Genomic DNA, 72,089 nt, shown 5'->3' with positions numbered 1-72,089 from the left:
AAAGTTGTATGTACATATATATATATCGGTCAGAGAACCAAGATTGCATATTCTTGCCTGGTTATAACACATAAGTCATAATAACAATTAAAGAGAAAAAGAACAGTTGCCTTTGCAATGTGATTGTGCCAATGTTGACTGCCAAAACCCACCGGCGGGCAGCGGCCTTGTCAACACTGTAGAGCCGGGGGGAGCCTAGAGCTGCGGCTGGCTGAGACCCCTCCGAGCGACGGCCCGCAATGCTCTTCTGGTCACACGCGGCGTTGCGAAGTGCAAGGGCGTGCCACTGACCTATACCTGGTCGGGAAGGTGATGAGATTGCCTCGCTTAGTTTCTGCGGGGCATACATGTAAACGTTAAATACGAGCCTCGATCGGCTCTCGGGTTATCCGTGAATCGGCTCAAAGAGCCGATCCACCCATGATCCGTACGGGGTGTACGAATACTTGGTGGTCCTGCTTGATCAAGATGAAGCTAATGAGATCTACGACGATTTAGGGTTTTCACCACATAATCGGATCATCCTACTCCGAGGTTGGGCCGAGATGGCCACGCACGGTGCTCGTAAGCCGATCCTAAACAAGGCCAAAAAACCAACATGAAGTTGATCCTAGGAACATCCCGTTTAGGACTTGCGAACGCCACCCTACGTGCCACAGGATCCTCCCCCTTTGTAAGGCCAAACTATTGCGGATATTAAACTAATCCTTGTAGAACAAGGAGCAATCGTAACGGATCAGATCTACTAAATAATGATCAAGCGGGGTGCCGCCCCACACCTGAGATAGGCGTGAGGACGGCTAGATATGCAAGGGTTGCACTACGTAAGCATGCTTAAACGAAGAACAATGCTAACCCTAACACATCTAATGATAACTACGTTGCTCGCCATCAAAAGCGCTTCGGTACGAGCAACGCATGAACAACGTGGGGCTTGTGCTGCCTAGATCGCAAGATGCGATCTAGGCGACATGTCGCTACTCCGATAGAAACCCTCGAGACGAAGGAGTTGGCGATGCGCCGAGATTGGTTTGTTTTTGGGGTTGAACGTGAGTTGTTGTTTATTCCATAAACCCTAGGTACATATTTATAGTCCAGGGGACTTTCTAATGAGGGCGTGCACTAAACCGTGCACGACTAAAATTCTATCTCTTATAATAAACTACTAAATAAAGATACACGGGCAATTCAGCCCAAGACCCTTCGTGCCAGGCCGCCTTAGAATCCTTCCACAGGTAACCTTCCAAGCCCGGCCCACCTCTGGATTCGTCTAAAATCTGGTGATAACACATGCCCCCCTGGTTTTGGAAATAACATTTCCAAAATCATTATGCTTTCCCTTCGAGAGGTCACGTCGTAGCGGAGCGGAGCCGTTACGAGCATCCGTCATCATTATGCCCTGTCTTCTCGCCTTCTCTAAAAATCCTGACAGCTTTAGCATCGATCCCTTGGAAGTTGTAATGGCATTAATCCCTCACCGGATTCATCATTATTTAACCGCGCCGACTGGTTAGCTCTCTCTCATATCCTCTATTCCATCCCAGCTATCGGCACCAAAAACCCTCTCCTCCTGTAGCAATGTCTTCCTCTTCCTCTTCTTTCTCAAAACTCTTCCCCCAATCTTCGCCGAAGAAGAAGACCGAGGGCAGCCTCCACCCCGCAGTGAATCCCTTCTCCTCCGACAAGGAGGAAAAAGAAGGAGAAGCAGCGAAGGCCAAAGCCTCTCTTTCCGCCCAGCTCCCGCCGAGGAAGCGCCCCCGCATTTGGGCGGACAGCGAGGACGAGGATGATGACGAAGAGGAAGAGGAGGAGGATGACTCCTCCTCCTCCATCGGGTACCCGCCGACCAAGCGCTTCCGCTCCCGGGCGGACAGCGAGGATGATGATGATGACGAGGAGGAAGAGGCTCCGGCCAAGGGCCGGGGCAGCAGCGACGAAGAGCTCCCCGGGAGCGGCGCCGACGACGTCGACGGCGGCGATGACGAGGACAGCGACGACTAGTAGTATAGGACTAGCGTAGTAGTGCACTAGGCACCGGATCCCTCTTCCGAGAGCCATCGGCTCTTTCTTGTAAAGCCGCTCCTTGGAATTAATGAAATTGTTCTTTCCATTTATCCTTTAATCGCTCCAATTTCATTCCCTCCGTTTGCCATGCTAAGACCGACAGCGAACGCGTCGGACTTCTTTCCTTTCTTGCAGCAACAGCACAGTCCAAGCCCTGTACTAGGCATCGGCTTTTCCTTCCCAGTTCCTGCCTGAGACGGCCATGATGCAGCCGCAGCCGAGGTGACCCTAATCGGCTCTCAAGAACGGGGCATCTTCCAGGCTTGTTGCCCCCGATCGAGTCTCGGCCAAGGTAAAGCGAGCTGTATGGACCTAGGCTCGATCATGTCCGAGGGAACTCCTTATGCCGAGCTAGCCGATTTAAGTATACATCGGCTTCCCAAAAACGGAGAGCCCTCAAGGTGAGCTGCCCCCGAGTTTCTTCGGTCCCTGCCGGCCGGACAGGCTCCACGACATTGATCCGATCATTGATCCGATCCGCGCGCCCATGCTGCTCCCGACATTGTCCTTGAAGAAATCTCCCTTGAGTCGATGGCCCCGCATCGGCTTTCATGTCCTTAAGTCGATGCCTGCTGCATCGGGCCGTGCTCGAAAATTTTCGAATTTTCACTTTTTATTTTTACGGCCGATCCGTGCATCGGCCCCCATATTTCAATACCCGTCAACAAAAGATGAGATGCTTCGTTGTATACCCTCATATTTCCATATACCGGGTGCCCCCGAGCCGATTCTGTCAAGAAAATTGATGGTATCGGCTCCGTTGGCTAACATGTTGAACCCGAGCAGAGAGGTAGGTGAGGATAATTTTGGCCGATTGCTGGAATCGGCCTCCACGTTGCTTGTTCGTTGAAGGTTTTGTAAGTTCCCTTCGTAAATTTTTGGGGCCGATCACAAGGATCAGCCTCTCCTGGTTTGCCCATTGGTTTGATGATAAGGATCAACGTGATCCAAAGGGGGTTTTGGCCCAATCTTTCACGGCGAACCAAAATAACCAGCAGCTAGGTAATTCGATCAATCGAAGATCAATCGCAAAACCCGAAAACTTCAGACGTTGGAACTGATTGGAATCAACTCCCACGCATAGCAACACATCAGACCTTCAAGATCTGCAAGCAAACACGACGATATGCGCCCCCAAACATTGGGACTTTTCTGGTGTCTCTTTTATGTCGAAAAATAACAAGTCTAGGGATACAAGGCGGCTGCCATAACCCTTTATAGGGTGACTCCAACGTAACTAGGGTGGGACATGCCCCACGCCACAACTAAAGCCCAAATGGCTGAACTAAAAGTGTATTTGGACGAGGCCCAAATACCAACTCGCGACAATAAACACGAACTGAAAAATAAAACATGACACGCAGAAATAAAAATAGAACACCTAAGTATTTACGGTCGCGACTCCATGGCCAAAACGAAGCTTCATTGGCGGTGTCCGAAAGTTGGGTTTCACCTCATCTTTAGGAGGCACTTCGACGCGAGAATGATCCAAACTTCACAGTATATGGAGGTGGTGTAATAGATGGAGTGATAGATATCCTCCCCTCATCATCCCCCCCAACTTTAGAGGAAACCGTCCTCGGTTTCGGCTTAGTGTCTTGGACCTTCATCTTCACAGCAAATGTATCCACTTTGATATCCTTGTCAAGCATAGGGCGCAGCACATGACGTTTCCCTTTATGCCACAAGGAATAAACATTGGATCTTCCTTCATGAGTGGAACGCTTATCAAATTGCCACGGTCGTCCTAGCAGCACGTGACATGCATCCATAGGCAAAACATCGCAGACCACCGTATCTTCATAATTACCTACTGAAAATTTCAGGCGCACCTTATGTGTAACTTTCAGCTTCCCTGAATTATACAACCACTCAACACAATGTGGCTGCGGGTGCTTCCATGTAGACAATGAAAGATAGTCCACCAAACGCTTGCTAACAATATTGGTGTAGCTGCCACCATCAATAATCAGCTTGCAAGCGGTGTTCTTGACTGTGCATTGGGTCTGAAATATATTCCAGCGCTGCCCTTGTCCTTCTATGCGATCTGCCATAACACGTTGCACCATCAAGTTAGTGCAATTAGGGGCAACATCATCGGGGTATACATCGAAGTTGTTATGTTCCTCAGAATCCTCACTAGATGGATCAATATTCTCGTCGTCACTAGCAGAAATATAGCCATCTTGTGTGAGCATCACCCGTTTTGCATTAGGGCAATCACGCCTCATGTGTCCTCGGCCTCCACAAGTAAAACATTGAATATTGGCGGTGGACTGTGTACTAGATGCAGCTTTGGATACTCCGGATTTCAGCGGGTCACTTTGAGAAACATGATTGGAGCGTGTAGAAGGTGCCGGCTGAACACTAGAACCAGCAGCCTCGGTATGGGAACGTCGCCATGAATTTGCAGGGCTGCAGCTTGGCGACGTTTGATTTGTTGCTCCGCACGCTCAGCTTGGTGCACGAGATCCTGGAGATCATTATAGTAAACCATCTCCACACGATCACGCACCTCAAAATTCAGTCCATTCAAGAAACGAGACATCGTGGCCTCCACATCCTCCCTCGTTCCTGTACGTATCATCAACAACTCCATCTCTTTGTAATACTCATCCACAGATTTAGTACCTTGAGTGAGCTGCTGCAATTTATTGTACATGTCTCTCTTGTAATGTTCAGGAACAAAGCGATGTCGCATAAGGTCTTTCATACCTCTCCACGATGTGGGCCGAGTACGCATACGCAGAATTTGATTCCACCAAATCAACACATAACCGGTGAATTCAACTGCAGCGAGTTGGAGTCGCCTCTCCTCGGTGTAATGGTAGGAAGAAAAAATCTGATCCATACGCATCTCCCACTCCAAATAATCCTCGGGTCCACGGTCACCGGAAAACGGAGGGATGGATAATTTGATACGCCCAAGACCACCATCATCAAGTGGAACACGAGCAGCGTGACCAACACGTTCACGATCAGGCAACTGTAGACGAAGACCACCAGCCGGACGAGCAGCAAACGGTCGCTGTTGTGGTACATAATGAGCATCATCTTGGAGGTCTCCATCATCAGCGGGTGCCAATAGACGATGATCATGATTATCAGCAGGGCGGCGTTGTACCACGTCGCGAAGTGGTGCAGCAGGAGGGGGCTGCACGGGTGCATGGGCAGGAGCATCGCCCAGTGCATCAATCCGGGTAGCTAGCTGTGTAATCTGCGCCGTCAGCGCGGCATGACTCTGAAGAATAAGTTCACATGTGCTATCAAAACCAGCCCGAACATTAGAAGCCAAATCTTCAGCAAAAACAGGCAATACAAGTTCAGCTTTCTTCTCTCCAGCAGCTACTGAATTTTCTCCATCAATAGAATTCACCATCGTGAGCAAACAGCAGGAGAAACAGCAAGAAATCAATCCCGTGTACTGTAGCTACAGTAAAGTATAGGCCAAAAAACGTCCAGCACAAACTATACTGTAGAATCTGAACAGAATCGATCTTTACGAGATAGAACCAGCAACAAGATCACGCCGGGCAGTGGCGACGCCCGGAGGAGCAGGTATCGTCGGCTGTCACAGGAGCGGTAACAAGCTGTCCCGGTGCAGATTTCTAGGACGCTTCAAGGAGTCCGGGCACACGACGTCTTTGATCAAACACGACAGGCCTGACTTGGAAGAAACTTTATAGATCGGAAATAGAATCCTCCACGAACACGACTAGTGCAGGAACCAGTACCGATCAAAGAAAGAACTAGCGATCTCCACGACTCGGACAGATCGGAAAAAACAACAGCTCAACACCGGTGTCTTGGCTTGGCGCCTCCGGCAGCAAATTCCTCCGCAGAACAACAAATATATATCAGGAGTAAAATCGCCGTGAGAAACCCGACGAATCTGATACCAAGATGATAAGGATCAACGTGATCCAAAGGGGGTTTTGGCCCAATCTTTCACGGCGAACCAAAATAACCAGCAGCTAGGTAATTCGATCAATCGAAGATCAATCGCAAAACCCGAAAACTTCAGACGTTGGAACTGATTGGAATCAACTCCCACGCATAGCAACACATCAGACCTTCAAGATCTGCAAGCAAACACGACGATATGCGCCCCCAAACATTGGGACTTTTCTGGTGTCTCTTTTATGTCGAAAAATAACAAGTCTAGGGATACAAGGCGGCTGCCATAACCCTTTATAGGGTGACTCCAACGTAACTAGGGTGGGACATGCCCCACGCCACAACTAAAGCCCAAATGGCTGAACTAAAAGTGTATTTGGACAGAGCCCAAATACCAACTCGCGACAATAAACACGAACCGAAAAATAAAACATGACACGCGGAAATAAAAATAGAACACCTAAGTATTTCGGTCGCGACTCCATGGCCAAAACGAAGCTTCATTGGCGGTGTCCGAAAGTTGGGTTTCACCTCATCTTTAGGAGGCACTTCGACGCAGAATGATCCAAACTTCACAGTATATGGAGGTGGTGTAATAGATGGAGTGATAGATATCCTCCCCTCATCATTTGATCTTGCTACTTGGTCAGGCTGGATGAAACCAACCCAACCTCTGACTTGATGCGCCTGCTGTCGTCCACCTTGTGTGCTCCGTAGAGTCGTGGGGCGCTACGCTCTGTCGGCAAGACGAGTACCATGTTTGTGCCAGCCGATGTCTCATCATCGGCTTTCCTCTGTTTAGGGCGCCACTCCATTTTCCGTGGACGACCCTCTTCATCCAGGGTTCGCTGAACTTTTGCGGCCAGTGTCAGGCCGTGCCTTCCTTAGCGTATGCAGGTACAACCTTTCGGCTTCCTCCGAGGCCGCGCAATCGTTGAACCTCGCGCTTCGGGAACGGCCGAGTCCGTCGGGGCACCACCTTGGCCGGTGGTACCTGTCTTCTTCCACTTCTCCCTCGTCTTCTGAATCTTCAAGATCTGCCCAACGAGGTGACTCAGCGCGTTTGCTTTGTGGCGGGAGAGGCCCTAAGCGCTCGAACACAGACACGTTGGCTGCCTCCTTCCTTTTCTGATTGCATTCTGGGCAATTGCCGATTGTGGGCAATCGGCTCATTCCTGAATCCCAGCGAGTGTCCGAAGAAGGGGCAGTCCCGGTGTCCGGCGTTGTCATCTTGCTCCCTGGATGCTTCCGTGGCACAGCCGCTCGTGCTCCTCCTCATCGTGATCCTCGCCGACGATATCTTCCGGCTTCTCTAGCCAAACGATCTTCTCTATCATCGTAATTGGGTCGCCGGCGTTGACCATTCCGACTAACATATTTGTTGAGGAGGTGATCGAGAGAGGGGTCGCTGATATCTTATATTCTTCACCTCTCCCTCTGTGACATAGCGCTTGCCATCATGACGGAGCCGATCGCGTGGAGCGGCCTCATCCGTATCCTTGCTGTGAGAGCAGCTGCCCTCATCTCCATCTTTGCCAGAGTGGTTTCCAGGCCCTACCATGTTGATGCTGAACGAGGGACCCGGCCGGCAACCTTCGGGGTAGGTGATTTCTACCATGTTAACGGCGGGGAAGGGTTGGGTGTCGACCTTCATGGCGTATCGGTTGAAAATTAGTCGCCCCTTCTCTATCGCCGCTTGGATGTGCTGACGCCACACCCGGCAGTCGTTGGTGGTATGGGAAAGCGAGTTGTGGAATTTGCAGTACGGCTTTCCGTTTAGCTCTTTCGCCGTGGGGAACTTGAGACTTTCAGGAACCGTCAACTGTTTCTCCTTGAGCAGGAGGTCGAAGATTTGTTCAGTCTTGGTCACGTCAAAATCAAATCCCCTGGGCGGCCCCGGTGGCTTTACCCATTTGCGAGGCCACAGGGGTTCCTCCCCGAGTCCACTCGGCCACCGCTATCTCTTGGCCTCCCGCGGGCACTTCATCCTCCTCCGTATCGACCATGACTACCGCACGTTTGAACTTGTCTTGGTACGAGTCGGGGTGGCGCTGTTCATATGCCGATAGTTTCGAACCATGTGCGCCGGCGAGGATAATCCGCTTGGGAGGCCATGTCCTTGAGCTGTGTTGCAAGGCACTGCTACCGCCAACTCGATCGCTTCCTTTTCGGTTATACGAACCGAATAACATCGGTTCCTAAGATTCTCGAAGCGCCTGGATGTATTCTGTCACCGTTTCCCCGCGCTTCGACGTAATTGTGCTAGATCGGCAATGCCGGACTCGGAAGCTTCGAATGGTATTGCATATGGAACTGTTCTTCCAATTGCTTCCAAAACTCGGATGGAGTTCGCCGGTAGAGAGGTGTACCATCCAAAAGCCGATCCCGTGAGGGACTGTGAAAAGAGCCTCACGCGTAGCTGATCCGACACCGAAGCCGGTCCTAGTTGAGCCAAATATCGGCCGACGTGCTCGATGGAGCTGGAGCCATCCGATCCACCGAATTTGGAGAAGTCGGGGAGCCGATATTTTGGTGGCAGCGGGATCATCTCGTAATCGTCGGGGTACGGCTTGGAATAGCCTATCTGCCCTTCTTTTCGGCATCATGCCGAACTCGGTCTCTCGGCATGGTACCGATCCGATCCGCTGTGTCGGCCGTAGGAGTTGCACTCCGAAGATTCGCCGGGGTGGCGTACTTGGCCTCGCCACGTTTGCTTTTCCAGCTCTGAGCCGCGCTGCAGGAGCTGGGCTCGGGAGTTTCGTCGGTGTGGCGTATTTAGTTAGCCACGTCTGCTCTGTCGCCGACGTTCCTCCTGTCTTCGCCGGAGCCCCCGATGTTGTTGTGGCCTGGTTTGTGAGTGCCCAGTCACCACAATCCGGCACATACATGCACGCGTACCCATGAGGGATCTCCTTAGGCGCCTCCATTAAGAACTGGTAGTCACTGGGGTCGCCACCAATTCTGTAGACGAGGAATGCCGGTGTAGTCGGCACTTCAGCTGGTGCTGCCAACGCAAACGGCAGCGGTGGACGGGAACCGGAAAGGCAACTCTCCTTGATGAGTCCCGAGAGCTGGTCCCGACGGCGAGTACCGGTGGCTCACGATCTCTCGGATCACGCGCGAGCGACACGCTCCGAGCACGTTGACCAAGTTCTCGCAGTGGCGGTGTAGCGAGTGAGCCACCAGGTAATTGATCTCCTGCCGCAGACCCCTCGGTGCGTTCCTCCGACGGGGAAGAAAGGTCTACCCCATCGAGTGCACCTTCGGTGAGAACCCCTTCCATCCGATGCCACCGGAACGGGTTCTGCGAAAAGAGCCGATGAGGTCGGCTTCGAGGGTAGCCTTGATCTCGTTGTATTGCTTCTTGAGGTCATCGGGCGGATCCTCGTAGGTGACCGGCGTGCCGTCCGCCATCTCTCGATGTAGATGGCGATGTGGTTGATGTAGACGAATGTCCCACCGGGCGTGCCGGAATGTGTTGACTGCCAAAACCCACCGGCGGGCAGCGGCCTTGTCAACACCGTAGAGCCGGGGGAGCCTAGAGCTGCGGCTGGCCGAGACCCCTCCGAGCGACGGCCCGCAATGCTCTTCCGGTCACACGCGGCGTTGCGAAGTGCAAGGGCGTGCCACCTGACCTATACCTGGTCGGGAAGGTGATGAGATTGCCTCGCTTAGTTTCTGCAGGGCATACATGTAAACGTTAAATACGAGCCTCGATCGGCTCTCGGGTTATCCCGTGAATCGGCTCAAAGAGCCGATCCACCCATGATCCGTACGGGGTGTACGAATACTTGGTGGTCCTGCTTGATCAAGATGAAGCTAATGAGATCTACGACGATTTAGGGTTTTCACCACATAATCGGATCATCCTACTCCGAGGTTGGGCCGGATGGCCACGCACGGTGCTCGTAAGCCGATCCTAAACAAGGCCAAAAAACCAACATGAAGTTGATCCTAGGAACATCCCGTTTAGGACTTGCGAACGCCACCCTACGTGCCACAGGATCCTCCCCCTTTGTAAGGCCAAACTATTGCGGATATTAAACTAATCCTTGTAGAACAAGGAGCAATCGTAACGGATCGGATCTACTAAATAATGATCAAGCGGGTGCCGCCCCCACACCTGAGATAGGCGTGAGGACGGCTAGATATGCAAGGGTTGCACTACGTAAGCATGCTTAAACGAAGAACAATGCTAACCCTAACACATCTAATGATAACTACGTTGCTCGCCATCAAAAGCGCTTCGAGTACGAGCAACGCATGAACAACGTGGGGCTTGTGCTGCCTAGATCGCAAGATGCGATCTAGGCAGCATGTCGCTTACCCGATAGAAACCCTCGAGACGAAGGAGTTGGCGATGCGCCGAGATTGGTTTGTTTTTGGGGTTGAACGTGAGTTGTTGTTTATTCCATAAACCCTAGGTACATATTTATAGTCCAGGGGACTTTCTAATGAGGGCGTGCACTAAACCGTGCACGACTAAAATTCTATCTCTTATAATAAACTACTAAATAAAGATACACGGGCAATTCAGCCCAAGACCCTTCGTGCCAGGCCGCCTTAGAATCCTTCCACAGGTAACCTTCCAAGCCCGGCCCACCTCTGGATTCGTCTAAAATCTGGTGATAACAGCCAAGTAGATTAGATAACCAAACACAAACATTACAGGTCAACAGCCAAACGCATGTGAAAGTCCTAAGGTAAGCTCCATAATACATGTTGAAACCAAAAGCCTAGAAACCATAAGAAAGGTAGCTCCACATCACAGTTCCACGACAGCAGCATACTGATCATAAAACATATATCAAGTCAGGACAGCTGCACAGCCGGGTAAGCATCCATGGGGTCTGGCTCAAGAGCGAAGACCGTGTGAATGCTGCAAAATGTGGCTCTTGCCTCACCCCACCCATACATCTTATCATGGAACCTTACCAAATCAGCATGAATCATCTTGACATAAACATAGCTCCTCTCTCCATGCTGATGGGATTTAACAATGTGCCAGTTGCAGTGCTTCAGCTTGTCAAACAATATGCAGGAGATGACGAAGCATGCTGGCTAGTATTTTGTAGTGACAATGGCTTGGAGTAGCTGGTCCTGTGAACCACCCAATTGGATCTTTAGAGCTTGAAGGACAGTCTGTGCCATATAAGCTATCGTTGCTGACTTCAACTCGGGTTCAGGTGAATGACAGCTGACATCTTGTCCTCGAGATGCAGATCCTTGTTGATCAGATTCAATGGAATCATCACCACTACTTACAGGTGCATCAGGTTCTACAGAAGGCACATCAGGTATATGCTCCAGTTCATAGGAGTTGGGTGGGACAGCACCTTTTGCTGAAATCTCTACAATACCAGCTCCAGGTAGACCACCAGTCTCTACAGAGGGTAAACCACCAATATCCACTGATGACCCACAAGTATAGGGGGTGTATCGTAGTACTTTCGATAAATAAGAGTGTCGAACCCAACGAGGAGCAGAAGGTGTTGACAAGCAGTTTCGATGAAGGATTCACCGTAAATGCTCACGGACAAGTATTCGGGGGTTTTGATATAGCAGATGAAATAAGTACAAGTAAGTAAAGTGCGAGAGAAATAATTGCAGCGAGTGGCCCAATCCTTTTTAGCACAAAGGACAAGCCGGTTTGTTTACTTATAATGACCAAACGTTCTCGAGGACACACGGGGTTTTAGTCTAGTGCTTTCGCTACATACAGCTGATTAATCTTCATTGTTTTGATAAGTGTTGTGTGGGTGAACCTATGCTAATGTACCGCCCTTCCTAGGACTAATACATACTTGTGATTATACCCCTTGCAAGCATCCGCAACTACAAGAAAGTAATTAAGATAAATCTAACCACGAGCCTTAAACTGCGAGATCCTGCGATCCCCCCTGCATCGATATACCAACGGGGGTTTAGGTTTCTGTCACTCCGGCAACCCCGCAATTGGCAAACGAGTACAAGATGCATTCCCCTAGGCCCATAAATGGTGAAGTGTCGTGTAGTCGACGTTCACACGACACCACTAGAAGAATAACACCACAACTTAAATATCATAACATTGAATATTACTCAACCATAGTTCACTACTAACATTTAGACTTCACCCATGTCCTCAAGAACTAAACGAACTACTCACGAGACATCATATGGAACATGATCAGAGGTGATATGATGATGAATAACAATCTAAACATAAACCTTGGTTCAATGGTTTCACTCAATAGCATCAATAACAAGTAGAAATCAATACCGGGAGAGTTTCCCCTATCAAACAATCAAGATCAAACCCAAATTGCTACAGCGGTGACGATGTCCAGCAGTGGAGATGGCGGTGATGATGGTGGAGATGATGATGGTGATGGTGATGGAGATGATGTCCAGCTCGATGGTGGTGACGATGGCGTCGATTTCCCCCTCCGGGAGGGAATTTCCCCGGCGGATTCCTGCCCGCCGGAGAGCTCTTTTCTCTCTGGTGTTCTCCGCCCCGCAGAGGCGGCTGTAACCCTTCGTGAGGATTCCTCTGTGGCTTTCGTCTTCGGGACGAAGGGTTTCGCGAAGAAAAGGAGGCGAAAGGGGCTGTGGGGGCCCCACACCACATGGTGGCGCGGCCAGGCCATGGGCCGCGCCGCCCTATGGTGTGGGCCCACCTTGGTCCAGCTGGCTCCCCCTTCTGGCTTCCTTCGTCATCTGGAAAAATAGGATTTTTGGTAAAATTTCCTTCCGCAGTTGATCTTCCGAAATATTGCATCCTGACGGTGCTTTTTCCAGCGAGAATCTCGGCTCCGGTGCGCGATCTCCAAATAATCATGAAACATGCAAAATAGATGAAATAACATAAGTATTGTGTCCCAATATGAAATATATCAATGAATAACGACAAATTATGATATAAAATAGTGATGCAAATTGGACGTATCAACTCCCCCAAGCTTAGACTTCGCTTGTCCCCAAGCGAAACCGAACTCGGTAAACAGGACCACATGTTTATGGAGTGAAGAGTCGATAAACAAAATACGGACAAGAAGCATCATATTCATTCACACAAGACATTATAATAAACAACTTCCTCATATAACTCAACTTGAAACAAGTATAAGGTAATCACAAATAAAGGTGCATAAGAAATCATAATTGGTGATGGCAAACTTTGTTCTTGGTCAGAGAACATTTAACAGATTATACTTATCTATTGATCAGCGCTCTCATATTAAAGCTTATGGTAAACTTGCATACTCAATCATTTTAATCATTGATGACTTTCAAAGCTATATTCATTCAGGTAAAACTTGTACTAAACAAGAAAGAGTAAAGATGATGAGGCCTAAGGGCTCGGATGTGCCCAGATCCCACGAATTTGACCAAGTGAGTGGGTGATTGAGGGGGAAGAGGATGAAGAACACAAGATCCAAATAAGAACACACACACACAACCCAACACAAACCAAATTTACTCCCTTGGTAGGTTAGACCAAGCCAATAGAACCACTTCTTAGAGAGACCCTTGGGTAGAATCTAACAAGTGGGAGATTGGTGAGGAGATCTCAACTAGAACTTGGATGAGAGAGGGGTAGCCTTGAATCATCCATGAAGAGTAGAAATCACTCAAGAGTGCCTTGATACAAAGGGGATGAAACCCTAGGGAGACAAAGCTCATCTTCATGTTTAAGCTATCATCTTGTCTAACCCTAATTTGGGGAGAGGGATGAGGTATATATAGGCCCAGATCCGTCCAGGGGTAAAAGGGGCATTACAATAAAGTAGTGATGACCATAGATGATAAATAGACGGTTGGGATGAAGTTGACTTCGAGGGGGCCGGCAGTGCTGGCGCGTTCGGGGCGGCAGTGCCGGTTGAGCCGGCAGTGCCGGGGAAGAGGGGCCGGCAGTGCCGGGGTGCGCCCACCGGCAGTGCCGGCCAAGTGGGGGCGGCAGTGCCGGCCTTGTCGTGGCTGGCGGCTGGAGCCCTTCTCCTTCTTCTGCTTCTTCTTCTTTGGTCTTCCCTTCTTGTTCATGAGCAACGAGGCTTCTTCCCCTCCTTGGCTCCTTGAAGCTCCCTTCGGGTCCTTGACGAGATTGGTACCTAATGACATATAGACATAGGCATGAGGTAGCAAACCATTCAAGTGGGTGTTGAGGTCGACCATAGTGAGGAAGGAGTTCACCTTGACATATATGGCGGGGGTTTGTGTTGTTGGTCCACTTGGGGGACTCCTTGGCCATGGTGTAGCGTCGACGATAGGCGGGGCTGCACTTGACGGTCTTGAGGTGGAGGTGTCCGAAGGCCACCCCGCATCATCTCCCCCCCCTTGGGGAAGAGTCGTCCTCGACTCTTGTTCCTTCTCACCGACGGTGTAGTCCAAGACGGTTCTTCCATGTTGTGGTAGAGGGATAAAGTCGCGGTCGAAGAAGAGCTTGGGGAAAAACAACTTGCGAACGGAAAGCTTGTGGATGCCAATTGGGTGACCGGCGAACAAGAGGCTCTCAATCAAATATGAAGCATCAAGTCGTTTCTCCAAGAGGCATTTGGCAAAAATGGAAATCAAAAGAGTGTCGATGTATCCAAAATGTGGTAGGGCAAAAATTTGTGCATGTAAGAGTTGTAAGGTGTCAAAAATGTGTGGTGTAGCATTGTCCCAAATCAATGGAACAATCAAAAGGCAAGTATCGGCGGCAAAATTTTGGGCAAAATTGTTGTGTGCAATGGCAAAGAGATGGAAACTTCTAGCTTGGGAAAGTATGGTTGGCGTGAGCCAAGTATGGGTATCCTCAAGTGTCAATGAATCCATTTCAATTGCCAAAGATGAAATGAGAAATCCAAAGAAGGGCAACTTTATGAGTGACATGTGGCACAAGATGCATAAGGTGTCTCTCACATGTATGACATGGTCCTTGAGATTCTCGGAGTGTATGATGTTAACATCAAGACATACAACAATCATTGTGCCAACAAGATGAGTCAAGATATGTTGCATAAGAGGCAAAAGAGTTGACGAGGAGTTGGACCAAACCGGAAACTCGACAAGGCAAGTCGGAAACACATGAGGGCGAAGGCTTGTGGGAACATACCCTTTGGTGTGATTCCCGCGGGTTGGGTCCTTGTTGGGGTAGCTCTCAATTGCGCGTTTCGTGAGCTCATGCTCCGTGGCGGTGGAAGTTGTCGTACGGGTACCTATACACACAATAGAGAGAACAAAAAGCGTGTGTGCATGGTAGAGGAACACATCATCCATCATGATGTTCCATGTCTTGTGCACATCACCATTAGTGTCAATTAAGATAGTATGAAATGCATGGCGATGGTGCATATGGCAAGAAGGTGCATTCATGGCATGTGGTAACTCATGATCATCAAAAAGTGAGAAGGCTATGGGGGCCATCTCGTGAACAATGAAATAAGCATTCTTGCATACCAAGCATAAGAAAGAGCAATTGTTCACAATCTTGGATGCAAGGACCATGGAATGGTGTAAGCATTTTGGACAAAGCATGCGGAAGCTAATATCAACCTTGTCATTATCATTGCAAGCAATACATGGTAAAGAGCAAGTGGTCGACATATTGCAAGCAATGGTGGAAAATTGGAAGCTCTCATAGCATGGCATGGTCATGGTATCACACGCATTCACTTCCACATGATCAACAATGTTATCAAGCAAAGTATCGCATGGAAAAATGAAAGTAGCATGTGACGTAGCAAATGGGTCATCAATATCATGCATGCATTCATGAGTCATCATGTCCACTAGTGGGATCATGGCATCATCAACACCTATGTTGTTACCTTTGTAGGCCGACTCATTTGAGGTAGGTGTTGTGGAAGTAGGAGGATCCATGTGGTCGACATGTCCATCTTGGAGCAAGCATGGTGAGATATCATCATCTTCATGCACCATGTACATCGTCTCCATGAGCGGGAACTCGTCCTCCGTGGAACCTAGTGCAACATAAGAAGACACAAACGAGGGAGAGGTTAATGTGTTAGCAAATGGGATGTCCTCCATGGACCTATCATCTACCTCTCTCAACTCACTTTGTGTATCACTCATGTCCTCCAAATGGAAGCACTCAAACTCGCATATGGGGTGGAAGTCACTCAACTCACTATCACTCTCACTCAAGTGGGCTAAGTGGCTCTCATCCTCACATGGGATTGGTACCAACTCATCAATCAAGCATATAGGAGTAGGATCGACTATCTCATCTCCATGCGCCTCCTTGGTTGAAGGGAAATTCCCATGCTCAACCATCTCAACTCCATGCGCCTCCTTTGGTGAAGGGAGAATCCCATGCTCACCATGCTCAACTCCATCGCCTCCCAAGTCATCCTCAAGCGGTGGCACCATGGTGTTGATGAGAGCTAGGCTCGGCTCAACTTCGCCATTGAGTTCACCTTGGCGATCTTCATCTTGAAGTGTGGGCGCTAAAGGCTTCTTGGTGGCGTGTGCTTGTAGCTTGTCGAAGTAGAGCTTCTTGGCGCTTGGCGTTGTGCATTGCCATGCCACATGACCCTTGGCCTTGCACACCTCACATAGGATATTGGGACATTCCCGTGGAGGGTGGCCTTGTTGCTTGCACTTGTAGCATCGGAGTCCATATGCATGTGACGAGGTAGGGGCCATTGTGGTGGTGGCACAAGAGGTGGAAGTCGCCTCATGAGGAAGGTATGCGCGATGTGCACTTGCCATCCTTGGAGTGGTAGGCACCCTATCATGGTGTTTGTCGCCTTCATGTCGAGGCTCTCGTCTTCGTGCTTCATCACCATGTCTTGATGAGTGTCGTCGAAGATCCGTGGAAGGTGTTGGTCGATGGCGCTCATGAAGTGGCTTGTGGCGGCGAGGCTCATGTGGTGACGTATGTCGATGTAGACCATGAGGTGGTAGTGGTCGACGACTATCATGAGATGGTGTGAGTCGATGACGGTCCTTGCCATGCCGAGATGATGGCTCATGCGACTTGGCATGTTGCTTGCGGCGCCTTGTGGAGCTTGGAGAAGAGTGTCGATGACGCTCATGATGGGGACGCTCTTGATGCTCCATATGGTGTACTTGAAGTCGACGATCTTGTGCATAAGCACTCTCATGGTGGCGCCTTGTGGAGCTCGTAGACGAGTGTCGATGACGATCATGATGAGGACGCTCTTGATGCTCCATATGATGAACTCGCCGTAGATGATCATGTGCATAAGCACTCTCATGGTGGCGCCTCGTGGAGCTCGAAGAAGTGTGTCGATGGCGATCATGTTGGGGACGCTCTTGATGATCCATATGATGGTGCCATCGTTGAGGTCCTCTATCTTCATATGTAGCTCCATTGGCCAAGTAGGTGACTAGGTGAGGCTCCGCCATGGTGTCGATGTCGTAGGCGTGGCGTTGCTCCACCATGTCGTCCATGCTTGATGAGCTATTGTCGATGTAGAGCTCGTCGAAGTCGTCCTCAAAGTGGTGCTCCACCATGTCGTCCATGTTGGCGATGCTTGCGGAGCCATAGTCGGTGTAGAGCTCCTCGATGTCGGTCATGTTGGCGATGCTCGCGGAGCCATAGTCGGTGTAGAGCTCCACATGTTCCTCCACATCTGCGGTGCTTGAAGAGGAATCCTCCTCGAAGTGCTCCGTGTACTCCTCCGTATCCTCTTCTTCACTATCCATGTTAGCACGACAAAAGCTATATGGTGGATGTTAGTGGAAGAAACTACCGTCAAGTCTCACCTTGAAGTGATAGAATTGGGTCAACTAACTAAACCAAGAGAATAATTCAATTTGTGTTGGGTACACACACAAAAACACACGCAAAAGCTAGCAAATATGGTGGTAGGTGAGGATGGTGGAAAGCCAAAAGTCAAAATCCGAAATCAAGTTTGTTGTTAAGAGTGGGTAAGCTCCAAAAATCAAATGTCCAAATGGTGATCACGGAAACACGAATGATGTGGAACTCACACACGAGATAAATGGGGTTAGTGATACGGGCTAAGCCCGAGGGTGTGCCCAATCTTCACGGTTTGACCCGGGTGAGTGTGATTGCGGAGGGGATTCGCGGGGAGGTGGATGAACGCGAAGAACACGATACAAACACACGCACACACACAATCGGTTTCTTCTCGTTGGCCCGAACCACCAACTCGATAGAAGTTGCAAGGAAAAGACCTTTCGGTAGAAGTCCCGCAAAAAGATCGACAAATCGAAGATCCTATGAATCTAGAAGGGCGAAAAGACCAAACTCAATAGAAGTGCAAGCAAAAGACCAAATAGGTAGAAGTGCAAGCAAAAGATCAAGATTGGTAGAAGTCACCAAAGAGATACAATAGGATTCGATAAGGAGCCCGGGTGGTACAATAGGAATTAACCTAAGGTGGGGGTTACCCAAATCCACAAAGGGATAGTAGAGGCATAAGCCAATTCATCTAAACATCATCTCTCCCTCATGAAGGTGGGGGTGGAGGTCTATTTATAGGGAACCACTAAGGAGGGGTATTTTGGGGAAACAAAGATACAAGCACAGCCATACATGTGGCAACCTAGGGTTAGGTTTGGTAGTGGTTACGACCACGGCGGCAGTGCCGGCGTGGGGAGGGCGGCAGTGCCGGCCCTGGCGGCAGTGCCGGCCTGTGTAGGGCGGCAGTGCCGGCCCTGGAGCTTCCAGCTCCTCTTCCTCCTTCTCTTCCAAGCTTCCGTGACATCGGCCTTGCGTCCTCGGGTCTCCGTGCCATCCTTCCTTCTCCCCGTACTTGTCGTCGAGTTCCTATCATCAAGATATGACGGGGTATGAAGTAGTATATCGTTCCAAGTAGGCGATTCGAGGCACGCGTAAAGGAGAAGATTCACCTTAGCGTGCCGTCTTGTCGATGAAGCATATGATGTGGCGAAGACCGAAGGACGGGCTACATCATCTCCCCCCACTTGAAAAAGAGTCGTCCTCGACGATAAATCTTCATGAATGTGTAGAGGAGGTAGATGACACCAACGCTTGAATGTCGCTTCACTTGTCAAGGGCCCTATCAATAGCACAAGAAAAGCCAAACAACACTCAAAGCATAGCCAATGTTCCACGGGTTTAGCAAGAGAGCGTAAGTAGAAGGAGGTCACCTTAGCATAGTGTCGGTGTGCTCTCATGGAGAGATCTTGTGTAGTCGAAGTATGGGGTTGAACCCATTCGTTGACGCTCATCCACAAGTCACTTTTACCTTCACACAACAAAGACCGAGCAAAGTATGTTTGTGTGTGATATTGGAGCACATCATCGATGACATGTCCTTTCATGTTCACAACACCGTTAGCACAACACAAATTAATCAAGAAGAATGCATGTGCAAGGTCAATGTGTAAGAACTCCATATGAACATCTTCCAAATGTGGGAACACAAAAACTCCAAATTGTGAGACGACCATGTTGTCCATCTCATGTAGAAATTCATTTTCATTGTTGCTCTCAAGGCATCGGAAAGAGAAATTGTTCAACATTCTTGAAGCAACAAGTGGAGAATTTGGCCAAAACGCATAAGAGGAAGTGTCCAAAATATCATCAACATGTGTGCACACAAACCATTGGAAAGAGAAATTAGTCCTCATATTTGGTGCAACACACAACATATCATCCAAAAAGTTCACCAAGAAAACATTTGCACAACCGTGCTTGCCAACAAACCAAATGAAAGAGCAATTGGTCAACTTGTTTGAGGCAACACCAACGGTAAGAATCACATCATCATGCTTGCAAAAGAACCATGAGAAAGAGAAATTGTTCGGCATGTTCAATGCAAAGCATGGGAAAGGTATTAGAGCCGGGTTCGATCTTGTACTCACTTGAATTATGCTCTCTAGAGCTCTCTTTGTCAACTCGTGCTCAATCGAGGTTGACATTGGCATTCTTGTACCTACACACACAATAGGCAAAGCAAAGAGCGTGTGTGCATGGTATATGAACACATCATCCATCATGATGGTCCATTTCTTTTGCACATCACCATTAGCGTTAAGCAAAGCATCATAATAGATATGGTGAATATGCGGGGTAAACACATGAACATGCTCATCATGGATATAGGCAAAGTCTCCAAAATTTGAGAGAGCTATGGGGGCAATCTCATTTACAAGCATATTAACATCATTGCAAACCAAGCATTGGAAAGAGCAAGTATTCAACATTTTGGTTGCATTAATGGGAGAGTATTGCAAGCATCTAGCACAAAACATGTTCAACATTTTATCATGGTTGTCGACAAACCTAGGAAAAAAAGCAATTGTTCGGCAAGTTTGTCACAACACAAGCATCATTATCATTATCATTGCAAGCAATACATGGGAAAGAGCAATTGTTCGACATATTGCAAGCAATAGGAGAGAAAGTGAAACTCTCATAGCATGGCATGACCATATTGTCACAAGCAACTACTTCCACATGATCAACAATGGTGGTATCACAAGTATCACAAGGGAAAGTGAAAGAAGCATATGACATGGCAATAGGATCATCCAACTCATGCATGCACTCACAAATCATCATGTCCACTAGTGGGATCATGGCATCATCAACACCCATATTGTTACCTTTGTAGTCCGACTCATTTGAAGTGGGTGTTGTGGAAGAGGTAGGCTCCATGTGGCCTCCATGTTCATCTTCAATCAAGCATGGTGTGATAGCATCATCTTCATGCACCATGTACATCTTCTTTTCCGTGATCGACGTCTCGTCATCCATGGGACCTAATGAGACATAAGAGAACACACTAGAGGTAGAGGGTAAGTTGTTAGAATTCAAAATGGCCTCACATGACCTATCAACTACCACTCTCATCTCACGTGGTGTATCACTCATGCTCTCGAAGTGTATGCACTCAAGCTCACATATAGTGGATGCACTCATCTCACATATAGTGGAGTCGTTCATCTCACATATAGTGGAATCGCTCATCTCACATATAGTGGAGTCGCTCATCTCACATATAGTGGAGTCGCTCATCTCACATATAGTGGAGTCGCTCATCTCACATATAGTGGAGTCCCTCATCTCCATGGCAATGGCGTCGCCGATGTCCGAGCAACCTAGCAAAGAGGAAGACAACACAAGAGGAGTAGAGGTTAATGTGTTAGAAATCAAAGCGTCCTCACTCAACTCTTGTGGTGTGGCACTCTTGCTCTCAAGGTGTTTGAAGTAGGATTTGCACTCGGCTTTATCTTGGATGGTCATATTTGCTTCAAGAGCTTCTAGCTCGGCAAAGTAGGCTCTCATCTCGGCCTTTTCTTGTGGGGTCATATTGGGTAGCTCTCACTAGGAAGGGTGTGTATGTATGTGGTGGAAGGAAAACTACCAAAAGGTCAAAACTAGCAAACCAAAATCGAGAAAATGGTTCAAGTTAGAGAATAACCGATATGTACTCACACACACACTCAAAGCACACGCAAAAGGCTAAGAACTCTATATGGTGGTAGGTGAGGGAGTGGATAGCAAACGAAAAGAACCAAAGAAAATGTCTATTGTCAAATGTGGGTAAGATCCAAAGTCAAATGTCAAAAGCGGTGATCTATGTCAAGGAAACACGGAAACACACACAAGGAAGAACAATGGGGTTAGCGCGACCAAGGAAGTGAGCAAGTAACAAAGATGGTCCTAACGAAGACTATTAGCTCGGTGTCGCGCCAACACAAGAGAGGCCGTAGCTTGGTTGCATATGAGAGAAGCAACTAGATTTGCACAAATGCCACTCTTCTCTTTTCTCTCTTAGTGCTCACAAGCTTTGCACTCCTTTGTATCGGTGGACACACACTCTTTTTGTATTTCCTTTTTCCTTTTTCTCTTTTTTTTTTTTTCTATGCTTAGAAGCTTTCTTTTTCTCTATATATATGTCACACTCTTTCTTCTTTTGTGTATCTTTCTCACCGAGCTTGCTTCGGAGCTTTGCTCAACACAACGCACACACACCCTCTCACGGTCGTGACACTTGTGCAATGCTTCGCAACACTCGAAAAGCCACTCTCAATGGGATAGGTACACAAAGAAAGAAACGGGGCTACAAGTGGTGGGGCAAGTTATACCTATTAAAGTTAGGAGGTGTCAAGCACACGAACTTGCGATGGCGAAGTGGTGGTGTCGATGACGATGGCGAAGTTGCGCCGGAATCCGGGGTACCAACGGTGTCGTCGCGGTGTTGATGTAGGCGCGGAAGCGGAGTAGACAACCGATGCACTCCAAATCGGAAACCGAGCAAAATATGTCAATGCCCGAAAAGTTGGGTCAAAACGAGCGGTCAAAAGTTGGGCTCCAAAAATCGTCAAAAATTAGACGTAGACTATGTGGAGTCGTTGGGGGATGTTGTTAAAGTTTGGAGTCAAACGGGCGCCGGAAAGTTGTCAAAATTTGGGGCAAAAAGCAGAGTCAAAACTGAACCAAACTTATATGAAACTGTGCGGAAACAGCCTGGGAGCGGCACTGCCGGACTGTTCGGGCCGGCACTGCCGGGGTGTGGTGGCCGGCACTGCCGGTGAGATGCAGCCGGCACTGCCGTGGCCTGCTTGAGGCTGAGATCGAGCGGGAGTGCTGTGCGGGATGGGCCAGGGGGCGGCGGGCCTTGGCCTGGGGCGGAGCAGGCGAGCGCGGGCGGCTCGTGCGTGGAGGTTGACCTGGGTGCTGTGCGCGCGGGCGGATGGCGATCGGGGCCTGGTGGCGAGCGGAATCAGGCGGAGCTTGGCCGGTGAGGGGCGCGCGCGCGTGGGGCAGATGCTGGTGGCTGGCGATTTTAGCTCGTGCGGGGCGCGGGCGTGGCCTGGTGGGATGGGCTCGGGCGCGCGGTGGTTGGGCCAGGCGGTGGTCGAAGGCCAGCGGCGGCGCGCGTGGTCGAGCGGTTGGATGCCGCCTGCGAGCGGAAACGTCGGGCGAGCGGTGGCTTGGGCCTGGTTAGGCGGACGCGGCGGCGTGGTGGTTGGGCGGGGCGCGGTTGCGGCCGGAGGTGAGGGAGGCGCGCGGCAGGGGAGGCGTGGGATGGATGGGCAGCGGGAGGTGGAAGATGAACGAGCGGCAGTGCCGTGCTAGGCCGGCCGGCAGTTCCGGGTAGGCCGGCAGTGCCGGTAAGGCGGGGCCGGCAGTGCCGGTCGTGCACGAACCGGACGAACTGGACGAACACGGGGGCGGAAATTGGGACAGAAATTCGACGATTCTGAGCGAAATACAAGGAATTTGACGGTGAAATTTGGAGGAGGTGTAGATCAGCACTAGAGACAACAGATCTGTGGACCAAAACCACAAAAAACTCAACAAATCCAGAGATCCAAATTCGAGCTATTTTTTGGGCAAAATTTTTTGGGGAAATTTTTGGGCGAAATTGGTGGAATCGGAGGGTCAAATCCGTGGCAACCTTTGCTCTGATACCATATGATACGGGCTAAGCCCGAGGGTGTGCCCAATCTTCACGGTTTGACCCGGGTGAGTGTGATTGCGGAGGGGATTCGCGGGGAGGTGGATGAACGCGAAGAACACGATACAAACACACGCACACACACAATCGGTTTCTTCTCGTTGGCCCGAACCACCAACTCGATAGAAGTTGCAAGGAAAAGACCTTTCGGTAGAAGTCCCGCAAAAGATCGACAAATCGAAGATCCTATGAATCTAGAAGGGCGAAAAGACCAAACTCAATAGAAGTGCAAGCAAAAGACCAAATAGGTAGAAGTGCAAGCAAAAGATCAAGATTGGTAGAAGTCACCAAAGAGATACAATAGGATTCGATAAGGAGCTCGGGTGGTACAATAGGAATTAACCTAAGGTGGGGGTTACCCAAATCCACAAAGGGATAGTAGAGGCATAAGCCAATTCATCTAAACATCATCTCTCCCTCATGAAGGTGGGGGTGGAGGTCTATTTATAGGGAACCACTAAGGAGGGGTATTTTGGGGAAACAAAGATACAAGCACAGCCATACATGTGGCAACCTAGGGTTAGGTTTGGTAGTGGTTACGACCACGGCGGCGATGCCGGCGTGGGGAGAGGCGGCAGTGCGGCCACGGCGGCGATGCTCGGCCTGTGTAGGAGCGGCGATGCCGGCCACTGGAGCTTCCGGCTCCTCTTCCTCCTTCTCTTCCAAGCTTCCGTGACATCGGCCTTGCGTCCTCGGGTCTCCGTGCCATCCTTCCTTCTCCCGTACTTGTCGTCGAGTTCCTATCATCAAGATATGACGGGGTATGAAGTAGTATATCGTTCCAAGTAGGCGATTCGAGGCACGCGTAAAGGAGAAGATTCACCTTAGCGTGCCGTCTTGTCGATGAAGCATATGATGTGGCGAAGACCGAAGGACGGGCTACATCAGTTAGTGCGACCAAGGAATGAGCGGAAAAGTGTAAGAACCCAAAAGTAAGGGTGCTCGGTGTCACACTAACACAAGAAGAGATCAAAGCTTTGGTTGCAACTTGAGAGACAACAAGATTCACACGCGGCCTCTCTTCTCTTTTCTCTCTTTTGCTTAAAAGCTTTTTACTCTTTTGTATACGGTGGCACTTGCACTCTTTTGTATATCTATGGTGGCACTTCCACTCTTTTGCTCTTTTTGTGTTTTGGCGGCTTTTTCTCGCACTATGTTAGCGTTAGCTCGCTTTTGCTATCTTGCCACACGAGTTTTGCTTAGAAGCTTTACTCCACACTACGCACACACCTCACAATCGGGGCCACGTGCAATGTCTCGCAACACTTGATAAGCAATGCTCGATAGGATAGATCGCAAAGGAAGAGGGGCTACAAGGTGGGGAGCAAGTTATACCTAGATGAAAATGTTAGGCGGTGTCGGAACACACAACTTGCGATGATGGCGACGATGATGTCGTAGTTGCGCCGGAGTCCGGGGTGCCGAAGGTGTCGCCGCGGTGTTGATGTAGACGCGGAAGCTCTAAAGACAATCCTTGCACTCCAAAACGGAAACCGAGCAAAATAAGTCAATGCCCGAAAAATTGGGTCACGACGAGCGACCGAAGGTGTCAAAATTTTGGAGTCGGAAAATTTCGGAAACGGTGTCAAAATTAGAGTCAATATGAAAAGGGATAACTGTGAAAGTTTGGAGTCAAACGGGCGCCGGAAAGTTGTCAAAATTTGGAGCAAAAAGTGGAGTCAGAACTGAACGAAACTGAAACAGCGTTGACAGTCAGGGCCGGCACTGCCGTTGTGGTATGGCCGGCACTGCCGGAGTGCGTCGGGCGGCACTGCCGTCGTGTTTGGGCCGGCACTGCCGGGGTGCCTCCGGCGGCACTGCCGGGGTGAGCAGCACGGCACTGCCGGTGTCGTCTTGCCGGCACTGCCGGGCTGAGGCCTGGGCGTTGACCTGCGCGCGATGGATGGGAAGAGTTGGCGGGTGGGTTGGGGCGATCGGGCCAGGCCCTGCTGTTGCGCGCGCGCGCGTGCGAGAGCTCTGCGGGCGAGCGGCGGTTTGGCGTGGAGCCTGGGCGCGTGGGTGGCCTGCTGCTGGTCGAGTGGAGGCGGGCGTGGAGTTGGCTGTTTGCTGCTGTGTGGCGCGCGCGGGGATGGATCCAGGGAGCGGCGCGGGCGGATGGCCGAGCAGCGGATGCGGGCGCGTGGTGGTCGCGAGCTGGCAGTAGGGCGCGTGGTGGAGGCGGGGCGTGCTGGGCGAGCGGAAGAGGATGGGTGGCGGCAGTGCCGGCCGAATCCCACCGGCAGTGCCGGTCGAGCGGCAGTGCCGCTGTGCACTGCCCGGCAGTGCCGTCCGAGCACGAGCCCGATGAACAGCTCGACGAACTGGCGGAAATTGGCTCAGAAAATCTTCGATTCGCGGAGAAATAGAAGGAATTTGGCAGTGAAATTTGGTGGAGATGTAGATCTACCATAGGAACATCAAATCCATGGATCAAAACCACTCAAAACGCAACAAAATCACAGATCTGACCAAAGGCAATTTAGGGCTATTTTTTGGAAATTTTTTGGAGAAAATTTTTGGGGCGAATTTGGGTGGATGGGGGTCAAATCCGAGCTAACCAAGGGCTGCTGATACCATTTGATGAGGCCTAAGGGCTCGGATGTGCCCAGATCCCACGAATTTGACCAAGTGAGTGGGTGATTGAGGGGGAAGAGGATGAAGAACACAAGATCCAAATAAGAACACACACACACAACCCAACACAAACCAAATTTACTCCCTTGGTAGGTTAGACCAAGCCAATAGAACCACTTCTTAGAGAGACCCTTGGGTAGAATCTAACAAGGGGGAGATTGGTGAGGAGATCTCAACTAGAACTTGGATGAGAGAGGGGTAGCCTTGAATCATCCATGAAGAGTAGAAATCACTCAAGAGTGCCTTGATACAAAGGGGATGAAACCCTAGGGAGACAAAGCTCATCTTCATGTTTAAGCTATCATCTTGTCTAACCCTAATTTGGGGAGAGGGATGAGGTATATATAGGCCCAGATCCGTCCAGGGGTAAAAGGGGCATTACAATAAAGTAGTGATGACCATAGATGATAAATAGACGGTTGGGATGAAGTTGACTTCGAGGGGGCCGGCAGTGCTGGCGCGTTCGGGGCGGCGATGCCGGTTGAGCCGGCGATGCCGGGGAAGAGGGCCGGCAGATGCCGGAGTGCGCCCACCGGCGGTGCCGGCCAAGTGGGGCGGCAGTGCCGGCCTTGTCGTGGCCTGGCGGCCGGAGCCCTTCTCCTTCTTCTCGCTTCTTCTTCTTTGGTCTTCCCTTCTTGTTCATGAGCAACGAGGCTTCTTCCCCTCCTTGGCTCCTTGAAGCTCCCTTCGGGTCCTTGACGAGATTGGTACCTAATGACATATAGACATAGGCATGAGGTAGCAAACCATTCAAGTGGGTGTTGAGGTCGACCATAGTGAGGAAGGAGTTCACCTTGACATATATGGCGGGGGTTTGTGTTGTTGGTCCACTTGGGGGACTCCTTGGCCATGGTGTAGCGTCGACGATAGGCGGGGCTGCACTTGACGGTCTTGAGGTGGAGGTGTCCGAAGGCCACCCCGCATCAAAAGACATGATGAAGCAAATCACAATGTAATAGTTTGATCACAAGAACTCAAATGCTTGCTTGAGATGGAGGGAAATAGGTTTACTCACTCAACATAAAGTAAAAGACAGACCCTTCGCAGAGGGAAGCAGGGATTAAATCATGTGCTAGAGCTTTTTCAGTTTTGAAATCATATAAAGAGAATAAAAGTAAAGTTTTGAGAGGTGTTTGTCGTTGTCAACGACTGGTAGCGGGTACTCTAACCCCCTTGCCAAACAGACCTCCAAAGAGTGGCTCCCATGAAGGACGTTATCTCTACCAGCAAGGTAGATCATCCCTCTTCTCTTTTGTTTACACATGTACTTTAGTTTATTTAAGGATGACACTCCCCCAACCTTTGCTTACACAAGCCATGGCTAACCGAATCCTCGGGTGCCTTCCAACAATCTCATACCATGGAGGAGTGTCTATTGCAAAATTAAGTTGCTTACTTGATGAATCAGGGCAAAACATGTGAAGAGAATCATTAATGAAAGTTGATTAATTGGGGCTGGGAACCCCGTTGCCAGCTCTTATTGCAAAATTATAGGATAAGTGGATGAAGCCACTAGTCCATTAGTGGAGGCTGCCTAACAAGACTGAAAGATAAAACACCACATACTTCCTCATGAGCTATAAAACATTGACACAAATAAGGAGTAATAAGTTTTGAATTGTTTAAAGGTAGCACATGAAGTATTTACTTGGAATGGCAGAAAATACCATGCAGTAGGTAGATATGGTGGACACAAATGGCATAGGTTTGGGTTCAGGTTTGGATGCACGAGAAGTATTCCCTCTCGGTACGGGTCTTTGGCTAGCAAGGTTAAATAGCAAGCATAGGAGTTGAGGGAAACAAACAAATATACATGTGATAGAAACAATCATGCATCTTACTTGTAAGCACAAACAGTTTTAACTTCAGAATACTAAGCTAAGGACTGATAAGAAAGATAATAACATCTTCTACATGTATTTCCTCTATTCTTCTTGAACTCAAAGTGTTGTTGCTATTGACCATTGCTAAGTTTGCCAAAACCAAATAGATTTACTCAATGCTCCCAAAGTGGTACCAATACTAAAATCAAGATCAATCATATAGTAGAAATTGCAAACTAAAATAAGGTGTGCAATATGTAAATGATAAGACTTCTCATTAATATTCCATAACGATAACTCACACCAAGGGATACATAGACAAACTAAAGGAGAGATACTTCCACATTGCAACCCATCTTATATGATAACTTCCCTACTCATGATATGACACTACTTGATAGTAAAAAGTAAAAGGTAGTGATGATGTGATACCGCGGCACTCCCCCAAGCTTGGAACAAACCAAGGGGATGCCAATACCGATGATGGATTACACCTTTGGCGATGGTGTTGATGAATCCCTCATGCGCTTCTTACAGATCTCCTTCAGCTTCAGCTTCTCAGCTTGGCAAATCTGCACTAAGTCTCGAAGAGATTCATTGTTATCTGAAGTCGGCGATGGCGAACCTGTGACGGGTATCAAGTAATATCCCAACATTCTACGGAGTCGGTAATTCTCCTCCCTGAGTATCTCCACTTCTCTTCTTAGATCCCGGTATTGACCACAAAACTCATCGGTAGTCCGTAGAGCTTCTTCCAGCACAGGGAAAGAGTCGAGGCCAAGAGCAGGGGGTAAAGGTCCCTGCAAGTTATGAGAGAAAGAACGTCGAGTATCAACAGATCCCACCAAGACTTGCTTACTCCCCACAGCTTGTTGCTCTTGTTTTGACGACACCCTTTTCACTTCTTCCTTCGAAGGCCCTTTGCCCTTGTTGTCGGAGGCCATGGTGCTCCTAGATTGAAAATAGATCCTGGCAGAAACAGCTCGAAACAAAACACGTCGAGAAAACGATATACGGACCTCCAGGGGTCCAGGGGATTATATAGTAAAAATTTTCAGAACAAACGGAAAGTACCAGGTCGAACCAGAGTCGGAAAGGGGCGACGAGGCGGTGCCACCATAGGTCGGCGCGGCCAGGCTGGGGCCCACGCCGGCCCGTGGTGGCACGCCCTCGTGCGTCTTTTCCACTCCGTTTCGATCTCGTAATTTTTCATATTTTCCAAAAACAGCAAAAATATTGTTCGGAAAGTAAATTGCGAACTTTTCATTACCGATCTGTTACCTATTCAAAGTCGAGTTACGCGGACTGTCAATTTGTCCTTTGATGAAAGCCTCCGGTGTTTCCACTTGAATAATATCAACATCAACATTATAAGAATCACCCGAGATATAATGCTTGAGTCTTTGTCCATTCACCACTTGCGTAGCATTGCCTTGGAGAGAGCTAATTTTAATTGCTCCTGAACGATACACTTCCTCAACAACATATGGTCCTTCCCATTTCGAGAGTAATTTCCCTGCAAAGAGTCTGAGACGAGACCGATACAATAGGACTTTATCCCCAATATTAAACTCTCTTTTGATGATCCTTCTATCATGCCATTTTTTAACTTTTTCTTTAAAGAGTTTAGCATTTTCATAAGCTTCACTTCTCCATTCATCTAGAGAACTTAATTGTAGCAACCTCTTATTACCGGCAAGTTTAGGATCTTTATTTAATTCTCTAACGAGCCCAATAAGCTTTGTGTTCTAGTTCTAAAGGTAAATGACAAGCTTTTCCGTAAACCATTTTATAAGGTGACATTCCCATGGGGTTTTTATAAGCAGTTCTATAAGCCCATAGTGCTTCTTTCAATTTACTAGCCCAATTGTTTCTAGATTTATTAACGGTCTTTCCCAAAATAGATTTAATCTCCCTATTTGATAATTCTACTTGCCCACTAGTTTGAGGGTGATAAGCGGAAGCAATTCTATGATTAATACCATACCTAGCAAGATTTTTTCTAAAACCTCCATGAATAAAATGAGAACCTCCATCAGTCATAATATATATAGGTACTCCAAATCTAGGAAAAATAATATCTAAAAGCATTTTTAAAGAGGTCTCACCGTCAGCACTTTTTGTAGGTATGGCTTCCACCCATTTAGTAACATAATCAACAGCAACAAGTATATGAGTGTTACCTTCTGAAGAGGGAAAAGGTCCCATGAAGTCAAATCCCCAACAATCAAACGGTTCAATAACAAGAGTATAATTCATAGGCATTTCATTGCGTCTGGAGATATTACCAACCCTTTGACATTCATCACAAGATAAAATAAACTTCCTCGCATCTTTGAAGAGAGTTGGCCAATAAAAACCTGATTGTAGAACCTTTTGCGCGGTTCTATCTCCGGCGTGATGTCCTCCATAAGCACTACCATGACATTTACTCAATATCTCTTGTTGTTCATATTCGGGAACACACCTTCGCAGAATACCATCCACTCCTTCTTTATATAAGTGTGGGTCATCCCAGAAATAATGCCTCAAGTCATAAAAGAATTTCCTCCTCTGCTGAGCTGAAAAGGTTGGAGGTAAGTACTTGGAAACAATAAAGTTAGCATAATCAGCATACCAAGGACTGTCTCACGAGCTCACCTTTATTACAGCCAATTGTTCATTTGGAAAACTATCATTAACGGGAACAGGATCATAAGCAATATTTTCCAATCTAGACAAATTATCAGCAACAGGATTATCAGCACCTTTTCTATCTACAATATGTAAATCAAATTCTTGCAAAAGAAGTACCCATCTAATAAGCCTCGGCTTAGCATCTTTCTTTGTCATAAGGTATCTAATTGCAGCATGATCAGTATGAATCGTAACTTTTGAATCAACAATATAAGATCTAAATTTATCACAAGCAAAGACTACAGCTAACAATTCTTTTTCAGTAGTAGCATAATTTCTTTGAGCAGCATCAAGAGTTTTACTAGCATAATGAATAACATTTAATTTTTTATCAACTCGCTGTCCAAGAACAGTGCCTACAGCAAAATCACTAGCATCACACATAATTTCAAATGGTAAATTCCAATCAGGAGGTTCAACTATAGGAGCAGTTGTTAAGGCTTTCTTTAGAGTTTCAAAAGCTTCCTTACAATCATCATCAAAAACGAAAGGTACATCTTTTTGAAGAAGATTAGTAAGAGGCTTTGAAATCTTGGAGAAATCTTTAATAAATCTCCTATAAAACCCAGCATGACCAAGAACACTACGAATACCTTTAACATCCCTTGGATAGGGCATCTTCTCAATGGCTTCAACTTTAGCTCTATCAACTTCAATACCTCCCTCGGAAATTTTATGTCCCAATACAATTCCTTCATTAACCATAAAGTGGCATTTCTCCCAATTAAGAACAAGGTTAGTTTCTTCACATCTCTGCAAAACTTTATCAAGGTTTCGCAAGCAACTATCAAAAGAATTCCCGTAGACGGAAAAATCATCCATGAATACTTCCACAATACTCTCACAAAAGCCATGAAAAATAGCAGGACATGCATCTTTGAAAAGTAGCAGGAGCATTACATAAACCAAAAGGCATACGTCTATAAGCATAAGTTCCATAGGGACAAGTAAAGGTGGTTTTCTCTTGATCTTTAGTTTTAACAGCAATTTGTGAAAACCCAGAATAACCATCAAGAAAGCAAAAATGAGTATTTTTAGACAACCTTTCTAGCATTTGATCAATAAACGGTAAAGGGTAATGATCTTTCTTAGTAACTTTATTAACTTTTCGATAATCAATGCACATTCTATACCCTACAACTACTCTTTGAGGTATGAGCTCATCATTATCATTAGGCACAACAGTCATTCCTCCTTTCTTAGGAACGCAATGCACAGGACTAACCCATCTACTATCGGCAATAGGATATATAATACCAGCTTCAAGAAGTCGTAATACCTCATTTCTTACCACATCCTTCATCTTAGGAATTAGACGACACTGAGGTTCAACAACAGGCTTCGCATCATCTTCCATATTAATGGCGTGTTGGCAAATAGAGGGAGAAATCCCCTTCAAGTCATCAAGAGTATAGCCAATAGCACCTCGGTGTTTCTTCAATATTCGCAATAATCTTTCTTCTTCAAACTCTGTAATCTTAGAACTAATAATAACAGGATATATTTTCTTATCATCAATATGAGCATATTTAAGATTATCAGGCAAAGGCTTTAAATCAAAAATAGGATCTTCCTTTGGTGGCGGTGTTGTACCCAAATCTTCCACCGGTAAATCATGCTTGAGAGTAGGTTGGCGAAGAAAAATCTCCTCAAGCTCATCTCTTTCTTTCCTAAAAACTTCACTCTCACTGTTCTCCAAATGTTGCTGCAAAGGATTGTTAGGAACAAGAACAATAGATGCACACTGCTCCATTTTAAAATCATTACTAGGCAAATCAGCTTTATAAGGAGTTTTGGTAAATTTAGAGAAGTTAAACTCATAAGATTCACCAGCAAATTTAGTCAAAATTTTCTCTTTCTTGCAATCTATAATAGCTCCACAAGTATTTAGAAAAGGTCTACCAAAAATGATAGGACAATAATCACTAGCAGCAGAACCAAGTACTAAAAAGTCAGCAGGATATTTAATCTTACCACATAGAACTTCCACATCTCGAACAATACCAATTGGATAAATAGTTTCTCCATTAGCCAGCTGAATAACCACATCAATATCTTCAAGTTAACAAGAATCAATTTCGTGCATAATCTCCGTGTAAAGCTCATAAGGAATAGCACTAACGCTTGCACCAATATCACATAAACCATAATAGCAATGATCACCAATTCTAACAGATAGCATAGGAACACTAGCTTGTTTGGGTTTATTAGGATGTGAAACAATATTAGAAGCATCTTCACAGAAAATAATATGACCATCCTCCACATTTTCGAGTCACAAGATCTTTAACTATTGCAACGAGCGAGTTCAACTTTTATTTGTTCTTCGGGTTCTATAGGTTTCTTATCACTTTTATGAACCGCACTATTTATAACGATGTACTCCTTCATTTTAGCAGGAAAAGGAGTTTTTTCAATATAAGCTTCAGGAATAACATGATCAGCAGTTTCAACTACAACACATTTATTAATAGATGAATCAATTTTATCTTTATACGGTTCATGATACTTATCAAAATTCTTCTTAGGCAATTCATAATGAGCGGCAAAAGCTTTATAAAGATTTGCAGCAACTTGAGAATCAAGACCATATGTAGCACTCATATTACGAAATTTATCAGTATTCATAAAAGCTTCAATGCATTTATAATCATAAATTATACCTGATTCTCTATCCTTGTCGTTCTCCCAACCTTCAGTATTTTCTTGGATCCGATCAAGAAGGTCCCTTTTAAACTCTTCTTTATTGCGCGTAAATGATCCGGAACAAGAAGTATCCAGACAAGGTCTTGTCTTAAAAAGAAAGTCTTGCATAGAAATTATCAATAATAACATTACCGGAAGCTCATGAATGGGGCATTTGAGCATTAAAGACTTCAATCTCCCCAAGCTTGGGCAATACTCTCTCTATCATGAGGCCAGAAATTATATATGCGGTTCCGATCTTTGTGAATTTCACTTGGAGGATAAAATTTGGAATAAAATAAAGGCACAATGTCCTCCCAATCAAGAGAATCACCATTCTTCAGACAATTTATACCAATGCGCCGCTTTACCGGACAGCGATATAGAGAATAGTTTCTTTCTAACTTCATTCATAGCAATACCTGCACATTTGAATAACCCGCATAATTCATGCAAAAACGAGTAAATGATCACCGGGATGGACAATTCCATCCCCTTCATAGCGGTTATCCATAACATGTTCAATAATTTTCATAGGTATTTTATATGGTATTACTTCCTCACCTGGCGCCTCATCCACTACCGTTGCGGTAGTAGTAGATTTCCCAAATAGAAATTGAAGAGAAGATCTCTCCAGAATGACTTATAGCAGCGAGGCGAGAAATAAAATCAGCACAAACGAGTAAAGGTTTTCCTTACCAATTCCACTTACCAATAGCGCTTCACTCCCGGCAACGGCGCCGGAAAATAGTCTTGATGACCCACAAGTATAGGGGGTGTATCGTAGTACTTTCGATAAATAAGAGTGTCGAACCCAACCTGGAGCGAGAAGGTGTTGACAAGCGGTTTCGATGAAGGATTCACTCGTAAATGCTCACGAGACAAGTATTCGGGGGTTTTGATATAGCAGATGAAATAAGTACAAGTAAGTAAAGTGCGAGAGAAATAATTGCAGCGAGTGGCCCAATCCTTTTTAGCACAAAGGACAAGCCGGTTTGTTTACTTATAATGACCAAACGTTCTCGAGGACACACGGGGTTTTAGTCTAGTGCTTTCGCTACATACGAGCTGATTAATCTTCATTGTTTTGATAAGTGTTGTGTGGGTGAACCTATGCTAATGTACCGCCCTTCCTAGGACTAATACATACTTGTGATTATACCCCTTGCAAGCATCCGCAACTACAAGAAAGTAATTAAGATAAATCTAACCACAGCCTTAAACTCGAGATCCTGCGATCCCTCCCTGCATCGATATACCAACGGGGGTTTAGGTTTCGTCACTCCGGCAACCCCGCAATTGGCAAACGAGTACAAGATGCATTCCCCTAGGCCCATAAATGGTGAAGTGTCGTGTAGTCGACGTTCACACGACACCACTAGAAGAATAACACCACAACTTAAATATCATAACATTGAATATTACTCAACCATAGTTCACTACTAACATTTAGACTTCACCCATGTCCTCAAGAACTAAACGAACTACTCACGAGACATCATATGGAACATGATCAGAGGTGATATGATGATGAATAACAATCTGAACATAAACCTTGGTTCAATGTTTCACTCAATAGCATCAATAACAAGTAGAAATCAATACCGGGAGAGTTTCCCCTATCAAACAATCAAGATCAAACCCAAATTGCTACAGCGGTGACGATGTCCAGCAGTGCAGATGGCGGTGATGATGGTGGAGATGATGATGATGGTGATGGAGATGATGTCCAGCTCGATGGTGGTGACGATGGCGTCGATTTCCCCCTCCGGGAGGGAATTTCCCCGGCGGATTCCTACCCGCCGGAGAGCTCTTTTCTCTCTGGTGTTCTCCGCCCCGCAGAGGCGGTTGTAACCCTTCGTGAGGATTCCTCTGTGGCTTTCGTCTTCGGGACGAAGGGTTTCGCGAAGAAAAGGAGGCGAAAGGGGCTGTGGGGGCCCCACACCACATGGTGGCGCGGCCAGGCCATGGACCGCGCCGCCCTATGGTGTGGGCCCACCTTGGGTCCAGCTGGCTCCCCCTTCGGCTTCCTTCGTCATCTGGAAAAATAGGATTTTTGGTAAAATTTCCTTCCGCAGTTGATCTTCCGAAATATTGCATCCTGACGGTGCTTTTTCCAGCAGAATCCGGGCTCCGGTGCGCGATCTCCAAATAATCATGAAACATGCAAAATAAATTAAATAACATAAGTATTGTGTCCCAATATGAAATATATCAATGAATAACTGCAAATTATGATATAAAATAGTGATGCAAATTGGACGTATCATCCACTTCAGAGGATTCTCGTGGCACGACACCTTTCACTAGAGGCTCTACCCTACCAGCTCCAGGTCCACCACTAGTCAGTACTGTGGGCATAGTCATGACGGGTTCTACCAATACAAAACCTCCTTCGGGTGGCATGACAACTTCGGGTGCAGGATCATCAGTAGCAACTCCAGCATTAGCACCAGTTACATCGGTCTTGACAATAGGCAAACCGTCTTGCTCCAGTTCAGAGAATTCCCGTGGCACGACACCGTTCACTAGAGGCTCTACACTAGCAGCTCCAGTTGCACCACCAGTTTCTACGACGGGGGTAAACCCAATCCACAACCTTATTCATGTGGCACGATGATGTCAGGTATAGGCTCATCAGTACCAGGTCCAGCTGCTTCAGTCTCCATAAACAGTAAACAAGGTGGCGTCGGAGGTTTAAAAGACTGGCATGCCATTTCACCTTTGTCATCAGACAATATAGAGTTTTCTTCAACTCTATGTTTCTGCAATAATAAGCACATGAACAGAAATTAGACCAGAGCATCTAGCCATCTAATGGGGGCAGCGGCAAAACAAGCGTCGGTCCATATGTTTACCTTGTCATCTGGGATATCAGAACACACATATTTAGAAGTCATTTCACATAGCATCCGCTTTTTCGTTCCTTCCCCTAGGTCCACCTGGAATAAGTAATACTATTGATCACATAAAACTAATTAGTCAAATATATGCATATGTTGAGAAGTTTGCACGGAAAATTGTGGATTCTGCTTTCATCACCTACGAATCGTCGTTCTATATATTTACCTTGTCATCTGGGATACCAGAAGTCACAAAATGAGAAGTCATTTCACTAAGTATAGGTTTTTTCGCTCTTTCCCCTCCATCCATCTGCAATAAGAAGTACTATTGATCACATAAAGCCAATTCATTGAATATATGCATATGTTGAGAAGTTTGCACAACAAATTGTGGATTCTACTTCCAATCACCAAGTAATCTCGTGAGAAATGCATGATCAAGATATGTTTATCCCTCTTGATCGACATCTGCATCTCCATTAAGACTAATCATCGTGCGATGGTGCTCTTCAGAAGAGCACATACACTTCCAATCACCAGACAAGCAAAAAATTGTTGATTCTAGTAATGCTTAATCAGCAGTGGCCATGGAACGACCACAGATCGACCAAGCAAAAAAAAATCATCAGCCTACTAACCACCAAGCAAAACAAACTAGGCCCATACATGGCCTCACAAATCATCATCAAACGTCGATCAAACTAGCAAGTTTGAACATGGGTTCCTAATTTATTTTCTGATAAAGTGAGTATATTAATATCGAAAGATATTGATTACACTGAGCCTCTACAACAACGCAATACCTTACTGGTAGTACGGATGCACATGGATTCCTAATACTCCCTCTGTTCGGTTTTAATTAGTCGACGCGAGGGATAGAAGAAAATGAACTATCGATGCTTTCAACTAGAGTCAATTAAATACGAACGGAGGAAGTACGTAGTAGTATTGACAAATATCCGAATCTAGTCTAAAAACAAATTGGCATGTAAATCCTAGTAGTCTACTAAACTAGGATCAATACCCTAGATTAGGGTTGCAAGCGGCGTCCGCGAATCGTCCCGCAAAGCAGAAACTTAGAGCAAATAGTGGTTGAGATTAGAGCAGATTTAAAGCACTCGCACTGAAACTAGCTAGCCCGCTACCCACCCCGCTTGACTCCCTTCCCTAGATGTGAATCTACACCAAATATTCAAACAAGGATGAGCAACCGCCAATAAAATTTTATCCGCATCATCATCTCTACCATACATAAGGGTATGGTGATTTCACATACAGCCATTGTTGCCGCGGGACGAGGATGAGTGATGCGCCGCGGAGAAGGTGCCTCACGCCTCTGTCGCCGCTGCCGTCTAAGAGGAAGTCGAAGCCGCGAGATTGTCGTCCGTCGCCGATATGGAGGTGGAGCTACTAGGGAAGAGGTGGAGGTGGAGGTGGAGACTGGAGAGAGAGTGATGGTTTGTACTAGTGGCGGCCGGTGAGGTAGTTATAAATACAGCCTCTCTCTCTTTTTTGGCAAGGAATGCAGCTTCTCTTGGAAGGCAACGAGGCAACGCACTCCCGATTTCATATATTACTATAATAATATGGGAGGAGAAATTTGGACGCATCTGTGTTGTCTTGTCAAATGAATCACCAGGATTTGCTTTTAGTACTCCAGATTTGGGCGACCCAAGGAAGTAGATATAGTAATGTACGCCATCTAGATGCACGCTATCAAATCAAATAAATGGTCATGCCATTTACTTTTAAGATGGTGCAGTAGTTATTTTGACCAAAGAAACATTCACGTCTGTCGATTATTTTGATAGTACTACTAGTACTAATATTTCTGATGGGTATACATTTACTGTACGCTAGCAAAGATTGTTTGGCACATTGTTCTTATGGCTTTCAACATCACACCCCTTAATAATATTATTAAACAATTTTTGGGCAATTAATTGAGCTGTGTTAATAAAAAAATAAAACCCACAAATCCAACTGTACGATTTTAAGGGCCATATGAAGGACAAGGAATGATTTTAAATGCCATATGGAGTACCTCCAACCATGTGAAATCTGGTTCTTTCATGCAGGTGATACCCATGGCTTCGCATTGGATCCGTATGTTGTCCTACATATAGTCAACTATGAAGTACCACGATTTGGTTTTTGGGTGCAAACGGCTAGAGAATGATGCACGGGTTTGTACAGCCATTACAATTCACATTAATATTTTCTGATAGCATGTTGATTTGTATATGTAAGAATCATACACTAGAATGTCTTCTATGTTTAGATGGCTGATCTACGTTTATACTTTGTATGAACCATGAGGTTAAGACCTTTGTACTGTAATAAAGATTGCTAAATAACAGTATATATGTATGCCTCTAGGGACACTGAAACAACCAAACAGCCATGCATGTGTATAGACCGTATTTGATCAAATTACAAGAAGCACCTGGGTTCATGCAAATAGCATCAATTTATCACCTAAGTACATTAGCTATAAATAGTTAAATAGGAGTCAAGACCAACTGAGCTAGCTAGTAGTATGATCCTACTATTACATAAATATCCCTAACTCTGCTTGTCTTGGTTCCAGTCCAGCGCGTTGGTGTAGCTTGGGATGAACCAAAATCCCGTCTGCCAGTTGGCCGCTGGAACGCTGCTTGAGAAAGAGATGCTTTGCTGGTCTTCGCCATTTAGACTGAAGCGGAAAATTTCATGACGTGCTATGTTAAACTGAAGGCCAATGGCCTGAGGCGTGGTGTAGATGCATTTTCTTCTTGTCAAATATCCTGGTGGAAATGTTGCACCACCCACTGGCATGAAAATCGGATAGTTCACCCCAATGAACATAGAATAGTCTCCAAGATTAGTAACCCTTTCCCACGGGTAAGCTGGAAGTAACCGACTAGTGTCCTTCGAGAATACAATGCAGGTATACCCCGAAGTATAGCTGCGAACAGCGCGACCGCAATGGACAACAGGGGTACTATCATAAGTTAGAGCACCATCAATATCCATTACGCCACGTGCATAGACCAAGAGAAGTCTAGAACAATCTTGAGATCTTGCCAGCCACCACGTACGACTATTAGACACTACTAGGAAAAGGGCTATAGCTGCACGGAAAAGTGCCGGTGCACCATCATTGACGCGCACCAGTGGCAAATACCGCCGGCGGGCCAAATTAGGCCGTGCCGGTGAAGAACCTATACTACCGGCGCACAAAAAAAATTAGTGCGCCGGGGATAAAATTCGAAGAGATCTGGCCGGAAGCAAAAATTCTGGGCACCTTACCCCCGGCGCACCTCTATGGTGGTGCGCCGGTGGTAGACAATTTACCACCGAGCGCACCACCATAGAGGTGCGCCGGGGGTAAGTTGCCTAGATTTTTCTCTGCACCCCGGGAATCGCCTTTTCAGTTTTCGAAAAAATAATAGAAAATGATAGAAAATTCAAAAAATAAAATCCTTTGAAATGCCCATGTAATATGTGATCTAGTTTTAGTGAAAATTTGAAAATTTGAATTTCGATGTATTATGCAAAATGGCGTCATCTTTCGGTAAAACGGGATTTCTGGTTGCATACGACCTCCGATGAAAAACTTTTTTATATCAAAATTGATCTACTCGAAATTTCCTATTCAAATTCAACCGCCTATGGCCGTTTGGAGAAAAAATGGATTCTTCAAATTCAAAACAGAAACAGGACTTTTTTCAGATTTAAGATTTGGGTGAAAAAAAGAAAAAAATTACCCCCGGCGCACCACCCTACTTGGTGCGCCTGTAGTAACCTATGGTATATATATACTCCACACCTGCCTGTGCTCCTCACTTTCACATTTTCCTTCTCTTTTCCTCCTCCTCCTCCTCATCTACTACATCGAGCTACTGCGGCGAGCTACTCCGGCGACCTTTACTGCACCGACGGCCACGATGGCCACCGACGGCCACAACGTCCTCCAGCCTCCTCCACCACCAACGGTCTCCTCCAACACCTCCGGCCTCCTCCACCACCTCCAGGCTCCTCCACCACCTCCGGCATCCTCCACCACCTCCGGCCACCTCCATCAACTCCGGGCTCCCCCACCTACTCCAGGCTCCTCCACCTCCGGCCTACTCCTCCTCCTCCTACACCGACGCGACGACCTCGGGAGCTTCCGCCATCCTCCTGCACCTCCTGTACCTCCTACACCGGCGCAGAGACGACAACCACTGATTAGCTAGATCTAGATCTAGATCTAGATTTGAATTTTTTTTGTTTTCTTGTATAACCTACCGTCGGCGAACAAGACAGGTGCGCCGGGGATAACGCGAGTTACCACCGGCGCACCAACTGGTGCACCGGCAATAAGCGATTATCACCGGCCTGTTCCCACCGGCGGGCTCTAGTGCGCCGGCAATAGGCCTTTTTGGTGCGCCGGCAATAAGCATTTTCCTTGTAGTGAGACTCAAAATCATCATCATTAAGATCAAGTCCAGCCGTCCACGGAAGGAGTGGAGCAGGGAGCACTATAGGACCTTGAAAAAGGAAAGAACACGTCACATGAAAATATCTTTCATGATTTATCTACTAGTGATATTGATTTGATATTGTAGATGCCAATACTAGTATTTTATAAAATCATGGTCGAACATAAGATGGTTTGAAATATATTTAGAATATCTTGGTAAAACTTTGTAAGGATTTAAAACATGTTCCCCAAAATATTGGTCCAAATTTTAGAAGGTTTGACTATGGTACTCCTTATTCCCTAGAAGCAGGGGAATACAAACAAATGAAAGTCTTCATTAATATTGCATGGCACCTTTACTGATTCTATTTTTATTCTACCTTAAATTTTCCAGGGTGTAATAATAAAGAAACTTAATTACTAGGGGGCCTTTTTCTTACGGAACAACATGCACATTAGACCATACTAAAGTTCCTATTGATGTTAAATTCTATAACTATATATGTTCATACCACAAGAGGTTTATGGTGTGCGCCTATGGAATTCCTTTAAGCCGAAATATGCCAAGACATTTCAGCAAATAAGAGGTGACATGCTGTATATATGTTACGTATATAAAAAAATTAGGGATGAAATGTTACCAAATTGATAAGGATCCCATGCATAAACATTTCCAAGCTCAGTAACGGCGAACACAAGTCGGTTATGTCTAATTGCATCGCAGTATGTGGCGTTGTGTTCAAACTGGTTTTCAAGAAGTATCCATGTACGAGGATTTTCGCCATGGAGGTAGGCAATTGCAAAGTCGAAGAATGCGACAAGGGAGAAATCTTCATACCCCCCAGCAGCTATAGGAACTTGGCAAATAGCTATCTTCTGCAGTTGAATAACATAACCCTTATACCCGAATATAAGTGGATTGCATGTGGTTTCAAACTTCTTCCTCAGAGATGGAAGGTCAATATTTCGATGAGTGTAGACATTGAGGAGGCTCCACTTCCATTCGGGGCCAACTGTGGCGATCCAATCTCCATTGGCGCCTGCCTGCTACTCATCCTTACCGTGTGGCATTAGGCCATCGTAGGAGAACCTGTCCAGCGGATCTAGTTTTGCACTTGATGTGCACCGGTAAATCCTCCTTGAACACCCATGGTTTATCTACCGGGTCACAACAAAGAACACACGGAAGGCCAAACGGTTGAGAAGCAGGCAGAGTGGCACTGTATTTGGCCGATTGAAGAATACTTTTGGAGGAACCGACTAGGGACGCGGCGATGATGGCGTCGCACTGGATGATGAGCTCTTCAAGGGGGCCTTCCGTAAACACCTTGTGAAACAGCCCAGATCCACAGATCGTGCTCGATTTCGCCATCGCAAAGAGGCAGGTGGTACAATGGGGTTGGGGATTTTCTTGGGAGATTTACTGATTGGAACTTTGGGAGAGAGATGGCGATCAATGGCGGTAGGTGGGGGTTTGAGATGGATAACAGAGGCTCTTCAAACTGGGCACTGCTGGATAGGATGCGAAAGCGCCATGGCGGAGACGCAGGCGCGTGCTATGGAAGGTGGGCGGAGTGGGGATAGACGAGTCAGACGACGGAGGTGAACCGAGACTGCCTACTGCAGTTTCGAGGAGAGTGTGAATGTGTTCAAAAAAAGAGGAGAGTGTGACTGTGACCCGACACCCGAGTAGGAGCAGACGGACTATAGGAGTAGCCCATCATTACAGTCCATTAATCGTGCTTCCTACACAATAAATAAGTGAAACGTCCCAGGCTTGTGTTGTTTAATCAAATCGATGGCCATGTCAGTATTATGGTGAACAAAAAAAAAATACACCAACCTTGTTCTTTTTGCGACGTACACCAACCTAGCAAGGCATCAATCTTCTCGCCATCAACTAGGACTCCGTGGCTCCATCGCACCAAAGTTGTCTCAACTTTGAAAAAAATAGATGGATACATCTATCCATCTAAATTTTAACAAAGTTGAGACACTTTTGGTGGGACCGAGGGAGTACAAAAAAATTTACTACTCCATGCTAGTATCGGACACTTTTCGAAAAGTTATTCAAATTTCAACTGAAGGCATGCTATTTTATGGTCCTGAAAATTGCCAAAAAAATACAACCAAAAAATGCAACAGATCCATGTTAAGGGGGTACACCCTACGCAATATACATTAAGAAACTTCGAAACTTCAGCGACCTTGTAAGAATGCCCATGACAGTGCAGTTTTGCCAAATTAGGAAGCGACGAAATATGAATTCAACCGAAAAAATCTAAACGAATCCTTAGACAATAGCATAGTTAACACGTTTAGAAAAAATGATGACTCCAAGAGAACAACATTAGCAATAAATACCCATTTTAGTTTGAACTTGCAGTCACATATATATACTAGTAGTACTACCAAAATACTAATACTCCGAGCTGCGTTCTAGCACTCCAACTAGCTAGCTAATAGTTCTGGAGTAGTAGTACTACTATACAAGTCCAAAATACATCCGAACGAACCCTATTTCGAACTAAACTACTCCCTCCGCTCTTCGAGTAACTACACTGTAGTATGACTAAACGAAGATTATTGTATAACCTTCTTGTTGATGCAAACGCGGATAGGCAATACACGCTGCCCTCCATTCTGCTTCGCGCAATGGGGTGGCACCACCAGGAAAGAAGTGAGCTGCTGCAACATGATCGAGCTAGGCGTCGGGGAGCTCGTCGGCTCGATTACCGCCATCAAGGTGTCCGTCGAGAGGTCACTGGTCCCAGCCGGCGCCGGCTCCGGCGGACCAATCACCAGCAGCTGCGCCTTGTACACCGGAAACAAGCACGCGGCCGACCTGATGCACACACAAGACACAATGGTGGTCGGGCCGAGCGCGCCAACGGTGATGGCGAACATGGTACCATCTCCTTCCCCACTGTCGATGAACATGTGTCCCTGCGGTTGTACCGGAACGCGAACTATGCACCAGGTGGGTATGCCATACTGGAATGTAAACACTGGGATGGAGTGGGATGCTTGGAGGTGTACCAGGAGCTCCCGCGGTGGGCCGGTGAAGCTGCAGCCGGTACTGATGGCCTCTGTGCAGCCGCACGGACCATGCGTGATAGGGCAAAGGTGGCCGATCTTTCGATGAGAGTAAGATAGCGTCGATTTGTTGGTGGAGTTCGTGCTTGACGATCCGACTACACGTGCAAAGCTCGTGCGCCAATGCAATCGCTAGGACAATCTCGGGAGTTACCGATCTTGCGGATGCACGATCGCCCGACCGCCGAGGGTCTTAATTCCTACCCGAAATCGAGAACAAGTAAGAACTAATAATGCAATCAGAATTATTGCGGATATAGATGAAAGCTTTATTGAAAAGGTGGGATTCCGAATAGTCGGTCTTGTTCTGGGCGTTGGCCTCAAAAGAAGTACACGAGAGTTGCAGCGATGGCTAACTTTTAATCTAATCAAAATCCGAGTCTAAACGTGACGGCTATGGGGGTATTTAAAGGAGGAAAAGGTGGGGTTTCGGCCAGCCATACATGTGGTGGCCGAACCAAACCCTAGAAGGCCTTTCCCCTTCAATACGGACTCTAAAAAGTGGCTGACTTAATTCCTCGCGAAAATGACATGGGCCTGGCCCAAAACTAAAGGTGACGCAGCACCATATTATGCTATGGACGAAATTATGAAGTGGAGAACTCTATATTTCGTCCATGTCTTCATCTCTTCTTATGGTGGCTTCAAAGTCCTGAAATCTCCACTTGTGGCATCATCCTCAATCCTCAAGTGCTTGTTGCCATCTCCTCCATGTGTGATCATGCTCCAATGCTTGTCCTCCTCATCCATGCTTGGTCCATCATTCCTAAGAGTAACAAACATATCTGATTTAGGCAAGCATCATATTCTCGTGTATGTGAGGAATAGTTCCAAGAAACGAAAGTACTCGATAGTTCAGGTTGTTTGGCACGAGCTCGAGTGATTGGTCCTTGTATTTGTGTCGTCGTAGGTACAGTCGGTTGTATCAAGAGATGGGATGTCCTCATCATGCCCCCTTCTTGAATTGAAGTCGTCCTCGACGAAAACTCCTCTTCTTCACCAAAGTAAGGCTTCAAATCCGCAATGTTAAATGTAGGACTAACCGGACCCAATTCTGCAGGAAGCTCAAGTTTATATGCATTATCATTTATTTTCTCTAACACCTTAAAAGGACCAAGCAGCGCGTGGCATTAGTTTTGACTTGCGCAATTCAGGAAAACGATCTTTGCGCAAATGCAACCAAACAAGATCACCAACATCAAACACAACATGTTTTCTTCCTCTATCCCCAGCAATTTTATACTTAGTATTCATGCGTGCTATGTTGTCTTTAGTAGTCTCATGCAATTTTAGTATCAATTCAGCACGGTTTGTAGCATCCAAATTATTTTGCACAGAAGATGGTAAAGGCAACAAATCAATAGGTGCACGTGGTACAAAACCATAAACAATCTCAAATGGGCACATCTTAGTGGTAGAATTGATGCAGCCCGACCTTCGGTCTTCACCGCATCATGTACTTCATCGCCAAGACGGCACGCTAAGGTGAATCTTCTCCTTTACGCGTGCCTCGAATCGCCTACTTGGAATGATATACTACTTCATACTCCGTCATACCTTGATGATAGGAACTCGACGACAAGTACGGAGGGAAGAGAAGACGCCACGGAGACCCGAGGACGCAAGGCCGATGTCACGAAGCATGGAAGAGAAGAAGGAAGAAGAGGAGCCGGACACTCCAGTGCCGGCACCGCTGTCGCCCTTGCCGCCAGCACCGCTCGCACGCACCGAGCTGCCCGCCCTCCCCACGCCGGCACTCGCCGCCGTGGTCGTGACCACTACCAAACCTAACCCTAGGTTGCCACATGTATGGCCGTGCTTGTATCTTTGTTTCCCCAAAATACCCCTCCTTAGTGGTTCCCTATAAATAGACCTCCACCCCCACCTTCATGAGGGAGAGATGATGTTTAGATGAATTGGCTTATGCCTCTATTATCCCTTTGTGGATTTGGGAAACCCCCACCTTAGGTTAATTCCTATTGTATCACCCGGGCTCCGATCGAATCCTATTGTATCTCTTTGGTGACTTCTACCAATCTTGATCTTTTGCTTGCACTTCTACCTATTTGGTCTTTTGCTTGCACTTCTATTGAGTTTGGTCTTTTCACCCTTCTAGATTCATAGGATCTTCGATTCGTCGATCTTTTGCAGGGACTTCTACCGAAAGGTCTTTTCCTTGCAACTTCTATCGAGTTGGTGGTTCGGGCCAACGAGAACAAACCGATTGTGTTGTGTGCGTGTGTTTGTATCGTGTTCTTCGCGTTCATCCACTTCCCCGCGAATCCCCCTCCGCAATCACACTCACCCGGGTCAAACCGTGAAGATTGGGCACACCCTCGGGCTTAGCCCGCATCATATGGTATCTGAGCAAAGGTTGCCACGGATTTGACCCTCCGATTCCACCAATTTCGCCCAAAAAATTGCCCCAAAAAAATTTTCCCCAAAAAATAGCTCGAATTTGGATCTCTGAATTTGTTGAGTTTTTTGTGGTTTTGATCCACAGATCTGTTGTCTTAGTGGCTGATCTACATCCCTGCAAAATTTCGTGGTCAAATTCCTTGTATATCTTCGTGAATCGACGATTTTCTGGCCAATTTTCCGCTGCTCACGAAGAACAGTTCGTCCTGTTCGTGCTCACCGGCACTGCCGGCCGATTCCCACCGGCACTGCCGGCCTCGCATCATCTTCCTCACCTCCGCTGCACCACCTCCCACGCGCAGCAGCAGCTCACCCGCCCGCCTCGCTCGACCAGAGCCGCCTAAGCTTGCCGCTCGACCCGCCAGGCTCCACCTGCCGCTCGCCCCGCGCCCTTGGGCCACCACGCCGCCGGCCCACGCCAACTCCCGCCCCACTCGAGCACCACCACCGCGCCTGTTTCGCCCAGCTCAGGCCACCACCGCCCCTGGCCCCGCCTGCCCCCGCGCGCGCAACCTCCACAGCAGCAGCAGCCGCCGCTCGCCCCAAGCTCGCCGCACGCGCGCTCCACCACAGGCTCCCGCTCAGCCAGATCACGGGCAGGCCCGCCCCAGCTCCACCTTCCTCCGCTTGATTCTGCTCACTCTGAATCGCGTTGACCAGCAGACCGGCAGTGCCGCTAGCATCAGCCCGGCAGTGCCGGCCGAGTCACCCCGGCAGTGCCGGCCAACACAGCCCGGCAGTGCCGCTGTGCAAGTTTCAGACAATTCTGACCCATCTTTTTGCCCCAAATTTTGACAACTTTCCGGCGCCCGTTTGACTCCAAACTTTAACAACATCCTCCAACGACTCCACATAGTCTACGTCTAATTTTTGACGATTTTTGGAGCCCAACTTTTGACCGCTCGTTTTGACCCAACTTTTGGGGCATTGACATATTTTGCTCGGTTTCCGATTTGGAGTGCATCGGTTGTCTATCCCGCTTCCGCGCCTACATCAACACCGCGACGACACCGTTGGCACCCCGGATTCCGGCGCAACTTCGCCATCGTCATCGACACCACCACTTCGCCATCGCAAGTTCGTGTGCTTGACACCGCCTAACCTTTTCACTAGGTATAACTTGCCCCCTTACCCCTTGTAGCCCCGTTTCTTTCTTTGTGTACCTATCCCATTGAGAGTGGCTTTCCGAGTGTTGCGAAGCATTGCACAAGTGTCACGACCGTGAGAGGGTGTGTGCGCGTTGTGTTGAGCAAAGCTCCGAAGCAAGCTCGGTGAGAAAGATACACAAAAGAAGAAAAAGTGTGACATAGAGAAAAATAAAGCTTCTAAGCATAGAAAGAAAAAAAGTGAAAAAAAAGAGAAAAAGGAAAAGGAAATACAAAAAGAGTGTGTGTCCACCGATACAAAGGAGTGCAAAGCTTGTGAGCACTAAGAGAGAAAAGAGAAGAGTGGCATTTGTGCAAATCTAGTTGCTTCTCTCATATGCAACCAAGCTACTGGCCTCTCTTGTGTTGGCGCGACACCGAGCTAATAGTCTTCGTTAGGACAATCTTGTTACTTGCTCACTTCCTTGGTCGCGCTAACCCCATTGTTCTTCCTTGTGTGTGTTTCCGTGTTTCTTTGACATAGATCACCACTTTTGACATTTGACTTTGGATCTTACCCACATTTGACAATAGACATTTTCTTTGGTTCTTTTCGTTTGCTATCCACTTCCTCACCTACCACCATATAGAGTTCTTAGCCTTTTGCGTGTGCTTTGTGTGTGTGTGTGTGAGTACATATCGGTTATTCTCTAACTTGAACCATTTTCTCGATTTTGGTTTGCTAGTTTTGACCTTTTGGTAGTTTTCCTTCCACCACATACATACACACCCTTCCTAGTGAGAGCTACCCAATATGACCCCACAAGAAAAGGCCGAGATGAGAGCCTACTTTGCCGAGCTAGAAGCTCTTGAAGCAAATATGACCATCCAAGATAAAGCCGAGTGCAAATCCTACTTCAAACACCTTGAGAGCAAGAGTGACACACCACATGAGTTGAGTGAGGACGCTTTGATTTCTAACACATTAACCTCTACTCCTCTTGTGTTGTCTTCCTCTTTGCTAGGTTGCTCGGACATCGACGACGCCATTGCCATGGAGATGAGGGACTCCACTATATGTGAGCTGAGTGAATCCACTATACATGAGCTTGAGTGCCTCCACATTGAGGATATGAGTGATACACCGAGTGAGATGAGAGTGGTAGTTGATAGGTCATGTGAGGCCATTTCAAATTCTAACAACTTACCCTCTACCTCTAGTGTGTTTCCTTGTGTCTCTTTAGGTCCCATGGATGACGAGACGTCGATCACGGAAAAGAAGATGTACATGGTGCATGAAGATGATGATACCACACCATGCTTGATTGAAGATGAACATGGAGGCCACATGGAGCCTACCTCTTCCACAACACCCACTTCAAATGAGTCGGACTACAAAGGTACCTATATGGGTGTTGATGATGCCATGATCCCACTAGTGGACATGATGCTTGATGAGTGCTTGCATGAGTTGGATGATCCTATTGCTATGTCATATGCTTCTTTCACATTCCCTTGTGATACTTGTGATACCACTATGGTTGATCATGTGGAATTAGTTGCTTATGATAATATCACCATGTCATGCTATGAGAGTTTCACTTTCTCTCCTATTGCTTGCAATATGTTGAACAATTGCTCTTTCCCATGTATTGCTTGCAATGAAAATGATGATGCTAATGCTTGTGTTGTGACAACCTTGATGAACAATTGCTCTTTCCCTAGGTTTGTCGACAACAATGATAAAATGTTGAACATGTTTTGTGTGAAATGCTTGCAATACTCTCCCATTAATGCAACCAAAATGTTGAATACTTGCTCTTTCCAATGCTTGGTTTGCAATGATGTTAATATGCTTGTAAGTGAGATTGCCCCCATAGCTCTCTCAAATTTTGGAGACTTTGCATATATCCATGTTGAGCATGTTCCCATGTTTACTCCGCATATTCACCATATCTATTATGATGCTTTGCTTAACGCTAATGGTGATGTGCAAAAGAGATGGACCATCATGATGGATGATGTGTTCATATACCATGCACACACGTTCTTTGCTTTGCCTATTGTGTGTGTAGGTACAAGAATGCCAATGTCAACCTCGATTGAGCACGAGTTGACAAAGAGAGCTCTAGAGAGCATAATACAAGTGAGTTCAAGATCGAACCCGGCTCTAATACCTTTCCCATGCTTTGCATTGAACATGCCGAACAATTTCTCTTTCTCTTGGTTCTTTTGCAAGCATGATGATGTGATTCTTACCGTTGGTGTTGCCTCAAAAAAGTTGACCAATTGCTCTTTCATTTGGTTTGTTGGCACGCACGGTTGTGCAAATGTTTTCTTGGTGAACTTGTTGGATGATATGTTGTGTGTTGCACCAAATATGAGGACCAATTTCTCTTTCCAATGGTTTGTGTGCACACATGTTGATGATATTTCGGACACTTCCTCTTATGCGTTTTGGCCAAATTCTCCACTTGTTGCTTCAAGGATGTTGAACACTTTCTCTTTCCGATGCCTTGAGAGCAACAATGAAAATGAATTTCTACATGAGATGGACAACATGGTCGTCTCACAATTTGGAGTTTTTGTGTTCCCACATTTGGAAGATGTTCATATGGAGTTCTTACACATTGACCTTGCACATGCATTCTTCTTGTTTAATTTGTGTTGTGCTAACGGTGTTGTGAACATGAAAGGACATGTCATCGATGATGTGCTCCAATATCACACACAAACATACTTTGCTTGGTCTTTGTTGTGTGAAGGTAAAAGTGACTTGTGGATGAGCGTCAACGAATGGGTTCAACCCCATACTTCGACTACACAAGATCTCTCCATGAGAGCACACCGACACTATGCTAAGGTGACCTCCTTCTACTTACGCTCTCTTGCTAAACCCGTGGAACATTGGCTATGCTTTGAGTGTTGTTTGGCTTTTCTTGTGCTATTGATAGGGCCCTTGACAAGTGAAGCGACATTCAAGCGTTGGTGTCATCTACCTCCTCTACACATTCATGCAGAGCTATCGTCGAGGACGACTCTTTTTCAAGTGGGGGGAGATGATGCAGCCCGACCTTCGGTCTTCACCGCATCATGTACTTCATCGCCAAGACGGCACGCTAAGGTGAATCTTCTCCTTTACGCGTGCCTCGAATCGCCTACTTGGAATGATATACTACTTCATACTCCGTCATACCTTGATGATAGGAACTCGACGACAAGTACGGAGGGAAGAGAAGACGCCACGGAGACCCGAGGACGCAAGGCCGATGTCACGGAAGCATGGAAGAGAAGAAGGAAGAAGAGGAGCTGGACACTCCAGGCCGGCACTGCCGCTGCGCCGGCCGTCAGCGCCGCCGCCGCACGCGCACTGCCGCCCTCCCCACGCCGGCAGCTCCGCCGCCGTGGTCGTGACCACTACCAAACCTAACCCTAGGTTGCCACATGTATGGCTGTGCTTGTATCTTTGTTTCCCCAAAATACCCCTCCTTAGTGGTTCCCTATAAATAGACCTCCACCCCCACCTTCATGAGGGAGAGATGATGTTTAGATGAATTGGCTTATGCCTCTATTATCCCTTTGTGGATTTGGGAAACCCCCACCTTAGGTTAATTCCTATTGTATCACCCGGGCTCCGATCGAATCCTATTGTATCTCTTTGGTGACTTCTACCAATCTTGATCTTTTGCTTGCACTTCTACCTATTTGGTCTTTTGCTTGCACTTCTATTGAGTTTGGTCTTTTCACCCTTCTAGATTCATAGGATCTTCGATTCGTCGATCTTTTTGCGGGACTTCTACCGAAAGGTCTTTTCCTTGCAACTTCTATCGAGTTGGTGGTTCGGGCCAACGAGAACAAACCGATTGTGTTGTGTGCGTGTGTTTGTATCGTGTTCTTCGCGTTCATCCACTTCCCCGCGAATCCCCCTCCGCAATCACACTCACCCGGGTCAAACCGTGAAGATTGGGCACACCCTCGGGCTTAGCCCGCATCAAGAATGCAGCGAACGATTGTAAGCAAATTCAACATGAGGTAAACATTCTTCCCACAATTTTAAGTTCTTCTTCAAAACAGCCCGCAACATAGTAGATAAAGTTCTATTTACTACTTCAGTTTGTCCATCAGTTTGGGGATGACATGTAGTACTAAACAGCAATTTAGTCCCCAACTTAGCCCATAAACATCTCCAAAAGTGGCTAAGAAACTTAGTATCACGATCAGAAACAATAGTATTTGGCACACCATGTAAACGCACAATTTCCCGAAAGAACAAATCAGCAACATGTGTAGCATCATCGGTTTTGTGACATGGAATAAAGTGTGCCATCTTAGAAAATCTATCCACAACAACAAAGATACTATCCCTCCCCTTCTGTGTACGAGGCAAACCCAAAACGAAATCCATAGAAATATCCTCCCAAGGTACACTAGGAACAGGAAGAGGCATATATAAACCATGTGGATTAAGTCGAGACTTAGCTTTTTGACATGTAGTGCAGCGTGCCACAAATCTCTCAACATCTCGACGCATACGTGGCCAAAAGAAGTGTGCAGCAAGTACATCTTCCGTCTTCTTCACACCAAAGTGTCCCATCAATCCTCCTCCATGCGCCTCCCGCAACAACAAAAGACGAACGGAACCATCTGGGATGCATAGCTTGTTAGCACGGAACACAAATCCATCATTGAGGACGAATTTGTTCCATGTTCTACCATCTTTACAATTCAGCAACACATCTTTAAAATCAGCATCATTCAAGTATTGTTCCTTTATTGTTTCTAATCCAAAAATCTTGAAGTCAAGTTGAGATAGCATAGTATAACGGCGCGACAAAGCATCAACAATAACATTATCTTTACCCTTTTTGTGTTTGATAACATAAGGAAAAGACTCAATAAACTCAACCCACTTTGCATGGCGGCGATTCAACTTAGCTTGACTACGAATATGCTTCAAAGATTCATGATCGGAATGTATAACAAATTCTTTAGGCCATAAATAATGTTGCCAAGTTTCTAATGTCCGAACCAGCGCATATAATTCTTTATCATAAGTAGAATAGTTCGGACTAGGCCCACTCAATTTTTCACTAAAATATGCAACAGGTTTGCCCTCTTGTAATAACACACCTCCCAAACCAATTCCACTAGCATCACATTCAAGCTCAAAAGTCTTATTGAAATCAGGAAGTTGGAGTAATGGAGCATGTGTTAACTTATCTTTCGTAATCATGAAGGCGTCTTGTTGTGCATCGCCCCACACAAAGGGCACATCCTTCTTTGTAAGCTCATTCAGCGGCGCAAAGCAATGGATCCAAAATCTTTCACAAAGCGCCTATAGAAGCCAGCGAGGCCAAGAAAACTCCTCACTTGTGTGACCGTCTTTGGCTGCGGCCAACTCTCAATTGCCTCAATCTTGGCTGGATCAACTTCAATTCCCTGCGCAAGAATAACATAGCCAAGAAACGCAACTCGATTGGTGCAAAAGGTGCACTTCTCAAGATTACCATACAAACGTGCATCACGTAACGCATTGAAAACAGCACGTAAATGATCCAAATGTTCCTCCAAAGATTTGCTATAAATCAGAATATCATCAAAGTATACCACCACAAAACGTCCAATAAAAGCACGTAAAACTTCGTTCATCAGTCTCATGAAAGTACTAGGTGCATTAGTTAAACCAAAGGGCATTACTAACCACTCATATAAGCCGAACTTAGTTTTGAACGCTGTTTTCCATTCATCTCCTAATTTCATACGAATCTAGTGGTAACCACTACGCAAATCAACTTTAGAGAACATAACAGAACCACTCAATTCATCAAGCATATCATCTAAACGAGGTATTGGATGACGGTATCGAATGGTAATATTATTAATAGTTCTACAATCAGTACACATGCGTGAAGAACCATCCTTCTTAGGTACCAAGATAATAGGAACAAGCACATGGGCTAAGAGACTCACGAATGTAACCTTTATCTTGGAGAACCTCGAATTTGTCGCTGGATCTCTTTCGTCTCTTCGAGATTGGTACGGTATGGTGCACGGCTGGGCAGCGACGCTCCCGGAATCAAGTCAATCCGGTGTTCTATGCCACGGATAGGTGGTAGTCCAGGGGGAACATCTTGTGGGAACACATCAATGAATTCCCGCAAAAGGTTAGCAACCGCAGTGGAAAAGAAGGAGGCATATCCTCAAATGAAAACAGAACTTCTTTGCAAATGATAGCATAGCATTGAGTAGTGTCCACATCAAGTTCAGCAATATCGGATTTGCTAGCAAGCAAACAAGGATTTTTCAAACGAATTTCAGTAGCATGGTTCGAATCAGATTTAGTATTAGTCTTATGTGGAACAAAATCTGCAGCAACAATCTGATTCTCACTCTTAAGTTTCTCCTCGTTTTTGACTCTACTAGCTCTAGCAAGATCATCTTTTAGTATTTGTTCAGGAGTCATAGGTTTGAGACCAATTTTCTTTCCATCATGCATAAGAGAATACTGATTAGTTTTACCATTATGAACAGATTCTCTATCAAATTGCCAAGGTCTACCAAGTAACAAAGAACAAGCTTGCATAGGTACAACATCACAATCCACAAAATCAGAATATGTACCAATAGTAAAATGCACACGTGTAGTTCTTGTTACCTTGAGCTTCCGAGAGCTCTCAAACCATTGAATGTAGTATGGATGTGTGCGCCGTCTTGTAGGAAGAGAAAGCTTCTCCACCATATCAACGCTAGCCGATTATTGCAGCTCCCTCCATCAATGATGATCCTTATAGCTCGCTCTTTTACAACGCCTCTTGTTTGGAACAGATTGTGGCGTTGATCATGCTCAGCTTTGCTCAATTGCACGCTCAACACACGCCGTGCAACTAAGCTCCCGTACCGATCAGCGAGTGTCGCCTTCCATTACCTCCATCTCTCTCTCGGAATCGAGTTGGCACCATCACGTGCAGCAATAAGGGCCAATGTATCTTCATCAAAGTCACTTGCGTAATCATATTCGCCATCTTCACGCACCAACATCACACGCTTGGTTCTGCATTCTCTCTCTATGTGACCAAATCCCAAGCATTTGCGACATTGAATGTCGCGCGTCTTCCCCGTGGAGGCCATGGAAGATGAACTCCGAGGAGGACCAGCCGATGGTGTTGGTGTAGAGGCAGGAGGTGCTCGTGATGCGGGCGCGGTGTACTTGGAGGTAGTAGGTGTCCGGTGCAGTACCACGAGATTGTGGCGCTCGATTGTCGCGGAGACCATGACGATGTACGACCTGCGTAAACATTAGCTCTTCTCCATGGTGGTTGGCGATCCCGCACTTCACGTTCAGCTTTGCAAGCAAGATGAAACAAGCGAGTAATAGTGTTGTACTCCTTATAATCTAAAATATGCTGAATCTCTTTATTCAAACCACCAAAGAAACGTGCAAGCATAGCCTCATTATCCTCTACAATACCACAACGAATCATGCCAGTTTGCAATTCTTGATAATAGTCTTCTACAGAATTTTTTCCTTGTTCTAAGCGAGACAATTTTTTCAAGCAAATCACGTTGATAATATGGAGGAACAAAACGAGTACGCATAGCAAGTTTTAACCCAACCCAGAGTAGCGAGAATATTTGTCTGCATGTGTTCTACAATATTCGGACCACCAAATAGATGCAAAATCCGTGAACTCACAAGTAGCAGCACTAACACGCAAGTGATCGTGGTATTTTAAACATGCAAAGCGTTGTTCTACTTCCAATTCCCATGTAAGATATGCATCGGGATTATATCTACCCTCAAATGGCGGAATATTCAGCTTCGGCTTAGCAACATGATCATCATCATTACGTACCGGCGTGGAGGTGGTCGAGCGTGGCGGTTCAGCTGCCGTGGACGACCAGTGCAGGTTGTTGGACTTCCTCGTCCTCCGATGACGTTCTCATCTACCTGCTCGTCCGCGTCCCCTTCATAATCTTCGTAGCCTTCATCAGAAGGTGCGTCATGTGTGGCTGCTGCAGCAGGTGCGGTACCTGCAGGAACGTCCGCACGAGGAACGCGGCGCGCGCAGCGTTGCACGTTGGCGCGAGGCGGCGGCAACCGAGTCAAAAGCTCCTGGAACTTGGCGTCGAGCTTGGAGTTGAAAGCTGCCTCGAGGCCATCCAGTTTGTCCAGCGCGCGTCTGGTGAGTTTGGCATCCACGTCATCAATGCGCGCATCGGTGTCGCGAGCATGCCCGCCCAAAAGGTGGGTGAAGTGAGCATGCAACCGCTCGGGCGTCATCTTGGCCGGGTCAACAGCGGTCGGATCAACTCGGTCCCGACATGGTTAGTACACAAAAAGCACAAATGTATATGCCTACAAACTACGGAATATGGTGGTTCACGCGCAATTCGTCAAGCAAAATACAAAGCTCTTACAAGTTCTTACCAAACAGGAGGAAGGTGATGTAACAACCAGCAAGGATCAGCGTCTCCAAAGATTGCCAAAGCGATTACCGTGTGTCGACACAAAGGCACGTGGAGGCAATATGTAGAGCTGTAGGAAGGCTAATATGGTAGCAAAACAACGAATTGTCAAAACAAGCAATGCAATATTGAAAGTATGCTCAACAACGGTATTGTGCTGGTCCTAGGCTAGACCGTACTAGAGACGCGAGCCTAGAACACGAGCGAGGTCACGGCGCGGCACACAAGCAACTAGCAGCGATGAGGTGGCGATGAGGTGGCGACGCGAGGTGTGAAAAATCACTATGATGGCAAGTGTCTCAAACTCGATCCCCAAGGTCTAAAAACAAGTATAGCCTCGAAAAAATTTTTTGTCGAAATTTCGGGGGTGCTCCGGAAAGCGCGCGAGCGGCAAAAAAATGTCGCTATAACGGCCAGTGGCGAAAAGTGATCGCCAAAGTGAAAAACCAATGTAGCCGTAAAATTTTTTCGAAGCGTTTCCGACACTCTTTTTTTTTTTTTTTTTTTTTGCTCTCCTTCCAATTCTTTATCGGCGGCACAAATCCGATGTCGCGGTAGGACACTGAGGGTATAATGGTGGATACGGATATACTGTGGCGGTGGTGGATATGGCGATGGCGGAAGTATATGGCGAGGTGTATATGGCAGGTGGCGGAATTATATGGCGTGGGTGTATATGGCGAGTGGCGGAAGTATACTGGTGGTGGCGGTGGCGGTGATCTCGCGTATGGTGCGAGTGGGCGGCGGCGGCGTGACTAATATGACCGGAACTCGAAACTCTAAAGGAACTAGACGCTAAGACCAAGCAACTCGACACGAAGATGCAGACACAAATTCAACTATGCAAAACCGAAAAGACAATGCAAGGCGTGGCGAGGGTTTATGGGACATATGATCTAAAAACCCTAACAGTATTTTTTTGGCTTTTTCATGGTTTATGGGTATGATGGCAGATGCAATCTATACTACGAAAACATTAAAATCTCACCGAGCAACCTGAAATCTGATACCACTTGATAGGGCAAAGGTGGCCGATCTTTCGATGAGAGTAAGATAGCGTCGATTTGTTGGTGGAGTTCGTGCTTGACGATCCGACTACACGTGCAAAGCTCGTGCGCCAATGCAATCGCTAGGACAATCTCCGGGAGTTACCGATCTTGCGGATGCACGATCAGCCGACTCGACGAGGGTCTTAATTCCTACCCGAAATCGAGAACAAGTAAGAACTAATAATGCAATCAGAATTATTGCGGATATAGATGAAAGCTTTATTGAAAATGTGGGATTCCGAATAGTCGGTCTTGTTCTGGGCGTTGGCCTCAAAAGAAGTACACGAGAGTTGCAGCGATGGCTAACTTTTAATCTAATCAAAATCCGAGTCTAAACGTGACGGCTATGGGGGTATTTAAAGGAGGAAAAGGTGGGGTTTCGGCCAGCCATACATGTGGTGGTCGAACCAAACCCTAGAAGGCCTTTCCCCCTTCAATACGGACTCTAAAAAGTGGCTGACTTAATTCCAGCGAAAATGACATGGGCCTGGCCCAAAACTAAAGGTGACGCAGCACCATATTATGCTATGGACGAAATTATGAAGTGGAGAACTCTATATTTCGTCCATGTCTTCATCTCTTCTTATGGTGGCTTCAAAGTCCCGAAATCTCCACTTGTGGCATCATCCTCAATCCTCAAGTGCTTGCTGCCATCTCCTCCATGTGTGATCATGCTCCAATGCTTGTCCTCCTCATCCATGCTTGGTCCATCATTCCTAAGAGTAACAAACATATCTGATTTAGGCAAGCATCATATTCTCGTGTATGTGAGGAATAGTTCCAAGAAACGAAAGTACCTGATAGTTCAGTTGTTTGGCACGAGCTCGAGTGATTGGTCCTTGTATTTGTGTCGCTGTAGGTACAGCGGTTGTATCAAGAGATGGGATGTCCTCATCAATGCGGGCACGCGATATAGTGGTTGTAGGACTCCCTGGAGGCGACCAAGCTCTGGCAGCCGACGCACTTGACCATTGCTCCAGATCGATTCGACGGCGGCAATCTTGCGCCAAATTGATTCGACGGCGGCAACCTCGCTGACTACTCGCACTTCTTGCACGGGTTCGGCGCAAGCTCGCCGACGCAGCGCCGACAGCCCATATGACCGCCCTTGCACTGCACGGAACAACATACGTGGCATCAGTTGTCATTGACATTTCTCACAGGTGAACCTAAGAATGAAATCGGAAGGGAGCGACCTTGGATATGGGGGGTTTGAAGGGCAGCAGGCAGAGGGGGCACAAGAAGAGGGCCTCCTCAATCTTCAGAGAAGAGTGGTCGGCAACACGAGAACGGGATGGGTTCTTTTTTATATACATGCCTTGGAGTGGAGTATGGATACTACTTATAGGAAGAACTTGCTTGCTAAGAATCGGCGTCGGCCGTACGCAACGATAGATGCACAACCTTTTTTTGGGGGAAAAATGGCAACATCAGCGGCTCTGCAGTTTGTCAAAATAAAAGGACAGAGCTGCATTGACTTGAAGCCTCCAAGCCTCATTGTGACTTGGTGCCACCATCTACCATCCATTTGAGATCCAACGTTCCAAACTATCTCTTATTTCGAACCTAAAAACAAAAATTATTCAGAAAATTTTGAAAAAATTCCAGTAAAATGTAGATGCCTTGTTCTAAAATCTGTGAATATTTCATCCACTCGGACGACTAGCTTGCGATTAAAGAGCTTTTTACGTATACGAGCACTAGTTTAAACTCAATATATATTTGCTCACAAACCTTTGATTCAAATCGAATGAAACTTCACCAAAATATAAATCGAAATATGCACGATTTACTGGAAGTTCTTCAAATATTTCCGAGCAATTATAATAATTATTTAGTTTAAATTCTAAGTCGATCGCATACGTTGGATCTAAGATGGATGGTGGATGGTGGCACCAAGTCACTGTGAGACTTGGAACTATCAAGTCTGTGAAGCTCTAACCTAAAATAAAAGCTTCGTGAAGGGGGCAGTTTGGTTCAAAAAAAAAGACAGTGCCAAGCAGTTGTCAAACAATACCATATCGCCAAATTTACTCCCTCCGATTCAAATGAATTGACTCAACTTTGTCTAGATATATGGATGTATCAAGTCACTGAAGCTCTATCCCAAAATAAAAGCTTTGTGAAGGGGGAAGTTTGGTTCGAAAAAAAAAATACAGTGCCAAGCAGTTGTCAAATAGTACCATAACGTCAAATGTACTCCCTCCGATTCAAACGAAATGACTCAACTTTGTATTTTGCATGTTAAATGTTTTTTCGTAAAACTTGGTCAATCTTAACATAGTTTGCCTTTCTAAAATAAATATAATCCCTAAGGCTCCTTTGATTCATAGGATGGGAAAACCATAGAAATATGAAAAACATAAGATTGAGATTTAATGGCTAGCTAGTTGAATCATATAGGAAGATGAGTTGTGTTTGATGCCAAAGGAAATTTTCCATGAGGTATGACCTAATGTTTTATTCTTATAGGATTTGCACTGCAAGATTCCTATAGGATATGTTCCTATGAATCAAACAACTAGTGTGGGAAAAATTCACATGTGATCTAAATCCTACATAATTCCTATACAAATCCTATATATGAATCAAATAAGCCCTTAAGCTTTGGGATGGAGGTTGTGCTACTACCTCTGTTTCGATGAATAATGCAAACGCGTGTATTCCAAGATGAAGTTTGACCAAGAAAAATCGCAACAAAATCTTCATTGTATTGTAGGTAATTAGTATCGTTGGATTCGTTTTGAAAAACACTTTCTAATGATGCTAATCTGTACCAGTAAATATTGTACGAATAACTTTGAATATCAATTGTTGGACATACAGATAGGCAAATCCCAAGATTGATGATTGAAAAACACCATCTCTGCAACATGGCCCACATGTGCACTCGCCGGGCATCCTTTCCTAGAAAAAGGAAAGCGATGGTGTTCTAGATGTTTAGAGGCACCTAGACAATTGCGATCATGCAGAGCACTGGCGAATCCCTCTAAAGTTAGTAGTTCGAGATTCTGGAACCCATAAGCTAGGATTGATGCTCTAATGCACAGTTAAAAACTACCATATTATATTATATTTATATTAAAAATGGGTGTAAAGGAAACTGAACCTTAGCACTAAGATGGGACCCACAAATGATATTGGTGTACCCTCATGCTTGAGAGAGGGAGGAGAGAGAATTTATTTTCTATTGCTTATGGACAACCCACACAAGCTGCTTGTAAGTCACCCAATAAGAATTTTTCCTAGCAACCTCCACTAATGTACAATATATAGACAACTTATCGACTACTTTTTCCTTTGTGGTCGGTAGGTCTAGTGGACAACATATATTGTGTGGATGACCTTAGGGCATCACCTATAGTGTGAACTTTTGCCATAAAATATGTCCCGCCACACTTATATTAATTATGATGTCTCCCGCTATATGAAGTCAAGGTTAGCATTAAGATGGGACCCCCCCACACACACATCTACCTATATATATATATATATATATCTACCTATATATATATATATATATATATATATATATATTATATATATATATATATATATATATATATACTAGGTAAACTAACTGGTGCACCATGGCGCCTCTAGGCACCACGAATCATAAAAGGAAACCTGCACAGGAAACTACGAAGTGATTTGTCTCTACTTTTGATAAATGGAAAGTGCATTCTCACTCCTGCTGATATTTGGAAAGTGATTTTCTCTCCTTTATACACCTATGATGCAATCTCAAACCCATGATGTAATTGTACGGTCATGATGTATTGTGCCTAGGCACCATGGTGTGTGTGAGTGTGTGTGTGTTTGTTTGTGTGTGCTATTGGTGTACTCATGTATGAGAGGGGAAGGGGAGGTAAATTATTTCTTTGTTTCTGGACGGCCCACAAGCTGCCTATAGGTCACCCATGCATAAGAAATATTCTTGTGGATAACATGAACTAGTTAATAGACAACCTTATCGACTATTTTTTTTTCATTCTGATACGTATATAGGTCTTGTGGAGACAACATACTGGATTCTCTTAGCCTTTTGCACCATGAACACTAGCTATGCATAGTCCTGAAAACACACTTCACCATCATTCTACAAGCTTCTATATATGATTAAAATATTCCCATTTTTGGAATATAACTGCTATTATTATTGTTCTTTAAATATAATCTTTTGTTCGGACTATATATATACTAGTAAGTTACATGTGCATTGCACATGAGAACTCACACAATTAATTAAAGCAATCCTACGACATAAATTAGTTGAAAAGATGTCTTAATTAATGTGAGTTTTTTTGTGAAACGCACAAAAACTACGAAGTGAACAAGGTGCAATTCACATGATATAAAGTAGACACACGATGAGGAACTATGTAGTGTGACCATTTTTTTTAACTTGTAGTTGTATTTGGATTTTCTTTTTCATCGAGTTATGCATGGATGATTTATTACTCAAATTGGAACAATTAGCTAGTTTGGGCATATAATAAATGTTGGCCCACAAAACAGGGACACGAATGTGCGGACTTATTAACATGCTGGTACCTACCTAGAATGGCATGGACCATATGCATGAATGTACAAATTAACTTAAAAACGTCCCAAGCTATATGAATATGTTTTTGGAAATATTAAGAGTTGGATTATGCATGGTTTCATAAAATAATGCTATATATATCATCATGTATGTATGACTTGGATTTGGTTTAATTTCTAACAATGTAGATAGTGACCATATATATGTTTGACTACAAAATGCTAGTTTTTAAGAGGCTACTATAAATAATAATTTAATGTTTTCCCACTTCAATTTTCCAACTTAATTAGTAGAACTCATATATTGGATGGCGAATAATTATACGATATGACAAATCATCTCGAACTATGGATAAATCTGGTTTAATTCTTGATGATTTATGTCTGGCCTATTTTACTTGCATTTGGAACTATATATATTGTAGATGTTTCTCCTAAATTTGGGACAAATAAATATAGTTGCCGTGACCAAAGTTTATTAGAAATCCCACACCCTAGCCATCTTTTGTATGAACATGAATGGATGGATTCATCTGAAAAATTGACACAGATTTTTATTCCACCTATAGGATCGCTATTAATGTGATATGAAGATTTATCATGACATGAGGAAGTTATATTTGTATGTATGTGTATTTGCTTATTTGTATTCTAATTTGAATAGATTTTGGTATATCTCCTACTTTGGGGCACATGCTCAAAACATATGCCGCATAGTCTCATGAATGCCGAAATGCCTAGTAGATAGCTACTTGGGAAAAATTGGAGTCTGTCGTGTTTTGCAATAGCTATTTGGGTGTTATGTGGAAATCATAGGGACGATTGTGCATTTTAATTTCTTTGCGAGGTCTTTCTGTAAATGTAGACCCGCCGCTGTTCTAATGCCTACTCCAGGTCCTTCGAGGGCCTTGTGTGTGTGTGTGTGAGAGAGAGAGAGAGAAAGGGAGAGAGAGAAAAAGGGAGAGAGAGAGAGAGAAATTCTAGGGCGAAGCGGGAGACATGTATCACCTACTCTGTATGTCAATTGTGATCCCATTGGCTTTCGTCGGTACCTCTGCAATTGCTATGCTTGCTCATGGCAGTCTGTAGGGAGGACCGACAGCCTCTGTCCCAAAATATAACTCTCTGCCAGATAGTACTCCTCTGCGCTCAACTCTTCTGTCAGGTGCTCACTCTATCTGCGACCCTTGCTCGCGAATCCTTTCTCCGATTTTTTCTGGGTTTTCTATTTTTGTGTCCCTCAGTTTCTTAGGGTGTGTTCAGTTCTACTAGAACCGAGTGGAATGGAACGGAACCGTTTCGCACCTAGAGCCAATTCTTGTATTCGGTGTGGAATGGAACGGAATTGAGTGGTTCCTCGAAAGGGAATATTTTCCCCATATGCGGAATGCACCCATTCCGGCGAATCGGTGGAATGTGGTGGAACGGCTATTAGTTAGCCGCTATTAATTGATACGGGGACTTGGCCCGATCTTTCACGGTGCACCTCCTTGATCCATAGGATCCGATAAGTCTCCCAACCACGTGTGCAATACACGCAGCCTGAAGATGGGGAACGCCAATCCGGCGAGCAACTCGACGAAGAACGCCGAACCTCTTGCGGAATAGACACGCCAAGCTCGATAACCCTCGACGGTTCGAGGACCTTCTCGCACGCATGATCACCCTTGACGGACTCAAGAACTCTCACACCTTTATTGATAGATAAGCTGGACGAACGTCCGAGACGCTCGTCACACACGCCGATCCCATAGGAACGGTGATAACTGGAACTCAAGGTTCTACATATTCTGGATTCAATCTAATCTACTAAACCCTAGCCGCCCCACCTCCTTATATGAGGGGGAGGTGGCCGGCCAGCCCCTATTGGGCTGGGGCGCCCACTTATGGGCCTAACCCTAATTCGACTTGGACAGGCCCAAGTCAAATAGACACTACTAAAACCCTAATTTGGCCCACCACATGACCTGGCTACATTATTATTTCCTAATAACAAGACTATGATAAAATCTCGGTACAACCTTAGACTTAATCATCATATCAATGGCTGTCCTAGTGTACCAGGCTCTGGATATCCTCATCATCCTCCCCTTCTTCAAGAAGCGTTGTCCCCAACGCGTGTGGGTCCGCTAGAAAAAGGGTGACGTCAGATAAGTAACATCGCCGGTCTTCATCCTCAAGCCTCGCCAGTCTTCCACACCTCATCCTCCCTCTCGACTAGCTTGTCTTGACCTTGGCGCCCCTTTGGTCTTCGACGCCATCAACCTGATTGAAGACACAAGCATCCTCCCAAATGCAACTGAAGTGCACCATACATATCACCCAAAACAAACAGAACAAACTCCTGTCCGCCATGGATCCAAATAAGCTGAACACACCCGAGTACGCACTCTCTTGGATCACCAATGTCTTCCTCATTTGAAGAAATTTTTTCATACACTCCATGATGAACAAGCAACAGCAGCAACAACAGCAGCAGGAAACAGCCAAAAACAGACTCACGGCAGAAAATTCCTGTCGCGGCAGAGAAACTGGCAGAAATCCTGCCGCGGCAGAGAAACTGGCCGAAATTTTGGGAAGGCCGGCAGTGCCGGGGTGTTGAGGCCGGCAGTGCCGGTGTGGCCGGCAGTGCCGGGGTGTCAAGGCCGGCAGTGCCGGTCTCCTGACGGATCTAACCTTCTTCCCCGCGATTTTTCCTGCCGCGGCAGAGAATTCTGGCGAACTCCTGCCGTGGCAGAGATTCTAGAGCACTACTCCTTCCTCTTCCTTGCTGCCGCCTCCTCCTCCGCATGAACGAAGGCTTCCTCGATCTTCACCAACAGTATGGCGGCAACGTACCCAATGGTATCCACTCCAAATCGAGAAAAACAATGGCGAACAACAAACAAACCGCACCGTGATCAACCTAGCGCTCTGATACCAGTATGATACGGGGACTTGGCCCGATCTTTCACGGTGCACCTCCTTGATCCATAGGATCCGATAAGTCTCCCAACCACGTGTGCAATACACGCAGCCTGAAGATGGGGAACGCCAATCCGGCGAGCAACTCGACGAAGAACGCCGAACCTCTTGCGGAATAGACACGCCAAGCTCGATAACCCTCGACGGTTCGAGGACCTTCTCGCACGCATGATCACCCTTGACGGACTCAAGAACTCTCACACCTTTATTGATAGATAACTGGACGAACGTCCGAGACGCTGTCACACACGCCGATCCCATAGGAACGGTGATAACTGGAACTCAAGGTTCTACATATTCTGGATTCAATCTAATCTCCCAAAACCCTAGTCGCCCCACCTCCTTATATGAGGGGGAGGTGGCCGGCCAGCCCCTATTGGGCTGGGGCGCCCACTTATGGGCCTAACCCTAATTCGACTTGGACAGGCCCAAGTCAAATAGACACTACTAAAACCCTAATTTGGCCCACCACATGACCTGGCTACATTATTATTTCCTAATAACAAGACTATGATAAAATACTGGTACAACCTTAGACTTAATCATCATATCAATGGCTGTCCTAGTGTACCAGGCCTGGATATCCTCATCATTAATTGCTAAGCACTCCACTAATCCGGCCGAAAAATAATTAGCCGTTGTTAATTACGAATTTGAGACTAGTGCCATTTGCCAGTATTAATTACGATTTTGAGACTAAAAATGCCATTTGCCGAAAAACTTGTGCTTCACTTTTCCCCTCGCTCTTCCCTGAATCTCTCACAACTCCTCCAAAGTACAGGCACGGTGCCGTCTGGTCAATATGTAAACCGTTATCTGCTGACACCTGACAGGTGGGGCTGCATAAATTTCAAAGTTTGTAACTGATCTTCCTCAAAAAATCTAAAACTCACACTAAAAATTGAAAGGCTGTGTAAAAAATCCATAGAAGGTTTTTTGGAGAGGTTTGTTAACTGACTTGATACATGGTGAGGTACTCTGATCAAGGTGGGTTTTTTTTTCAAAGATTGGTCAAAATCAAAAGTTTGTAACTGAACTTTCACAAAAATATTCAGATCGAGGCGGATAGGAAGGATAGGCTGAGAGAGAAATAGAGGATTTCGTGCCGCTGGATCGAAGAGGAACAACGGTGGGGAGAGGACCGATCTGTGTCATATAACTCTGGGTAGAGGACCGATCGATTCGCGTGACATACCTCGCTCTCAACTAATCAAAGCACACCATTCCCGCTTACTGCATCAATCCGTTCGACATTAATTAGTAGGGCGACACGTGTTCCTAGATTGTTAGTTTGACAAACATAATACAAATGTTTATATTACAAATATATATCATTACAAAGTTCAAATGTTCTACTTCTAATGATGCAATTTGAGTGTTGTACATATGATTGAAGTTATGTTGGTCAAACTGGCAGTCTATATATGGTCACGTGATGGTCTCTTATAATCTCGAATGGAGGTAGTACCTGATAAAACACCTTCTACACACAAAAAAAAGTGCATGCACTTCTGTAATCTTAAACAGTACGTATTTGTTGTTTTTCATAGATGGTAGGTCGCGTAAGATGATAAAAACTTGTGAAGGTTTCATTTTTATTTTTTTAGTTAGTTACACCTGATCTAATGAGATCGGTGATAACTTCCATATATGACTTTTTGGTGCAACCTACGAATATTTTCACAAACATGTAATAAATGATTTGTGTGGAGTAAGTGGTATACAATTTTTGAACCATATTGTGTTGCACTTTGGTTTTGCCTTTATTTTTTTGTACGCGCTTCACATATAAATCATTACCGACACTGAGAAAATATAAAATGGGTCTTAGTTAGAAGAAAATGGAAAATTCAATTCGTCTAAATTTTTTTCAATACAAGGAACACTATAGTGTCTTAAACATGCATGACCTCAATTATAGAAAAAACTATTTATCCTTAAAGCCATTAGCTAGCTCATTCAAGTCGAAATACATGCATCTTGTGGCATGAAGTAGCTCATTCTCGTAAGGAATTTTGGGAAAACCTTCAAATACAGGTCATGCATGTTTGAATTTTAGTTGTTAGGTCACTTAAAATGACTTCACTTGAAGGGTTACATTTTCTGTTTTTTCTGAATTAGTAGTGATGCCTAACCATATATATACCTAAACCAAGAGAATCAGCATAAACTTATGTATATTAATAGTAAGCGGCATATATGAATGTTTTTTATCTACAAACCCAGGGTCATATATATGTACATAGAAGCATGCATATATGCTAGTTTTTGTACTTGGGGTGTTCCTATTTTGGGCTATCATTTTTGTTCACCGGTTCACAACCAACCCTAGATTAATTTGGCACTTAGAAAATAAAATTTTGTTTTTGGCGCACTAAAACAAATAGTAGTAGCACAGTCAACACTGTAGTACAAAATAAATGTGTGTGGGAAAAATTGACTTAAAGTGACCATTACAATGAGAAAAATGGTATAACCAAGCATTGCACAGGAAAAAAGCAGTGTAGTGCCCAGAAGAAAAAAAAAGTTGGGCTATACTCCCTCCATCCTGAAATAAGTGGGTGTTTAGGGTTAAAATTTGTCCATAAAAGAGTGTACTTCTCGTTTTGCAATGCACTTCAAAAAATTTCCACAAAAGAGTGGTAGTAAAAACTATTTCTTTCTCATCACGAGGGATATAGTTTCTTCACGACTAGTACTACCTCCATCATAAAGCTTAAGTCGTTTTTTAAGAGTCAAACCAAGTAAAGGTTGACGAAAATTTTAGAACAATCTATCAACTAATATAATATTTTGTAGATACCATACCAAAATATTTTTCATTGTCTATGTATTGATATTAATTTTGTATTTTGCGTGATAATGATTTTTGGTAAAATCTTAGTTTACCTTGACATAGTTTGAGTTTCTAAAAATAATATAAGCCTTACGCTTAGGGATGGAGGTAGTAGTATTTAGCATAATATGGTTTTCTTATTTACTACATGCATTTAGCTCATTGGAGGTGGAAAAGTTGAAGAGCAAAGAGATGGTCGATGACAGTTTCCCAATGTAATAATAATATCCTTAATATGCCTTGAAAACCCACACGTACGCTCTTTCTAGGACAGAGGGAGTATGAGGTAATGCACCCACGCGCTGTCATCTGCCCGTTCGTGCTATATCTCCCAAATATTGAAATATCATCAGTTATCCATTTCACGTCCACACTTCTCCCTCTCTCCACGGACTAGGAAAAACCCTCTCTTCACTTCCCCTTCCCATTCCACCGATGGAGAGCCCAACCGACGCCGTCAACGCAGTGAAAGCGAAAGCCGCGTGGCTGGCCTTAGCCGCAGAGGAGGTGGCCAGAGTCGCGACCGCAGCACGCATGGCCGCAAGGGTGGCGATCATCGACGCAGCGGATGCCAAAGACGAAGTGGAGGCCATTGCCGAAGGTCGGGCCATCGGTCGCTCATCGGCATCTGATGTTGTTGGTAGATGGGTCCACTCTCTTGGGAAGCATCTGCCAGATGACGAGGACGAGGTTGAACTCATCTTTGAGCCGCCGCCGATCTTCGACGAGAATATCGTCGACGAGAGGGAGGAAGTATGTTCTGATTCACCTCTCTCCCTTATTCAACATAGCCCTGTATCGATTTGCGCTATGGTCTCTCCCTCTAGGGTTTTGAATTAGCGTCAGAATCTTTTTAGATTCATATTTAGTATTAGTTGCAACTGCTACATATTTGCTTCACCTGTTTATTTGGCACGTATCAGGTTGCTACTGATGAGGTTGACAGCGATGTCGAGTCGCGTCATAGGAAGGCCAGGGCCACTCTAAACAAGCTTAAGGCGGGGAAGTTCGACAAGTATTGGAGTGAACCCTGGACTGGTGCCAGGAATAGCTGCCCCTTCTGCACAAGGAGCATAAAGGTGGACTTTCAAAGCGTCCTGCAGCATGCCGAAGCCGGTGGGTCCGGCTGTGTCAAAGTTGGGGAAACTGTTAACCGATCCGGCTACATAGCCAACCACATGGCCTATGGGCTATTCCTAAGTAATAAATTGAACCAAGCTATCGAGACCGGTCGTGTGCCTCCTCCCAAGCCCAAGCCACCAAAGGTTAAAGGTATGGGCAACAAGAAGCAGAAGAAGTGGGACCGGGAGGAGGCGACATGAAGAAGATGGTAAATATACTCTGTAACTGTTATGCATGTTTGTCTCTCCTACTGCTTCAAAAGCAGCATCTTTTGTTGAACTTTGTTTATGTTTGCTGCTCAGCAGCGTTTGTGGTGAACCTATTAGCTTAATTAGGGGTTGTTCAACTATGTTTGTGTTGAACCTTGCTTAATTAGGTTGTGTTGAACTCTTTTTGTACTGGCGTGGGAAGGGGGGCATGATGCTACCCTGAATTTGCGGGACCCCAAAAAACTTGCAAATACGAGTGATGCATCCAAAAGGAACAATATTTTACATGGTGGACCCCAGTCTAAAAGCAAGAAATGCGATCGGGTCCTTAATAGCCACTGATGACGCGTAAAGCACACGCCCGTTGGGAACCCCAAGTGGAAGGTGTGATGCGTACAGCAGCAAGTTTCCCTCAGTAAGAAACCAAGGTTTATCGAACCAGTAGGAGTCAAGGGCCACGTGAAGGTTGTTGGTGACGGAGTGTAGTGCGGCGCAACACCGTGGATTCCGGCGCCAACGTGGAACCCGCACAACACAATCAAAATACTTTGCCCCAACGTAACGAGTGAGGTTGTCAATCTCACCGGCTTGCTGTAAACAAAGGATTAAACGTATGGTGTGGAAAATGATGTTTGTTTGCGAAGAACAAGTAGAGAACGAGTTTGCGGTAGATTGTATTTCGGATGTAAAAGAATGGACCGGGGTCCACGGTTCACTAGTGGTGTCTCTCCGATAAGAAATAGCATGTTGGGTGAACAAATTACAGTTGGGCAATTGACAAATAGAGAGGGCATAACAATGCACATACATATCATGATGACTACTATGAGATTTAATCAGGGCATTACGACAAAGTACATAGACCGCTATCCAACATGCATCTATGCCTAAAAAGTCCACCTTCGGGTTAGCATCCGCACCCCTTCCAGTATTAAGTTGCAAACAACGAGACAATTGCATTAAGTATGGTGCGTAATGTAATGAACACAAATATCCTTAGACAAAGCATTGATGTTTTATCCCTAGTGGCAACAGAGCACATCCACAACCTTAGAACTTTCTCATCACTGTCCCAGATTCAATGGAGGCATGAACCCACTATCGAGCATAAATACTCCCTCTTGGAGTCACAAGTATCAACTTGGCCGAGCCTCTACTAGCAATGGAGAGCATGCAAGAACATAAACAACACATATATGATAGATTGATAATCAACTTGACATAGTATTCCATATTCATCGGATCCCAACAAACACAACATGTAGCATTACAAATAGATGATCTTGATCATGATAGGCAGCTCACAAGATCTAACATGATAGCACAAGAGGAGAAGACAACCATCTAGCTACTCGCTATGGACCCATAGTCCAAGGGTGAACTACTCACACATCGATCCGAGGCGATCATGGTGATGAAGAGTCCTCCGGGAGATGATTCCCCTCTCCGGCGGAGGTGCCGAGGCGATCTCCAGAATCCCCCGAGATGGTATTGGCGGCGGCGGCGTCTCGGAACTTTTCTGTATCGTGGCTCTCGGTAATAGGGTTTTCGCGACGGAGAGTTTAAGTAGGCGGAAGGGCAGAGTCGGAGGAGGCACGGGGGCCCCACACCATAGGCCGGCGTGGGCCCCATCCAGGCCGCACCGCCCTGTGGTTTGGCCACCCCGTGGCCCCACTTCGTATGCTCTTCGGTCTTCTGGAAGCTCCGTGGAAAAATAAGACCCTGGGCGTTGATTTCGTCCAATTCCGAGAATATTTCCTTTGTAGGATTTCTGAAACCAAAAACAGCACAAAACAGGAAATGGCGCTTCGGCATCTTGTCAATAGGTTAGTGCCGGAAAATGCATACAAATGATGTAAAGTGTGTATAAAACATGTGAGTATTGTCATAAAAGTAGCATGGAACATAAGAAATTATAGATACGTTTGAGACGTATCAAGCATCCCCAAGCTTAGTTACTACTCGCCCTCGAGTAGGTAAACGATAACAAGGATAATTTATGAAGTGACATGCTATCATACTCTTGATCAATACTATTGTAAAGCATATGAGATGAATGAAGTGATTCGAAGCAATGGTAAAGACAATGATTAAACAACTGAATCATATAGCAAAGACTTTTCATGAATAGCACTTTCAAGACAAGCATCTATAAGACTTGCATAGGAGTTAACTCATAAAGCAATAGATTCTTAGTAGAAAGTTTTGAAGCAACACAAAGGAAGATATAAGTATCAGCAGTTGCTTTCAACTTCAACATGTTTATCTCATGGATATATCTCATGGATAATTGTCAACTCAAAGTAATATGATGAATGCAAATAAGCAAGTATGTAGGAATCAATGCACACAGTTGACACAAGTGTTTGCTCCTAAGATAGAAAGAAGTAGGTAAACTGACTCAACATAAAGTAAAAGAATGGCCCTTCGCAGACGGAAGCATGGATTACTATTTTTGTGCTAGAGCTTTTTATTTTGAAAACATAGAAACAATTTTGTCAACGGTAGTAATAATTCATATGTGTTATGCATAAGACATCCTATAAGTTGCAAGCCTCATGCATAGAATACCAATAGTGCTCGCACCTTGTCCTAATTAGCTTGGATTTACATGGATTATCATTGCATAACATATGTTTCAACCAAGTGTCACAAAGGGGTACCTCTATGTCGCCTGTACAAAGGTCCAAGGAGGTAGATCACATTTGATTTCTCGTTTTTGATAGATCTCAACTAAGGACATCCATACCGGGACAACATAGACAACATATAATGGACTCCTCTTTAATGCTTAAGCATTCAACAACAGATAATATTCTCATAAGAGATTGAGGATTAATGTCCAAACTGAAACTTCCACCATGATTCATGGCTTTAGTTAGCGGCCCAATGTTCTTCTCTAACAATATGCACACTCAAACCATTTGATCATGATAAATCACCCTTACTTCAGACAAGACGAACATGCATAGCAACTCACATGATATTCAACAAAGGTGAAATAGTTGATGGCGTCCCCGAAACATGGTTACCGCTCAACAAGCAACTTATAAGAAATAAGATACATAAGTAACATATTCAATACCACAATAGTTTTTAAGGCTATTTTCCCATGAGCTATGTATTGCAAAGACAAGGAATGAAATTTTAAAGGTAGCACTCAAGTAATTTACTTTGGAATGGCAGAGAAATACCACGTAGTAGGTAGGTATGGTGGACACAAATGGCATAGTTTTTGGCTCAAGGTTTTGGATGCACGAGAAGTATTCCCTCTCAATACAAGGCTTTGGCTAGCAAGGTTGTTTGAAGCAAACACAAGTATGAACCGGTACAGCAAAACTTACATAAGAACATATTGCAAGCATTATAAGACTCTAAACTGTCTTCCTTGTTGTTCAAACACCTTAACCAGAAAATATCTAGACTTTTGAGAGACCAATCATGCAAACCAAATTTCAACAAGCTCTATGGTAGTTCTTCATTAATGGGTACAAAGTACATGATGCAAGAGCTTAAACATGATCTATTTGAGCACAACAATTGCCAAGTATCAAATTATTCAAGACAATATACCAATTACCACATGAAGCATTTTCTGTTTCCAACCATATAACAATGAATGAAGCAGTTTCAACCTTCGCCATGAACATTAAAAGTAAAGCTAAGAACACCAGTGTTCATATGCAACAGTGGAGCGTGTCTCTCTCCCACACAAGGAATGCTAGGATCCGATTTTATTCAAAAAAAAAACGAAAAAAAAAACATACAGACGCTCCAAGTAAAGCACATAAGATGTGACAGAATAAAAATATAGTTTCA

General features: G+C 45.6%; 1 pseudogene; it reads right to left on the bottom strand.

Annotated features, from left to right (window-relative positions):
* Positions 1–25,085: 25,085 nt before the first annotated feature.
* LOC124653480 lies at positions 25,086–54,186 on the bottom strand (annotated as a pseudogene).
* Positions 54,187–72,089: the final 17,903 nt, after the last annotated feature.

The sequence above is a fragment of the Lolium rigidum genome, chromosome 1 (genome assembly GCF_022539505.1).
Source record: "Lolium rigidum isolate FL_2022 chromosome 1, APGP_CSIRO_Lrig_0.1, whole genome shotgun sequence".
In the NCBI taxonomy this organism is placed as follows: Eukaryota; Viridiplantae; Streptophyta; class Magnoliopsida; order Poales; family Poaceae; genus Lolium; species Lolium rigidum.
Note: the sequence above shows the minus strand (reverse complement) of the source record. Positions and strands in the feature narration are given on the sequence as shown.